This window comes from Phodopus roborovskii, unplaced genomic scaffold, assembly GCF_943737965.1.
Source record: "Phodopus roborovskii unplaced genomic scaffold, PHOROB, whole genome shotgun sequence".
Taxonomy (NCBI): domain Eukaryota; kingdom Metazoa; phylum Chordata; class Mammalia; order Rodentia; family Cricetidae; genus Phodopus; species Phodopus roborovskii.
In genome coordinates this window covers 1,267,685-1,339,773 of record NW_026126539.1, presented here as the reverse complement: position 1 = coordinate 1,339,773, position 72,089 = coordinate 1,267,685, and the positions used below count along the sequence as shown (strand labels likewise).

The 72,089-nt window shown below is 41.0% G+C and overlaps 1 pseudogene; it reads right to left on the bottom strand.

Annotated features, from left to right (window-relative positions):
• Positions 1–37,015: 37,015 nt before the first annotated feature.
• LOC127232567 (40S ribosomal protein S2-like) lies at positions 37,016–37,711 on the bottom strand (annotated as a pseudogene).
• Positions 37,712–72,089: the final 34,378 nt, after the last annotated feature.

Here is a 72,089-nt window from a genome sequence, read left to right as displayed (position 1 = left end):
TTAGTGACCGAATCATCTGTGGTTAAAAATTTCCAGTGCCACCTCTGCTCTGCAGAATGAGAGGAAGGCTATGCTTTGCGGATTTTCACAGGGTGTGATGGCAGCCAAATGAAAGTGCTACATGTGAGCACTTCAGAGCAAGCACATGTCTCACTTTCCTTCTTACAGTTAGAATCATGGTAATCATCAAGACACGATTCAAGCTCTGACTGTTTCTCAGGGTCCTGAGATGTTAGGTTGGGGGTGAAGAGTACAAAGGACGTATTTGAGATGGTTTCCTACTGCTCCTTTTCTGTGTACCATAAAATTGAGACAGATAGTCCCAAAACTAGACTCTTATAAAATAATCTCATTCTGATAAATTGAAAAAACAGACATGAATAAGGTGGAAAAGCACAAACTAGGGCATAAAAAGGGTGAACAGTGTGGCTTTTCATTGTCTGGGAGCTGATTTTTCAGCTTCCAGAAATACATTTTATTTTGAAATGTCACATGATTGCTCGCCTGAAATGATTAAAATAGTGTGGGTCACCTTGGCAGAACAAGACAAATAATTTGGCTCTGCGTAGCACATAGTATTTATTTTCTTCAAGGGATGTATTTTATAAACATTCAAAATAAATGTTTTGCCAAAAGCAAAAGATCAATTGAGTATTCATTTTCCCCTGGTAACACCTGTCGTTCATTAGTAGTCTTTGAACTTTCCTGTGATTTTATTTTGAATTGGTAGAGTTCTTTTTCTTCTTCAAGAGCAGGGAGGGAGGAGAAGGGAGAGGGAGAGAGAGAATAGATTATACAAAATAACATCATAGTAGACTCTCGGGAAGAAAAAAATCACTCTTTGCTCATCCATCTCTTAACATATTGGGGAAGTTTCTGAGGGTCTTTGAGGAGTTTTGAAAAGGGTGAGGGTGAGATGGAGAGTTGTGATATCTCCACTGAAGATAGCTGAGATACATACTTCTACTGATCTGGAAGCCCTTGACAGACATTAAGTAAATATAAAGACTTTTTTTCACTGACGGAGAATAAAACCATTATTTCTAGTGTGTACATCTCTTAACACCAACCATATCTAATGATGAGCTTGTGGTTGAGCTTACTTTCTAAACCAGTGTTCCCAGCTTAGCTTATCAATTCTGGCTAGTGTTGCTTCCTGCACTGAGCCTTCCTTGGATGTGTCTAAGAAATAGCTAGCTGAGTTAGTTTGTTAGTTGGGCAGATCCGGGAGACATCATGGAAAACAGGTGATGGCATGTAGTGTGAAATCCATGAGACTGGGTGTTTTAAGATCTGACATCGTGGTGTAGTTCTTCACGCAGTAGCTAAATATTTCTAGTCCGTTCTGTATCTGCAGAATGAGAGTAAAAGATGTGCACTGCTCATTTTTATAGGGTCTGATGACAGCCAAATGAAAATGCTATATGTGAGCTGAATATGCTGGCACATGCCTGAAATTCCAAGACTGAAGAGGCTGAAGCAGAAGAGTCATGAATAAAAGGCCAGTCTAGACCTCATAATGGGTTCGTCTCAAAAACAAATGAACAAGTAGTAAATTCTGCATGTGATATAACTTTGACAAATGCAGAGATACAGTGGATGCTCAATGATGGAAAGTTTTGTTGAAAAACTCATTAGCTTTGTGACTGGGTGGAGCAGTGAACAGGACACTGAGTTCATTGCCAACTGCCATTGCTATTGAACCTGAAGCCATGCCACAAAAGGACCCAATTGTAAAGTACAACTTGGGAGTCATCTGTCTTGGTAAAGAATGGGAAAATGAAGTTTAATGCCTCTTAGTCCCACCATAAAGAGACAAAGCTGTAAACCATCAAACAAGTGAGCTATGCATCGAGCTTGTTATGGTTTGGATGTGGTGTGTGTATGTGTGTGTCTGTCTCACAAAAGTTCATGTGCTAGAAGCTTGCACACAGTGTGGCAGTGCTAATATCTTGGACCCTTTGAAAGTAGAGCCTAGCAGGAGGCAACAAGCTCATGGGCACTAGGAGAAAGGTAATACTGCCTTTGAGGAGTGAGTTAGTTTTCTTGAAGATAAGTTGTATAAATCGAGGCCATCCTGCCAGGGCATGGTGCTTCCATGGTGTGCAGAAATTTCAGCCAAAATGGTCCACAACTCACATAAATCTTACTTTAGAACGTATCTAATGGCAGGCATTTGTATTAGCAACAGAAAACAAATGCACTATTCCCACAGAAAAGGCTTGTAGGTTATCTTTTTTTATTCTTTCCAAGTGAGAAGACAGATATGTAAAAACCTAGCAATACATGGACATGATGACATAGAACACAGACAAGGAGGTTTTAATCATGTGCATGACAGATGTAGAGAGTTTTCCACAGATTTCATTTAATTGGATCATAAAGAATCAGTATGGACTCTCAAAGATGACAATGATATAAAAAGAGTTTCAATTGATGTTTGAGAAAATGGATAGTTAAATAAGTATGGAGATAAGAATAAATGTGATTGTGGGGTGCTTACAACTCCCTGAACAGGGAATGGTGCCACCCACAGTGAGCTCAACATTCCCTGGTCAACCATCTCAGTGAACATAATCCACATGGACACATCCATAGGCCAATCCAATGGAAAAAAAAATTGAGGGACTCCTCCCATGCTATTTTGGGTTGTGTTATTTTAATACCTAAAACCAACCACCACAAAATGGGCTCTACATTAAGCAGAATCACATTTCCTATTAATGAGGGCTTTGGGTGTGAAGCTGCAGTCTAATACTCTTTGTTGATGCAATATTCCTTCAAGCAGATTTGTGGGAGAGGGGCCTCTTTTCAAGTATTCACAGGATAGCTGGTATAAATTAGCAATTTTGACATAAAAATAATTACTCTGTGTTAATAAGTATCTCATTCTGTTTATCCTTGTTAAACATAATCACAGTAAAGTCAGTTCTATTCTGACCTGGATCTGACCCATTAGGATTTATTTGCCCATATTATTCTTAGAAAGTCTTCCTAGAGGCAACCCTTACTATTTGTACTACTTATCTTGAGCATTCTATCTACATGATCAGCTTTCAAATGGGGCTTATTATAGCACAGCAATTCTACGCCACTGGGTTGCAACCCCTTTTGGGGGTCAAATGACCCCTTCACAGGAGTCGCATAATTAGATATCTTGCATATCAGATACTTACATTTCAATTCATAGCAGTAACAAAATTACAGTTATGAAGCAGTAATGAAATAATTTTATGGTTTGGCGTCATCACCACAGCATGAGGAACTGTATTAAAGGGTCACAGGTTGAGAAGCACTGCTATAGCATTGATTCTTGTTCTATGATGAGCTGCCTTGTAAACAATGAATAGATTAAGGCTACTACAGGAAGTCTTGCTTCTATTTTAAAACTTTTATTGCTGTCCTGACAACTACCCACACTTTGTATCTACTGTAATGTGTTCTGAAGCTCTGAAACTGGAGAAGGCATCCTAGATAGCAATTGCCTCCTGCAGAAGCATCAGCTGCTAGTATTATCCCTACAGTGTTTCTCTGGGGTCAGATTTATTTCTGAGCCAATATCTTTTGGTGACTTGTTTTCTTCCAGTCAATGAAATTCAACAGTTGGAGGCTCAAGTCATCATCTGAACAGGGGGCTTGCCTGCCTATAATTAACTTTTTCTCTAGGGCTCCTGCCAATACACACACTTTGCATCCAGCCTGTTAATGTTTCTCCTCTTAGGGTCTCCTAACCTGAAGTTACATCAACACTAGGTTTTTTTTTTCCTTACTTATTCTGCAGGCTTCTCAGAGAAATGAAAACCTAATTATAATAGTCTCAACTGTCTTACTGTGCTCAGTGCATTCTGCTGGATGGCACTTAGGAATCAAAGCCTTTTTAGAACTCCAGGTCAGGTGAGTCAGTGCAAATCTTTCCAGTTCATTTTAACATTTAAACAAAAGCATACTTGGTTTTCAAATATCTCTTCCCCTGTTTCTCATTCTATTATTTCTGGGTAAGAAAACTTCAGACAGAACAATAAAAACTCCCAGCCCATGAGGTAATCAAGAGGACTATTAGGTTGGGGCATTGAGGGTCTGGACACAAGTAGCCACACCCTGACCTCTGTGCTCCATTTTCATTTTAAGTAGTGATGCTAGAGACTGGCTTTTCCTTGCAGAGAGAGGCTGCCTTTGAACTTTTATCGAGATGGTGTGGATGCTTCTGTGCTCACAGATGTCTGCCTCCACCATTAGTCTTACTATTTCGGTGGACTCCCTCATACCTTACACAAGCCGTTTGCTGTCTTCTTGGTTTGTTTATTTTTCCTGTTAGTATATATTCATTGTATATAAGACTGGATTACTTCTTCATATGAATATATAACATACCTTGAGCACACTCCTCCACCCTCCCCTCTTAGAACCACAAACGAGAGAAAATGTTTATACTTGGTTTTCTTGAGACTGAGTTAATCCACTTTGAATGATTAACTACAATGGGACCGGTTTTCCTACAAAGAACAGAACATGACATACATGTAAATTTTCTTATTCATGTCTCTGTTGAGAGATACCTGGGTTGGGTCTGTGATTTAGCTACTGGGACTAGAACTAAAATAAACACTGATATACAAATATGTCAGCTTCAAGTTCTTAGGGTAAAGATCCAGAAGTTGCGTAGGTGGGCCATATGGTAGATCTATGTTTAATTTCTGAGTAACCTCCATATTGATTCCCTTACTGGCAGCACAACTTTATGCCCTTAGCAGCAGTGTGTGTGTGTGGGTGTTCCTTTTTGTCCACAACTGCACAAACATGGGTTATTCATCCTTTTGGTGTCCATCATTCTGATGGAGTAAGAATGATCTTAAGGTAGTTTTAACTTGCATCTCTCTGCAGGCTAATGACATTGATAATTTTCATATATTTTTTGAGACATTTGTTTTTCATCTTTTGAGAACTGTCTGTTTATTTCATTAGCACATTTATTGATTGGGTTGCTTGATTTCTTGTTATTGAGTAAATCTTTATATGTGATAGATAATTACCTGCTATATGTACATTTAACAAAAATTTTGTAGGCTGTCTTTTTATTTTATAGGCTGTCTTTTTATTTGATGAACTATTTTTTTAACACCAGAATTTGGTTTGGTTATGTTTTTGTATGGGGGGGTTGTTTATTTTTTTATTTCTAGAGATGAGATTTCTCTGTGTAGCCCTCGCTGTCCTAGAACTAGCTGTGTAGACCAGGCTGGCCTTCATTCAAGTCACAAAGATTAGCCTGCCTCTGCCTCCCCAGTGCTGAGATTAAAGTCATGTGCCACTACCACACAGTGAACAAGTTTTTATAATTCCTTGAAAGCCGTTTTGTAAATTGTTGGCATTAGTTCCATGACAAATACAGTCCTATTAAGAAACTCATTTTCTTTGCTTCTATTTTGAAAATTTCCCCTACCCTTCTTTTTCAACTTACATTTGCAGTGTTTCAGGTCTTAAAATACTTAACCCATTTGAAGTCAATTTCTGCACTGAGTGAGAGATAGGGGCATAGTTTTATTATTTTACGTGTAGATACACTGTTTCCTTGATACCACTGTTAAAAAGACTGTGGTTTCCCACAATTCATTGTTCATCCCCTTAATTAAACATTAGGCAGTTGTACTGTATGGGTGTATATCTGGAGCCCCTATTCTATTTCATTGACTTGTGGATCTATTTCTATGCCTGTACCGTGCTGTTTTGTTACTATGACTCTGTAATATAACTGGAAACCTGGTATATCCTACAACAAAGAGCACAGAAGACAGGTTTTATAGAAAGGAAACTGAGCCCAATTATTATTCAGAATAAGCTTTATTAGGAGAGAGAGTCTCAGGACCATGGGGACATGACTGGGCCTTGAGGTGGAAGAGTAGTAGGAGAGGCAATACATCATATCAGTGGCAGGGGCTTAAAAGGAAAGGAAGGCTGCCCTTAAAAACCCAGAGAACTTTATTGCAAGAGATAGCTTGAAGTGAAAGACTAGGAGAGGCTGTCAACACAAACAACATGATTAGGGAATATGAAAGAAAAGTCCCCTGAACACAAGCATGTCTGACTTAAAAGTTTGGGGGAGTTTGTGGGAAATTCCACATGATGTGGTTTAGTCAAACATGACCTGTATAAAGAGCAAGCTACCGGGTGGGATCATAAACTGATCTTGTAGCTTCAAGGAGGTGGAAATGTAGGGCCACAATATAGCACAGCTTCTTAACTATATGTGAAAGAGAAACACTTCCTTTAACAAAAGGGAGCATCAGGGGGCAGAGTGCTGTTTCTGGGATAGGCACTCAGAGGATCTGTGATCCAGTGGTGTGTTGACACCACCAGTACTGGTTCCTGTTTTTGAGAAAATATTTACAAGTCATATCTGATAAGGTTCTGGTATCCAGACTAAAGCCCAACAATACAAAACAACAACAACAATCAGCTTAATTTTAAAGTGAGCTGATGTACCAGATAGACATTCCCTAAAGAACATGTTCACATATCCAGTAAGGACAAGAAAACACACTCAGCATGCTTAGTCATTGAGGAAACATAGTTATTCATTTTGCTCAATCTTGCTTTGGGTCTTGATGGGAGATGCCATTATGTATATATGTTTCTCATACTGGTTAATGAGCAAAGCACTGTTGGCCAATAGGAAAGGAAGATAGGAGGGACTAGGAGACAAGGAGGAAAGAGGAAGTAGTAAGGAGGAGTCAAGATGGAGAGACTGGGGAGACGAGACACCTGCCATATTCCCTGGTAAGATAAGACCATGTGGAAATACATAGAAATGGGTTAATACTTAAGACAGAGCTAGCCAATAAGAAACAAGTAACTGGCCAACAGCATAATATCAAATACAGAGTCTCTGTGTGTTATTTGGGGCTGGCAGGGCAGCAGGACAAGACTGGCGGCAGGAGGAAAATCCTTATTCCTTACAGGGTCTCTAAGGTCTTTTGTGTTTTTATATGAATTTTAATATTTTCTCCTACTTCTGTGAGCAGCAAAATTAGAGTTTTTATGGGGATTACAGTGAATCTGTAGATTCCTTTTGTTGGGTACCCATTTTAATTCCTCTAATTCATAAACATGCAAAGTCTTCCCATCTTCTAGGATTTTCTCTGATTCTTTGTGTGCCTGTATGTATGTGTGCATTTTAAAGTTTTCAGCATAGAAGTCATCAGTTACTTTGTTAAATGCATACCAAAGTAATTTTTATAATTAGTTGATTGAGGACACCATCAGTGTGAATGGAGTTGTTGTCTTGATTTCCCCACCCCCACCCCCAAGAAATTTTTGTTATTGGTGTATAGTAAAATTGCTGAGGTTCTGATGCTAATTTTGTAGTCTGACACTTTGCTAAGAGTGATAGTACCTTCTAGCTTTCTGTTTTTCCTTTTCTTTTCCTTTTTTGAAAGAGACATTTAGTCCCCATTTTAAGTCTCCCACTATGGTAGTGTTTGCTAGTGAGGACCTACTCGACAGAGCTTGGGTTTTTCCATTCCTTGAAATTGGTTGTTTGGCTGCCTGGTCTCTGGATCAGCATGTTGATAGGATCAGGAGCTTGTTAGAGAAGCAGAAGCCTCACACCTTCCCAACAAGATCAGATATGCAGGTTCAGGCAGTGGCGTATGCTTCATAGGGGCAGTGTGTGTGTGTGTGTGTGTGTGTGTGTGTGTGTGTGTGTGTGTGTGTGTGTGTGTGATTGAGAGAGAGAGAGAGTATGCGAATGTATGTGTGAGGGAATGTGTGTGTGAGAGAGTGTGTGTGTGAGAGAGAGAGGAGTGTGTGTGTGTGCGTATGTGTTTGTGTGTGTGTACTTCAGAGCCCTCCTGGAGTTCTAAGGAATGTTCTTGTCTTGGCCCCATGGTGCTGGCAACATCTCTGGAGGTCACACATACACCTATGCTGTGACAACACAGGTCTGTAGTCATTGTCTGTGGAAAATTAGTTGTAACCAGATAACCAGAATACCACATTGGTTCCCAGAGATATGAGAGCCTGAGAGCGGGGGTGGGGGGTGGGGGGGTAGGGGGTAGTGGGGGTGTAATTTTGGGGATGGATATTACCTTGTAATGGGATTTAAGACAATAAAATTTGCCGGAAAAATTAAGAGAATAAGGTAAATGCTCACGTCTTGTGAGTCTGAATTCACATCCTAGCAATGAGTTGGCTGATTATCATTCTGATCCATAAAACACAACATTTTTCCATTCCCCTCTCAACCAGCACTATAGAGGCATCTCTGGAAGAAAGGAATCTACACATTTAAAATAATGTCTTCAGTCCCATCACACTGGCATTGGCCCTCCACCAGGTAAAACATGCAGAATTTTTATAATATTGAAATTCTTTAGAACTAGACTAATAAAACAAAACTTTTTTTTTTTTTTTTTTTTTTTTTTTTTTTGGTGGAACACTGGGTTTCTCTTACTCTGAAGCCACCTTGTCTTTTCACATGCAACTGTTTATCTGCCACAAGGGTGTGATGGGAGATGCCATTCTGTAAGAATGTTTCTAGTATTGTTTAATGAATAAAGCACTGTTGGCCGATAGGAAAGCAAGATAGGTGGGACTAAGAGATAGGGAGGATTCTAGAAGGAGTAGGGAGGAGAGTCATGATGGAGGACGGAGAGAGCAAAAGCCTAGGCCTTCTCTCAGGTAAGATAAGACCACGTGGAAATACTTAGATTAACAGAAATGGGTTAATACTTAAGACAGAGCTAGCCATTGAGAAACTAGTAACTGGACAATAGCTTAATATCTAATACAGCATCTCTGTGTGTTATTTGGGACTGGTGCAGCTCTGGGACCAGACCGGCAGGAAAAGTTATTCATAGTAAGGGTGACCTTCATGACTAAGCCAACCATCATATTTCTCCCTTTTAATTCTCTTGAGTCCCCACCTGTGGATCCATAATAACTCTCTCTCTAAAAAACTTACTCTGTAGACTGCGAATTTCATTCTTTGAATGTGAGAGATAGGAACTCAAAAGCCATTGGCTCAGTGAAACTTTGATGAACATCAAGTTTATGGGGTCCTAGCTCCCCAAGAAAACTCTGTCATTTTAAAAGATACCCCAATAGTCTCCTATTATGTGAACTAGAGGCCATTTGGGTAATGCTATTTGTAAAGGATGTGTCTATGTTTTGCCAGTGTTTTGAAATTTTGAATGAAGTTTGATTAAAAAGTGCTAGACTAATTTGCAGAAGAAATTTTAAGGCAGTATAGCATTTGAGCATGGTCAGTCCTGTCTGCTTCCTGCCAGGATTATACAGATTATACAGAAAATGAATGTATTTAGTTGTGATCATTAGGACTTAGCACCTGCACTGGTGGCTACTTTAGTCAGGACACTATTGGTACAGAAGGCATACCTTGACCCTAATAGCCAACAAACTGGGTTTGGTCGCATGTCCTCAATAATCCATTACATGGGTAACAATGAAGAACAGAAATAGAAATGTAGTCAATGCCACGGTATCAGAAAGAAAAATAGAGTTTCAGTGATGTACCCTGTTTTCAGTCCATCTGTTAATATGAGGCTGAGGTTAAGGGAACCAGAAGTGTGTATAGTAAGTCAACAGTCCTGGTTAAGATATACTCTTAACAGTCCTGATCAGCGCAGATCCAGAATTTCTTGTAAGATTGAATAAAAAAATTTAAATTCTTCTTAGACACAAATCCCTCTTCTTGATGGCCCCAGGACTTCAGCCCTTTCCTTCTTGTGTTATGAAATTCCTGGAGAAATTCCAGTTTCTTGGGTTCCATTGTTTCAATAGTCTGATGGCCAAAGGGGGCATTGTATATTTACAATGTCTTCATTCTCGTTAGGATGGATACACAAATGACATAACTTTGATCCCTAAAAAGCCAAACATGGTGTTAGAGATAGGTAGATCCCCTCATCAGACATCATATCTAGTCAACAGTTCCAGGACAAAGGATACCTGGTCTCAAAAAATTATTTGAGGGCATTTGAGAAATTATTGAGAATTTACTCATTGCAGGATCCAGAGTATAACACTGAAAATTTAATTTGAAAGATTGGAAAATGTCTACTTAGGAAGTGTTTGACCAGGTTCAGCCTATGTACTCAGATGCTACTATAGCCATAATACAAGAGGAGGGCCACTAGAAATCAAGTAGTAGAGCTTGGAACTATCCATGTGACACTTATTTGCAGGCATACATAATGCAGGTGTTAGGGACTCAGGAAGACTTCTATCAAGATTACATAAAAAATATAAATAAATAAATATATAAAAAGCATGTGCATATGTGCATATCGGCAGAATTTGAAAGGTCAGACTTCTTGAAGAGGACCCTGAGAGGGCTTTGTGTAAAGTCCTGAGAGTGTAGCCCAGGTTGCAATGAAGATCTTCTGGAAATAGGTAGAGTGTCTGCCAAGGGAAGCTGTATGCTCTGACTGGAACCAGTTCAGGAAAGTGGCCATGTGGATGCCAATCACAATGCTATCCTGGCTAGTATTTATGTCAATTTGACACAAGTTAGAGTCATCGAGAAGAGAGAACCTCAAATGAGAAAATGCCTCCAAAAGATCAGACTGTAGGCAAGCCTTCAGGGCATTTTTAAAATCAGTGACTTTTGTGGGAAGGCCTCATCCTTTTTGGATGAGGTCATCCCTGGGCTGGTGGTCCTACATTCTTTAAGAAAGCAGATTGGATAGGAGGTGGTGGCACACACCTTAAATCCCAGTGCTTGGGAGGCAAAGGCAGGCAGAACTCTGAGTTTGAGGCCAGCCTGGTCTACAGTGTGAGTTTCAGGACAGCCAGGGCTGTGCAAAGAAACCCTGTTTCAAACAAACAGAGCTATAAGAAAGACAAGAAAAAGAAAGCAGGCTGATCAAACCATGAGGGGCAACCCAACCCAGAAAGCAGTATCCTTCTATGGCCTCTGCATCAGTTACTTTCTCTAGGTTCATGCCAACCTCCCCAAGTAGATTTTGATCTGATGTTTCATCAGAGCAATAGCAGCCCTAAGACATATGTAGCCAAAGGAGGGCACCTGAACCTTTTGGAGCTTACATCGTGACAAGTACATGAAGCTTTAAGATATATTGTTTGCTCCACTAGGCTTAGTCAAGCTTTGGTTCCACCTCTCCTTCCTATGTCCCCATTCCTGCCCCTTGAAGGCCTGTTGAAATTATGGGAATGTTCAGTTGTGCCACTGTATACTAGAAGTAGGTAGTGTTTTTCTTTATGTTGCAGGGATTTGCTGCTAAGAGGCAGCCTCTTAAATCTTAGTAAAGTTTTGACATTAGAAATGTAAATGCCACTGTAGTTAGGAGCATTTAGAGTCTCAAAATTAAGCTGAACATGCTCTGTATTATGAGATGGTCTTTGGGGATAAGGGGCAGAGTGCTACGGTTTGGATCTTAAATGTCCCCTACAGGTATTGCTTTGGGTATTTGGTCCCCAGCTGGTAGTGCTGTTTGGAGAGGTGAATCTTGGGGAGCTGTGACCAGAAGGTAGAAGTGGGTCACTAGGGGGGGCCTTTGAGAGTTATACTTGGGCCATGGCTCCCTCCCTGCTGTCTGCTTCCTTCTCTAGCTTTATTATGTTGTGAACAGTCTACTGCATTCTCCAACTACCATGGACCAAACTATGCCACCACACTTTCACCACCATGGTGGACTGAAACCTTGTAAAACCATGAGCCAAAATTAATTTGTCTCCTTAATCATTTATGTCAAATACTGTCACTGCTGATTTAGCCAGAGAAGCATATCTGGAGGTGCCGTATTGCAGTCGATTGTCATTATGTTCTAAAATGGTGTGGATTTACCATTGCAATTTGGTTTTCTCAGTTCATTGAGCACTTCCTTTTTTACAGTTACCAAGAGGAGGTTTCGTTAGCAACAGGACTTCTATTTCCTAGAGTAGGAACCTGAAGAACAGAAAAGATCAGGGCATGGATTAAGTGTCCAAGGAAGTGTTGGGATCCTACTTTGTAAGTAAATAAAGGATAACAAAATGAGAACAAGCCAGGCTATTTCCTGAGCTACTTATAGCAAAGAACTCAACCACCATTGTGTGTGTGTGTGTGTGTGTGTGTGTGTGTGTGTGTGGTCAGAAGAATGGGAACATTATAGCACAGGAAAAAAGAAAAGAACGTGTTTCAGGGATTCCATCATTTGTCTAGCCGAGGGCACTGAGGATTTTGAAGACCTGTTTTTATTTATGTGTCTCTGGGTGTGTATGTGTGTGTATGTGCTACATGAGTACCTGCAGAGGTTACAGGAGTATGCATGGTTAGGGGTCTGAGACCTGAACTCAGTTCCTCTGAAAGAACAGCAAGTGCTCTCAACTTCAGGAGGGCCTAGATGATGGAAGTAGGTCCCTAAAAGCAGGTCTTTGAGGTTGATGCCTAGTCCCGAATATCTAACTTGCTCTGGTTCCTGGTCTGCCATGTTGTGGGGATTAGAGGGAACAGTAGCAGGCATCCCAGGACCTAAACTGGAAGCAGGAACAAAATCTCAAGAAAACCAGTTATTGTTTGGCTTCCTGGATTTTGGTAGAGAAACCTGTCCTGCTTTTAAAAGTCTGCCTTGTATGTTAACAGGCTGGCTTCTGAGTCTGGGTATGAGGATTACAGGTTGATGTCTGCTTCTAGTTGCTACTAGATGGGGTCAGACTTCTATTTTCTATATGACCTGGCTGCTGTCCCCGTGTAGATTTATTCTTTCACCACTGAGTGCTTTTTCGTTTTGGTTTTAGTTTTCTTTTTAAGAAATATGACAAGAACTGAGCTGACCACATTCCTCTGATTTGCCAAAAGTTCCAGAACTCTGTGAAGTAGCCTCTCGCACAGTACACACATTTGAAGAGCTCCAATCTGTTCCACGTTCACTTTGTATTAGGAAAACTTTGGGTGGAAGAACTTCTATTGAATTGCCCCGACCCACGGGGCAGTCAACAATGAACGGGGAAACTCCTAGGGGAATCGAAGGACAAGAGATACAAAAAGGATGGCAGCAAGACAATATTCTGTTCAAGCTGCCAAATTTTATTTTCCCAGGGGAGGCTTACATAGGACCATAGGCAGGATGTGAGCAGGGTTTGCAAGTTGGCAGGATGAAAGGGTCAGTAGAAGGAATGCTCTGAACTAATCTTTAACTGGCTGTAAAACTGCAACAGGAAGACTATCCTGAGCTGTTCTTTAACTGGTTATAAAACCGAAAGCCTGTGTCTAGGACTGCTCTGCTGAACATTCTGCTTACTTCTTAAGAGGCAGTAATTTTCTATCTCAGAGGCCTGAGGTAGTGAGGATAGTGATGGTCCCCAACATTGAATGCTAAGCCTGTGTCTAGATTTTTAGAAAGTGAGAAGTGAGCAACTCTTCACCCCCATTGGTCTAGTGAAGACCAGCCTCAACCAAGCGCACAGGCCTGAGTTTCTTCACTGACTGCTCATTCCTCAAAGTCTGAAATTGCAATGCAAATCCGAGCTCACAGGAGACCTCCTTGTTATTTGGGGGTAACCAACTGCCTCTGGAAACAACACCTGAGACTGCAGCTTTCTTTCACAGCCATTTTTTTTTAATCTTTTGTCTGCTAAAGAGGGATTAATGCAACAAGTAACTTGAAAACTCAGGTTAAAAAAATGTGTTTCTTTTTGCAAATAGTAGGAAAGGAAACCGAAGAGATGTAAAAATGCATGCTGTGCTGCTTCTGGTTACGTACCTCTGCTGCAAGAAGATAAAATGAGGAAAGCGAGTTCCCGGTGGAGGAATTGCTTGGGTGCAGTGCTAGCCTGGGAGTGTTCCTCTCCAGATCCTCCACCTGAAGGTACTGGCAATTCCCAGCATGTGGTTTAAGGAAGGCCCCAGTGACCAGACATAATACTTCAAATACAAGCAATTAGAGCAGCTGTCTGTCTGCTTTGAGCCGTACCTCTCAATAACTGGATTACTTCAGGGTATAAAAATTTACACTCTTTTAAAGTTTTCAGGAAGTGAATTGTCCAGTGGGAAACTATTGCAAAACTGGACTTTAGAATAAAAAAAGAGGATTTTTTTTTTCTCTAAAAGCTTTTATGCATTGCTTCCAATTCAAACTGAAGGAAGGTCACATTCCTGCTGGAAGGCTTGGTTGTCTGTTGAAAGCAACGGATAATAGATATCTTAGAAAGAAAATGCATTTTAATTTATTACTCTGTTCATGAACATGGAAACCACACAGAATATGAAATTCAAAGATGAGCCAGATCTATGAAGCTTTGTCACTGGGTATGCAGATTCTTTGTTTTATATTAGATGTAAATCAGATATCAACCATTTCTGAGGCAGAAACAAAGTTAAAGGTTATTACAAAAAGGACAGTAGGCCACTGCATAGAGAGAACAGCTAGGAACAGACTTTTTTTTTTTTTTTTTAATGAGGAAGACTTTGAATATTCATATATTTTCTGGGGAAAGTTTGGAAGTTTTGAATATTCATGATTGTTGTGCCCAGACTCTGAACCCCCCAAACCACCAAGAGACCAGATCTTTTTAATTAAGAGCTAACTCAGGTCCTCCATCTGTCCAACATAGCAGGTAGAGTAAGAACAACCCCAAGTTGCAGTGGGGCAGGGTATATATTAGGGGTAGACGGAGGAGGGGGTATCTGGGAATCTGCTAGTTATATAGCAACAGTCTCAGGATTGGTGCACCTCAGGGCTGGGGGAACCTGTCCTGAGTTGATTGGTCAGCTGCAGCTGCAGAAAGGTTGCTATGCTTGGAGGCCATCCAAGGGCTATTTGCTACCTACTGTATTTCACTATGCAAGGATGGAAAACTTTTAGCCTAATTTTCCCTAGACTTTGCCCCCTAGCAGTGAGCAGGCAAAAGGTCATTCTTGACTGTTTACAACAGGGCGGTTTATGGACAGCACCTGTGAGTGAATGAGAACAGGAAATGAGCAGTGCCACACTACCCAGAAGCCCTAGCAAAAGCAGACTTCCTGGGCAAAGCGCGGGCTTGGATAGTTCAAATTGATTGGTCCGCACTGGATGCTTTGAGATGATTGGTTTGTGGTGCACGGGCTTTGTTGTAACCCTATAAAAGCTGTCTAAACCCTGTACCCGGGGTTCCCAGTCCTCTACCCCACGTGGAGTATGGCTGCGGACCCCAGTGCACTGGAATATAAAAGACCTCATGCTTTTGCATCAAGACCGCTTCTCTTGAGTGATTTGGGGGGGGGGCACCTTTCCTGAGTTGAGGCGTGAGGGTCCAAGCCCTCTGCGGGTCTTTCAACTATTATCAATAAAACACATGGAAAGCCTGCCAGCTAACTTCTGATTGGCTCCTTACCACATGGATGATATCGGACAGTTTCTTCCCAGTAATTAGGGCAAGATCTGGCAAGGTCAGGGGGCTCAGCACACACTGCTGAGTCAGGGACCTACATTTTGCTGGGTCTTTCCTGCAGCCTGTCATGGCTGCCAAAGTAGGGGACAAGGGGTAAGGGTCTGGATACTTCAATGATTTTTTTCAGGAAAGGAATAAAATTTTTAGCACTTATTCCACATTCCACACAACTCAAAATGTGCCCATTCTGGGATATAGCATGCTTCCCATCTTAGAGATTTCACTGTACTCATGTGTCAGGAGATGGCATGGGCATCATCAAGATTATCCTATGAAGTAAGCCAGTAAACGGAAAGAGTGGAGCTCCCCACCAAGCAAGGACTCCAAATAAAACACACACACACACACACACACACACACACACACACACACACACACACACAGAGAGAGAGAGAGAGAGAGACAGAGACAGAGACAGAGACACAGAGAAAGACCGAGACAGAGAGATTGTGTGTGTGTGTGTGTGTGTGTGTGTGTGTGTGTGTGTGTGTGTGTGTACCTGTGAGATCTCCCAGAGAGGGTGCATGCTATATAGATGACCAATAAAAGATCAGAATGTGTGATATGGAGCTTTTAGGAATTTTTATTTTTCTGCCAAGTGCTGAATCATGTGCACTCCTACCCCAGATATATAAAATGTAATGACTATTTTAAAACAGATTAATTCACAAAAAGAGAAAATTAACAGTAAAAGATTGGACTCCTTTTCCAGCCTGAGTTAGATAGGACAGAACAGTTGAGAAAAAAGAAAGGACGGAAGGAAGGAGCCATGATATGCAAATACAGGAGATGAGTGCTATTTTGTGGTACTCCTGGATAAGAACTTTTGAATGCCACTTCCTAGCCTGCAAGTCTACTCTTACTCATTTTTTTTTAAAACAACAAAACTTTTAAGGATTCTTTGTGGATTTTATGTCATGTATCCCTATCCCACTCATCTCCACACCCCCTTGCTTCTACCCTTGTAATCTCTTCCACCAAACAAAATTTATAGGAAAATAAAACAAATAATTAAAAAAAAATTCTCAGCATGGAAGCTGTAGCATGTCCCATTGAGTCACACAGTATACTCTTTAGTTCATACATCTTGACCTTTAAGCGTTCATTGCAATAAGTTCTGGTAGAGGTCTGGTTCAAGGCCTCTGACTTCTGCTACACCTTGATACTGAGGGGGGCTTTGAAATTTCAAAACCAAGCCATTCCCAGTGAACTAACTCTCTCTCTCTCTCTCTCTCTCTCTTCCTTGTGGCTGTTTTACAATGCAAGTTCTAGTGCTATGCCTGCTTGCCTGATGCCATGCTCCACTCTTATGGTCATGGACTAATGCTCTGCAACCATGAGTCCTAATTTAATGTTTTCTTTCATTAGTTGCCTTGGTCATGATGTTTTGTCACAGCAATAGAAAATTATTAAGGCAAGGTCTTTCTGTAACATCCTCAGCCGAATAAACCATACCATTATTTATTTGTGTGTGTTTTTATTTTGAGTTAATCCTGTTAATGAGATTTTTAAAGGAAAGAGTCTAACACTTGCATTTATTTTGGAATATCTGTCTTCTATCAAATAAATGAACTGTAGATAAACCCTCCAATGACCATCATGGAAAACTGAGAAGGTTAAAGAAACTTTGATTCTGAGGCTTCCAGTTTCAGCATGTTAAAGTGTCATAGTGTGTCATCGTGTTTTGAATCTCAGCAGACTTTGGTATTATTCTTGATCATACTGTCCCTGGGGAAACTGGTTGTGCTAGCTAGTTTTATGTCAACTTGACACAGCTAGAGTCATTAAAGAATAGGGAGCCTTGGTTGAGAAAACGCCTCCAAAAGATCCAGCTGTAAGCCTTTTCATAATTAGTGATTGATGGGGGAGGGTCCAGCCCATTGTGGGTGGGGCCACTCCTGGACTGGTGGTCCTGGGTTCTATAAGAAAGCATCTGAGCAAGCCAGTAAGCAGCACCTCTCCATGATCTCGAATCAACTCTTGCCTCCAGGGTTTTGCCCTATTTGAGTTTCTGCCCTCATGCTTTTGCTGATGAACTATTTGTGAGCAAAATAAACCCTTTCCTCCCCAAGTTGCTTTTGGTCCTCGTGTTTCATCACAGCAATAGTAATCTGGTTAAACTAAGATACTGGAGTTCTCATTTGTTTCTTAATCCTGTTAATAAGATAATTTATACATGGACTCAGGAAGGAAGCTCAAAGATAGTTTTGTAAGAGTTTGAAAGGAAGACATGCGAACAAGCAAACTGAACCCCCTAGCAGCTGCTGAAGGAGGGAGGTGAAAAAGGAAGAGAGTAAGTCATCCATGTCTTTTGGTTTAGGGTCCAAGAAAATGCTCAGTAATGGAGGTAGGTAGAAGGGACAGTGAGTGAGAAAGTCTGATGTTTGCTGGATAGGTTTTTTGTTGTTGTTGTTTTTTATTTTGTCAGCTTGACACCAGTAGAATCATCTGGAAAGGGGAATCACAGCTGAGGAGTTGCCTCCATCAGGCTAGTCTTCTTTTTGTCCTTAAGTGAACTGAGTTCTCCATGTGTGTGTTCCTCTGCTTGGAATGCCTGTCTACTTTTCAAATGATATGACTACTCATTCATCATTTCACTGGAGACAGAGTCAGAATTTTCAGTCTAGGATACCCCACCCCACCCCACCCCTGCCCACTCTTCTGCTTCTCTGTATTTTTCCTTTGTAATACTAATCACAGTTCAAACTATACAATGATTTGTGTATTATTTGTCTAACATATACTTTACCCTTACTATTGTAAGATTCCTGCGAGCAATGTCTGTCCCTCTCTCAATTCTATAGTCATAGAACTTGGGGCAGTAAATACACATTGTATGTTTGATAAATGAATTGAATGAATGAAAATCAGAATCCAAATTCAGTCTGACTTCATCCCAAACCTGATTCTCCACTGGCTGACTTCCTGCAAAGTGGCATTGAGTTTTTTTTTTCCCCCTTAGTCCTAAAAAAATAGACTGCATTTTTCCTCTGCACCCTCCTGTGCACCTTCTTTAGTCCCTGAGTTCTATACAGCCTTTGACTGGCACTTTGTCCCTCTCGAAAAACTCTATTCATCTATTTGATACCAGGGGTGGGGGTGGGGAGTGGAGGGCTGGAGAGTGGGGGGGGGGTGGGAGAGGGAGTTGGGGCACCAGGGTTGACTTCCTTTTGGACATTTAAAAATAAAAGTTAAGGCCCACTTCATAAAAGCTGAAGGAATTGCTCTTCTCAGTGTGCAGCTGTGGGGGCTGTGGATGCGCATAGCAACAATTTCTAGGCATCACACTGTGTGCAGGAGAAGCTGAACAGACTGTCTTACCACTGTGCACACCGGACTCAGGCAGCTAGCATTCAGGCTAACTGGTGTGCCATCTGCTGTTTCTCAGAGCAGCTACCATGAGGACCACTCCAGGAGCTCCATTATATAGAACAGTGTGAGCTCTTTCCTACATTTGCATTGCAGAGGGGGTGATGTGTATGTTTTTTATTGGCATGTAATTCCAATTTGTTTTATGACTAAAACAATAAATTGTCTAGTTCCAAGGCTTTTAAAATGGAGTTGTCTGAGTGTGGGCTTTTGTGAAGTGGTACGTATAAAATATCCCAATACATCTAAAAACCAGTAGAAACCTCAAAATATTATATTTTAAAAAAATCTCTAAATCCCTATATAGTCAGTTCATAAATATGCAGGTCATTTAATATTTTCGCTTTGATTTTAGGCGTGTGTGTGTGTGTGTGTGTGTGTGTGTGTGTGTGTGTGTGTGTGTGTGAATGTTTATTTATTCTTCTAGAGAGAATTTCAAGTATGTTTGGGATTTAGATCATGATTTGTTTGGATATGAAGTGCCCCCCCAAAAAGACTCACATGTTAAAGATTTTGTCTCCAGATGACAGATCTGACCACTGAGACATGGTTGGAACATGACAGCTCTGATGGCTTCGGAATTTGATGGTCATGGAAACTTTTAGATGCAAGGCTGAGTTAGAGGAAGCAGAAACCTCTCTTTCCTTTTCATTTGGCCTTATGATTCTAAGTTGCTGTGAAGTAAGCAATTTTGCTGTAGTATGGTGCCACCCTTCAAATCACAAGCTGAAATAGAGCCCTTTTCTTGTTTTCTTGGGTATTTTGTCACAGTAAGGCCAACAAAGATGCTGTGAAAAGTTCACATGAAGTGGACTGTGTTTAATTGGAACAAGAATGGTGGGAGTAAAGGCAGGAGGAAAAGAAAGATAAGGGAGTGGGTATTGGTCATGTTTTGGAGGTTTCAGTTCATAGCCAATAGAACCATTGTTTTGGGCCTGTGGCAAAGCAGCATATCATGATTGACCCCATGCATCAGAGCTAAGCCATCACCCCAAGATTGATTTTCTTATTTTATGTGTGTGAATTTTTGCCTGCATGTATATATGTGCACCACTTGCATACCCACAGAGGCTGGAAGAGAATTACATGGAACTGGAATTGCAGATGGTTGCAAGCTCCCATGTGGATGCTGGGAATTGAACCCAGGTCCCCTAGAAAAGTAGCCAGTGCTTTTCTCCAAGGAGCTGTCCCCCCATCCCCTAGGTCCCACCTCTTAAAGATTTTACCGTCTTCTAACAGCTGCAGCTCAGGACCAAGCCTTAACGCACAGGACTTTGAGTGACACTCAAACCATAGCAGATTCTTCTGCTGTGTTTTTGTTGGAAGTATTTTCCAATTACACACAGGACAGAAGATTTAAACAGCAGTTTGTAAAAATGCTTGTGTATTAACTGCATGGATGGTTAGTTCAGTCTTTCGATGCAAAAAGCTTCAGGTTATGAATAAGACTATTTGTGATTCAGTCAAACTGTTCCACTTTTGGGATAGATCATGGGCAAAGCATTAGGTAGGAGGCTTTTTAAAGCAATGCTGGAAAAGATGTGTACGGAACCAGGAAGCTGATGCAAAGTGATGGTTCTCCAGGAAGTTGTGAGGACAAGAGGGGGGAGGGTAGCTTTGTGCTGGCTGTTTGTTCCTGTTTCTCCTCTCCTGTTAGAATACATTGCTGGCTGAATTAGAGGTCACAGTCTGCCATAGCCTAGCAGTTTTCTGTCTAAGATAGGCAATATGGAAACTCCATCCCTACACAGCAAGGCTTCCTGTCCTCTCCCTGCTCTTATCTAGAGAATGTCTCTGGTCCTGAATGACTGACCTTATCTGTAAATGGATGGTTTCGGTCCTGTCCAATTCTGCAGCCACTTAGTCCCAAATAAACACACAGAGGCTTGTATTAGTTAAAAACTGTTTGACCTATTGCTCAGGCTTCTTATTGGATAGCTCTCTGTTAATTAGTAACTCATTTCTACTAATCTGTGTATCTCCACCTGGTATTAACTTACTGGTGATTACTAGGTCTCCTGCTTCCTTGGCAGCTACTTGGTGTCTCCCTGACTCTGCCTACTGCCTTTCTCCATCCCTGTTTGGATTTCCTGCCTGCCTCAATCTTGCCTACCCATTGGCTGAAAAATCTTTATTAATCAATAAGAGAAACATACATTCACAGCATACAGAAGGACATCTCCCATCATTATCTAAAAGCTGTCTCTAAACCAGATGCCTGATTCATCTTTGCATGACCCTTGACACAGATCCCTTGTGCTAGGAGCTCTGCCATAGGACCCTACTGCTACAAACTAAGTCTTGTGATAGGAGTGTGACAGTTAATGCAAATTGGGGCTTGTCCTCTGGATCCCCAATCCTATATATTCCTTAACATCTGGAATAAAGTTGAGCTGATTCACTGAAGTCTGTCTCTTGGAGACCTCCCTCCATCCATGCTCATGGGCTTTATACAAAATTTTCTGTTACCCCTTCTGCCTCTTCTACTTTCCAACCACTATAGAGGCTCAAAAATACCAGGCATTCCCCTTTCAGCCTTTCTTCCAGACATGCTAGACTGTGAATCTGGTTCTGCCAGTGAGACTGCAGTGAATCAAGTGAGCTCACATAGTGGTTCACATCTATAATCTCAGACTTTGTAGGGTGAGGCATGGCCATCGCAAGACTGAGCCAGCTTGTATTGTATAGAGATGCCCTACCACAAAGAATGCAAATTTAGAAATTAATTGACCTTTAAAAGAAAATAAAGCTACCAGTGGTGAATTGGGGGGGGGGTGTGGACAGAGAGTAAGGGAAGAATGAGAAGAGATAGCAGACCATCAGTGACTATCCTTTACCTTCTTCCTTGAATGTGCAGGTGACCATGGAGATAACTTTGACATGCTCAGACAGATCTGATATTTACCTTTTCATAGATATCTGTGATCTCATGAAAATTGCAGAGATATTAAAGAACATGACTATAGGCTTGTTTTTAATCAATTTGTTACTGTCTAGGTTGAGGTTTAATTTCCTTATAGTCTACGATACTCTTAGTCTTTACTGTTGTTGTTACTTACAACCAAAAATCTTTTTAAATTGACATAGGACTTAATTTTCATTCAGGCAGGGGAAGCAATGCTGAGGAAAGACCTGGATATTTTTCAGAACAGGTAATACTGGGTTCTGATTCTGGCTTTCTCATTTGATAGCCATGTAGGAATAGAAAAGATAAAATACATTATATGAATTCCCTTTATCTGTTAAATGATGAAGTTAAAAAAGTAAATGCAAAGATTGTAAGCTGAAAACACAAGATCATGTCCTAATGTGATGGAAGTTAAGGAACACTGAGGCATTGGTGGAATTACAGTGTACACTGTGGGGGCAACCAAAGGAGAAAGATATTCAGTGTCCCATAAGCTAGGCTTGTTGCCCCAGACATGACCTGTATTTTGCTTCTTTGGAGAGCAAACATGGAATTTAGCCATTGCAGATCTGTTCTTACTAAAAGCTTACCCCAGAGCACAACATCCTCTGCGGCATGTCAGAGGGGATTTCATGTTGCTTTAATACATAATTAGTGCCTGCATCTTTTGACTGCCCTCATCTCTGAAGCCATGGTCTCTGTGGAACCTCTGCGGCATCTGAGCTTTGGCTGGCCGGATACCATGGCAACAGCTGCACTTCCAACACTAGAGATGTGCTTGTTTTTCTAAAAGGTAGGCACTAGTTTTCCTTCCACTTCTTTCCCTTATTAGATCAGGCAACTAGACAACCAGACTATCTCTAATTACCCAGCCAGATGAGCTCTGTGGTTTTCTAACACTCAGTAGTTCAGGATTTTGCTTCATCAAGATAGAATGTTCTTGATCTAGTAAAACACCACATTGTAAAGAAAGAAGGATATTTAGACATCCTTCTTAAGAATGCAGATGATTTTGGAGACTTTTGGCAAAGGCTTATCTTTCTATTTTAAGAGGTAGAGTCTCTCCAAAGGAAGAAGTACCCTGAATGAAGTCAGTTCCAGGAGGACTTTAAGTTGTTTGAAGGCTCCTGGAAAGGACAGAGTCTGTATATGACTTCTTTTCCCTAGATAGGTTTAACCACTGGCCATCTTAGTACTTCCCTATATTCAGCTTCTAGTTTTATCAGCTCTATTTGCTGTTCCTCCCCATTGAAGTCTAGGCTACAAAACAAAACAAAAACATGATTGAAAAACAGCAAAAACCAAGACTAGAACCCTTGCCTACACAAAACCTGGGACAACCTGAGCTCATTTAATTTCTCTTACAGAGACAGAGACAGAGAGAGAGACAGAGAGAGATGTTTTTTTTTCTGTTTTATAAAGAATTTCCACTATGGTAGCATCACTAAATAGAGTCAAAATGATACTATCCTATTCGATTGCTTCAGCCTCATACCTAACATTGTGGGTGAGAGAATAGTGAGTAAATTGGAACTGGTTGTTTCCAAGAAAATCCAATGTTGGGAAGACAGGACAATATGGAGTTGAGCTGCTCAACACATGGAAATGAGAAACCCGCTGAAGAACATCTCCTAAGGGATAAAGGGTCAAGACAAGCTAGACCTAGATTTATGACCTCTACCAGGTGGGGAAGTTTTAAATCTTTTCTTGTTCCCTCTGGAGTTCCAATGAAGTAAGGCTTAGTTTATGAAACTAACTCATGAGAGACAGATTAAGATAATTTATTACATCTGTGAGCATGAGAGACAGACACAAAGCATGGGCCTTAAAGAAGGGCCAGATGGCTGGCTGAGATTCGTAGATTACTCTGAGTTCAAGAAAAAAAAACCAAAAAACAAAAAACAGGAGTAGTAGGCTTTCCTTGAGGGGTAGGAGGCAGTGAGCTGTGTGAGGTTGAAGAGGGGAATATGAGGTGAACAAATCTTACTTGGCCATATAGAAACATTTCTCATTAGCTCTTCCTGTGTGTGTGTGTGTGTGTGTGTGTGTGTGTATCACGTTTGTATAGAGTGGAATAGCATGCTCATGCCCAAGTACACATGTGGGCATGTGGAGGGAATCAATTCTCTTCTCCCACTGTGAGGTTTTCAGGATTGGAACTCAGGTTGTCATATTTGGCAACAATCACCCTTACCACTGAGTCATTTCACTGGACTGAGATTATTTTACAGAGATAAAAAGGAGTCCCAGACAGAAAACACTCTTTTTAATTCAGTGCTTACTCTTCTAATGTAGATAGATGAAAATTCCTTTATAAAAAACAAAACAAACAAAAAAAAAGGCAGGTCATTTGAAAAAAAAATCTATCGTTTCTCTGAGTATTCTGAGTAACCCTTTTTAAGATTTGCTACAGAGATGTACTTTGGGACAATATAAAGGATGCCACAGTGGTTAGTGGAAGGGTGACTTTGAGAAAAGTGCTCAGTCCTTAATTGTCTACTGATTGGTGCTTGGGCAGAGAGCAGGAGCTGTAAGTGAAAAACGAAGCAGCATAGAAAGTGCTGTGGTCACACAAGATCCAGATGGGTGACTGGAGCGGGACACCACTCCTTTTGCACAGTAAGGGTCAAGTAATGCTTGAGGAACAGTGAGGTGGTAAAATGGGTATGCAGGCTCTGCTGCTGCTGCAGTAGCAGCAGCAGGCAGCAGGGAGGAAGGAGTCCCGTAGGTCTAAGTGAAACAGTCTAAGCAGATGGAGCAGTGGGCATCTGAGAGAATTCAGGATGGCAATTTCAAGATGCAGGATTGGGCCAACCCAGGAAACCATGTCGAGTTATTGTGGGCTGGTGTGACTCCAGACACAGCATCTGTTTACGTTACAAACTGTGCACAGCCTAGCTATTTCAGGAGGAATCAGGACACATGGCAGGGATGCCCTCAAACCAGACTGTGACTGTCAACAGATGCTTCTAAGAGCAGGTGATGGTGAAGGCTACACTTGGCAGTGTAGAGGAAGGCTGAGGGGCAACTGTTTAGTCGAGGGACTGCCCTTGATCTTACTTTCCAGAGAACTAAGTCTAGTGGTGAAACCCAGTCAAACTCAGGCCTGAGAACTGCCCTGCCTTAGAATTTCTTAGGTAAATATAGAAGCTTTTTGACAGGGTGGTTTAAATATTCACAATACTGCTAGTGTCATCCCACAGAAGACCACACTGTGAAGACTGGACGCAGTTTCCTCAAGTGTTGAGAGGTATTGTAATATTCTAGGAAAATAATAGGTTCCTTTGCTGTAGGTGACCATTGGTTCAAGTCCTGAACTGTGTTTAACTGGGTTTCACCATTAGACTTAGTTGTCCGGCTGAGTGCCCTATGTAAAGAGCATCAACAAAGAGGGATAATGCTGCCAACTTTAAACTTCTGTGATGGCCAAGTGTAAATGAGGTGTGTGAAGAGTTACCCACACACAGACTAAGACATCTAACTCGTATAAAGTGTGTAAGGTATTACATCATGCTGTAGATATTGAAATGAGAGCTATGACTATTATTTTTATAGGAAATCTTCCCCCATTTCAGAAATTGTAAAAATTCTGTCTTTGTCTCAAGCCAAAATTTACTTAGCTTTTTAAATAAAGTGTTTGCAGTTAAAAAAAAAAAGAAAGAAAGAAAGAAAAGAAAAAAGAAAATCTCCTTATTTTTTTCCATTTAAATATTACTATGGAGACAACATGACTGTCCCATGAAGCCAAGGGAAAAATGGTTAAATCAATGAGCTCTTGTTAAATCATCTTGTGAATTTTTTGCCTATATGAATATAAATTTGATAAATCAGAGATGAGCCAGTCTTAAATGTGATTTTTGGCAACTCTTTTCTAAGATCTTTACATTATAATTTAAAAGGAGATGGAAATATGATAAAATAAACATTTTATGAAACAAAAGGATGTATCTGAAAATCTTGCAGATAAAGCCTATTGATGGGCTTGGTGGTATTTTTAACCAGGTGCAACAATTTAACATTCATTATAGCAGTGGTCTTATTTCGTATTCATGAGCTAGATGCAGAATGCAGTGATCCAGTGATCCTGCTGCTCAGGGATGCAGGAACGTTTTCTGTTCTAAGGAGGCCAAAGTTAAATCCTTATTTAAAAAAAAATCCTGGTAAAGAACATGGAAGAATGAAAACTGTATTTTGAGCTTTGGAAGCATACTTAAGAGACCCCTGGAATACTTGTTAAAACCCAGACTGCTGGGTCTCCAGTCACATAGTTTCTGATTCACTGAGCATGAGGTGAGGCATGGGGTGTACATTTCTTTTTTATTATTATATTGTATTATATAGTATCACATTACAAGTGTGTGTGTGATATACATGTGTGGTGTATATGTGTATGGCATAGATTTACTTGTGTGTGTGCACAAGTGTGCACACCCACATGCGGCAGCCAGAGGAGGATACTGGGAGTCCTGTTCTCACATTCTCCACCTAATTTCCTCAAGACCATGTCTCTCAATGAACCTGGAGCTAGGCTTACATCTATCAAGCCTCAGTGATCCTGGTGTCTCCCCACAACATCTGGCACTGCATACAGGTGCTCTATGGCCATGCTTGGCTTTTTACATAGATGCTGGGCATATGAACCTGGGCCATCATACTTCTACAACAGGGACTCTTACCCTCACAACTGTCTCCTAAGTCCTGCTTAGATGTTTGTGTCACTTTGCTGTGGCTGCTATAACAAAGTACCATCAATTGGAACTGAAACAACAGAAATTACTTTTCTTACAATTGTCAGGAATGAGAGGTCCAGGATCAAGATGGCAGATTTTTTCCCCCATTACCAACCTGCCAACTGTTCCCTCATATGGTGGTAGCGGTGGAGATGAGCCAGAATGAGACTGGGAACAAAAGTGGAAGCAGGGTGAGAGGAGATGCATGCTATCTGTTCCTCTTCTTGTAAAGACATTGATCTGCCCTCATGACCTCATATAACTTAAATTATTTCCCAAAGGCTTCATTTGCATATACTATCACATATATCATATAATTTAAGGCAGATAGGTATTATGAGCATGCTTTCCCGCCGGCCTGGTCCCACAGTTGTGCCAGCCCCAAATAACACACAGAAAAGCTGTATTAGATATAAAGCTGTTGGCCTGTTGCTAGTGTTTCTTATTGACTAGCTCTGTCTTAAATATTAGCCCATTTATATTAATCTAAGTATTTCCCCATGGTCTTATCTTATCGGAGAGAGAGTCCGGAGTTGTTCTCTCTAGGTTCTATGTGTTGAATCTCCCTACCTCTCCCCGAAACCTCCTTGTCTCCTCCCACCTATCTTGCTTTCTGATTGGCCAACAGTGCTTTATTTATTTACAGAATGACATATCCCATCAGATAGGCCTTAAAAATACAAATTTTGGGGAATCATAAACATTGTGTTCATTACATTCTTCTTTGAACCCTGAAATTCATGTTTTTCTTATAAGCAGAATATATTCATTCTACTTATATGTTTCACTTCCCATCTACCCATTGTAGCATCAGCTCTTAAGTTTAACATCTAAACTCTTAATGAAGTGTCATAGAAATCAGCTGAGACTTGGGGTCTGAGACATCTCAAGGCAAAATTCCTTTCCCGGTACGAAGTTGTGAAACCAGATGAGTCATATGCTTTCTAAGTGCAGTGGAGAATGGGCAGGGAGCAGATATTATGTAGAAGGAAAAAAGGAGTAATGGGTCTGACCAAGTCCCAAATCAAAAATTCCATTAGCACTTAAAGCTTTTAATAACCTTCCATACATATTCTGATCTTCTTGTGTATTGATGGGCTGGCTCTGATTTGACTATATAGGCAAACACTCATATCTCCTGAGAAAATCCTACCTCCAAACTAAGAAGGAATCAGCTTTGTCATTTGGGCTGTTTCTAAATGTGATCCCAGTAGTCTCAAAACTGCTTGCATGTTCAAACATTCTTTATTCTTTACTAACTTTTCCTTTGGAGGATAAAGCATGCTCACATCTAGATAGCTCTCTCCCTGCTGCCTAATGTCCCAGAGGCACAGTAGGGCACCTGTCATTCCATTTCACTTTATTTTCACTGTTTCAGTTGATGAGATCTATTCCATGTTTCTGGCTTCTTTATCCTGGAGAGGTGGCTCAGAGGTTAAGAGCACTGCCTCTTCCAGAGGACCTGAGTACAATTCCCAACCACCACATAGTGACTCATAACCATCTATGATGAGGTCTAGTGCCCTCTTCTGGTATGTAGGCATCCATTCAAGCAGAATGCTGTATACATAATAAATAAATCTTTAAAAAATAAAGGAATGACAATATCATATACACATGGTCTCTTCATCAAGCAGATGTGCATCCATCTTTATGAAGTCTTGAATACATGTTTACTTTTTGCAAAAACTTATAAAAATTTTATAAGGACCTAAACTCTTTTTTCCTTAAAAGTTGTCATTATTTCTATCATCTCATGTTTTATATAAAGTAGCCATTAAGAATCAAATCACTCCTTTGATACTGTTTAGAAATCTCAGTTAAATATCTAATTTTATTACTTATAAATTCTACCTTCCACAGAACACATGAACACTATTCACAGTGTTCTTTACCACCTTCCAACAAAGATCGATTTTCCTATAGTTTCCAATAGCCCAGTTTTCTTCCTACTGAGATATTAAAAGAATGACCTTTAGCCACCACATCTCCCACAGTAGTCTATTCCTAGGAACCTAGGCTGTTTCTAGGATGGTCTTCAAAACTCTTCTAGCCCACCTCTCAGTTACAAAGCTTCATCGACGTTATTAGGTATTTGTTAAAGTAGCATATCAAGTCTTGGTAGGAAAACCTGTAATAATCCATTTTAGCTCGCATGACAAAGTATCTCAGATAGGTACCTCAAACAACAGACATCTTTCTTTTAGTTTTGAGACTGCTGTCTGATCCTACTGCTGGTGAGGGTTCTCTTGGTCTCCAGAGGACCAGTGTCTTCACAGCCAGCATTGCCCAGATCTCATTCCAGACATACTGAGTCTGTCTGTGCAGAGTCTAGGCAATTGTACTTAAATAAAGCTTCCAGATGGTTCTGTTGCCTTATCTAGGTGGAAAATCATTGCCTTACACTGCCATGTCTCTAGTTTTAGTGTACATTTGAAAACTTCCATAGAAATATGATTGAACTTCAGTTTTTGATTCTAGGTTAAGAAATGAGATCTTGTAATTTTATTAAGATATTTTTGACATACAAAATTTTATTTAATATGTGTAACTTGATGTTTTGAACTATGTACATTGTGAAATGACTGCCTCATTCAAGCTAATTAGTACACCCAGTAAATTCACATTGTTAGTCACTTTTGAAGTGTGTGTGTGTGTGTATGTGTATGTGTGTGTAGGTTGAGTTAGAGTCTCCATTCCAACCAGCAAGCCTCTATCTTCCCCTCTAGCCTGCAGTTCCTGTAGCTATTATTATGGTACTAAAGGATAATAATACAACTGCTGAGATTCCCACTGTATTAAGGGGGTATTTCCCATGCCCACATATGGGTAAGCCATATGGTCTACATTTCACTTCTCACTGGTATCTAAGGGAGGCTATGAGATCTGAAGCATGGCTTCTCTGCTTAACCATAGCAAAATCTTCACTTTTCTTCTCTTTTCCTTACCCTCAGCTTGGCTACCGTGAATTCATTCACTCCTTTCTGTAATCTGCTTCTCCTGTGCTGCCAGGCAGCTCAGTGCTTCCTGAGAAGCATGTCTTCTGCAGATTTGGCTGGTAGCTTGGATTTTACTTCAGAACTTTGCTATCCTGTAGATAAACACAACTAATATTAATCATCAATTTTGTGGCAATGGTTATTCAGTTTTTGGTAGGCAAATTACTGAGTAATTCTGATGATGATGCAAGTCAATTAGATGAGGTGAAGGGAATCTTTAAATTGAGTTTTTCATCTCCACACCTTCTCTAATGCTCCCATTTAAAGAAGGTGGGTTAACAACTTACTTGTTTCGCTGCCATTACAAGTGAGCCTTTTAAGAAGTCTTTGCTTTAAAAATAAATTTTAAAAAATCCCTGGATAACACAGTCTTTAAAGTGATGTGCACACAACATATGAGGTTTGAGAAGAAAACCAAATTCTATGACCTATGAGATATGAAGACTTTTCTCTCACCAGTAGGTTAGCAACAGATATGGAGCAGACACTAGTATCCTCTAATTCAACTTCATTTTGCAAGCTATACTGCAAGATAGCATAAGATCTCATAGATTGAGTTGGTCCCCAAGACTGCCCCCAACTTTAGATGCTAATCGCTGCTCCTCATAGCGAGTGCATCTGACCAATGTCTTTGAGTAAGGGTTTCCACAGTCTCTTCCTCAAGGTTAATTTTTTTGAGTAGCTCACAAAACCCAAGGAAACACATCTACAGGTTTGCTATTAAGCATGTTATAAAGGAAACAGGAAATGGGAATGCAAAACATGGAGGAAGAGGAGCAGAGGTGCTATTCCCTGTGTATGCACAGAACTCTCTAGAACCTGCATATGCTCTATTGTCTGCATGCTCTCAGAACTCCAACAACTGTATAGAAATATTACTGTGGTCTGATGCATATAGACAAAGAAAGATGCATATAGACAAAGCCAGGTATTGCTTGGCTTGACTCTCTGTTCAGCATTCCTTACTGAGGCATGGAGCATGGCCCCTTTTGGAGGTAGGGCTGGGGTAAGGGATGGGTATGTGGGGCGGATCTTATGATAATTTCTTTATAGCCAGCTCCAAGACAGGAAATCAAGGGAATATAGAGAATCAGTTTGTTTGTTTTGTTTTGTTTTGTTTTTTATAGTATTCCTTAGACAACGGAGAGGACTGTTTCTGTGGTCTGTCTTTGAGAAGGATAAAAGGAGGACAAAGGGTCAGAGGGGGAGATTTTGCTTTCTGTGGCCTAAAGCTCCAACATGATAACAAAAGATTTTTCCACCTTTATTATTCTGAAGCTGCTTCTGGGACTAAGGGAAAAGGGTCAAATACTTTAACCTGTAGCCATTTAGGAAAGAACAAGGCTATACAAGTCATGAGCCAGGATTCGAGAGCAAGTGCCCTGGAGTATGTGTCATGCTATCATTTTGGAGAAGTGCTGTGTGTTTGAGACTCTCTTTGTCCCTGAACATCATATTCAGTATTTTAGAGCAATAGCTCACTGCAGGTCAGGAAGGAGCCTTCACTAGGAAATGGATTGGTGGTCAGAGCCAGGACCTTGAATTGAGCCTGTAGAACCAAAGAAATAAGTGCCTGTTGTTAGATAGTACCTAGGAATTTTGTTTCAGGACCTCAAGCCAACTAACACATCTGTTCTTAAACCCAAGAAATTCCCTGTGAAGGAGATTCCCTAGGGCACTATTTCAGGCTCAGGAGCATAATGAAGGGTAGTGGGCCTCTATGAGCCCAAATACTTAGAGTGCTTTTATAGTCATAGAATAAGTTTGTGCAGTGATGACTTTTGTTCTCTGGTGGCATGTACAGAGGAGAGTAAAGTATTGGCATCTACAGTTGATTTACAAAACTAAGCAATCAATCTTCTTCGAATCCCCCATGACAGCGCCCCTTACCAGCAGGAAGTAGTTTGGAAAGAATGACGCCAAAATTCCCAAATATTGTGTATAAATGTTTGTTTTTATTTAATTGGACTTTGTTATATAAAATAAAAAAAAATCCAAAAAAAAAAAAAAAAAAAAAAACCAAAACTAAGCAATCGAACAAACAAAAAACAACTAGTTTCAGATTTCTGGGAGATTCTCTTGTGCCAGGTTTTTATCTGACTCCTGAAATGCCACCCCCTGTCATTTCCAGCAGTCTAAGTACTCAAAAACTTCCCATCAGTCCCACTCCAAACTGATTGCCCAGGTTCCCATCCTTATCCACCCTCAGTCCACTCACAAAATCTCTTCTATTTCCCCTTCCTGGGGAGATCTGGGTGTCCTCCCACAAACCCTCTTTGTTTCTTAGCTTCTCTGGGTCTGTGGATTGTAGCATAGTTACCCTTCACTCTACGGCTACCCATGAGTGAGTATATACTGTGTTTGTCTTATCAGCCAGGATTATTTTACTCAGAATGACTTTTTCTAGTTCTATCAATTTGCCTTCAAGTTTTCTGGTGTCCTTGTTTTCAACAGCTGAGTAATACTCCATTGTGTAAATGTACCACATTTTCTTTACCACTTTCTCGGTTGAGGGACATCTATAAGGATGACCCCCATTAAGACTCCATGCAACAGGTATTTTGTACATATTCAATGGATGAATAAATGAATGGATGATGATTTTCCAACACTTCAATGTGTATATTTGACTGCAAAAATAGAACATTTATCCCTTGGTTTTGCAACCTTTTTTCTCTTGGCATCAGGTGAGTCTTAACATCCTGTAAGTATTTATCTACACACTATTTTTGTTGTTGTTGTTGTTCTGCTTCTAGTTGTGAAGGCTAGGATTTATTTTTTTAGACACTTTGTAGCCTAGACAAAAAAATCCTCAAGGCATGCTCTCATTTTAGTTTGATTTCTTTCAAGGATTTTTATGTTGAAAGTAAATAAACAAATTTTTCTCAATGGTACTTCGTGCTACTCTACTGAATTACAGTGACATAGAAATTGTATTTTCCTACAGTGCTGACCAATCCAGTTGTCACTAGCAGATGAGATGAGCCTAAGATCATGACTCAATACTATTGCGATTAAATAAGGATCAGGATAAACAAATAGCCCGAATAGATGTTTATTCAGGGAGAAATAACTTACAACCTAGACAGATGAACACCAGCAAGTTCCACCGGATGCTCTCCTGTCCGAGTCCCGCCAGCAAGAGCTTTCCAGCTCTTCCTCAGACCTCCTTCCACAGGTCACTTCCGCCCATGGCTCCACCCCCCAATGGGCATGGTCAGTGCCACAGAATGACTATCTCACTACAATTCCCCTTTTAGCCTAAAGAAAAGATTTAGGCTTGATACAAAACTATATACAAAACAGTGAATAACAAGTGTGCTCTAAGAAAAGGAAAATCGAGAACAAAATGACCTACATATCTAGTCCTAGGGTGAAGGCATAATGGAGTTTACAATAGAGTTGTCTTAAGCTGGAAAACCTAAGTCTAGTACCTAATATATCTAACTAGGAAGAGAGAATAATAGTTATGATAGTTTAATCTTCAACCTCATCAAGACCTGAGAAGGAAAATAAAGATACTAGGGTAGACAGGAAGTGCAGATGGGAAACTTCCAAAAGGTGCAGCAAGGACAGAAACAGCAAGCCACCTGGATAGTCACCCTAGGTCTCACAGCAACATTGGTACACCCAGTTTTGGCTAAGGCCAAGAGAACTTGACAGACCACAACAACAGCAGGGAGGTAGAATGGCTGTCTTACCCTGACTTGGCAAGGTCCAGCAGTCTTCTATATTTGTCTCCTGCAAGCACATAGGACTGCATGTCCAAATCAGTGGTCAAGGTGGGGGCAGTTCTTTGCCCAACAGGCCATTAGCTGAGGTGAGAATGAACTACAGCAGGAGCAACAATAGTGTCCAACATATTTTCGGGAAAGTGCATGGTGCTGTCAGGAGCAACAGTGTCTCATGTCAGCAGAGTACTAATATTAAAACATTTAAATGCCATGTTCTGCATGTCTATGAAGTGATTGAAGATTAAGCATCTATATCTGACTAATCTCATAGGTACAGGAAAACATGAGTGAAGATAATCTGCAATACTCAGGAACTTAGCTAAAAAAACTGATTGAAACTTCCCTGAGTAAAGCAGGAAGAAATACTTAAACAATATAACTATATACATACATATAAATTCCTAAAATAGAGGTAGAGTAGAAATGTCAAGACAAGAGGTAGAACTATAAAGGGCAGCATGATAAATATCCCAAATTGTATCAATATACAAAAATGTCTTGAATACAAGAAAAGTATACATACATAGAATATGGCAAGAATAAATGTGCATGAATTGTATCAACATACAAAATGTATATTGTATAAGTAAAAGTATACATACATAGAATATGGTAAAAATAATGTGCATAAAACATCATAAGTGGAAAGATTTCACACAATATAACAAAATACAAACTTAATTTTACGTAGCTTACCACACAATACTACTTCTCTTTGTGATGTACATGAAGTTTCCAAACTCTAACTTGGGTCAAAATATAGTGTTGTTTTAGAAACTAATAGAAGCTTTAAAGTTTGGTGAGCTAATCCTTAGTAAGTAGGTATTTTATTTTTTATTTTATATATATTTTTGAGACAAGGTCTTATGATATAGCCCGGGCTGACTTTACAATAGTGACCCTTCTTTCTGTGTCTCCCTAGTGCTATGATTATGGATCTGTGCTACCATGCTCAATCATGGTAGATAAATTCTGAAAAGACACATGGAGTTAATGGGTCTTAGACTCCTTCCTATTCGGAAGAGGGTGGTTTTACTTTTGTGATACTGGAGTCTAGGAAAGACAAACGTTAAAATGAGGCCTCTGTCCTTCCCTTTGAGGTAGGGGGTCTAGCTGCTTGGTGCCTTTGGTTTTAGGACATGAAACTTCTTCTAGGCTCAGCTTTTATTTTGACTCATTACCAAAAGTTTAGAAAATGATTTTGGAAAGGGAACCCATTTTAGTTTACAAAGAAAATGAGTCCTCAAACATCCTGTACATGGAATGAAGTGTAGTAGGTGTTTCAGGGGTATAGAAAGTCTTTATTAGCCAGCAGGAGACTACACTAGGTGTTTAGGACTCCAATGTGGGTTTTTAAGCACAAAAGCCATATTCTGGGTTGATCTACCTCAGTTAACAGGAACAGTTATCCAGAAGCCAAAAAAGCAAGGTTATTGTATTTAGAGACTTTCCCACAACTATGGGCTTTGATGGATTAGGTCTTTGTTTTAGCTTTGGCAGGCAGTGCTGTCTACTTGCTGAGTTTTACAGCCTGAATGGTACTTCCACAATGGAGTCAGTTATGCTAAGGTCTCAGGGCCTACTGAGGTCTGGGACCCTGTTACAGTAACTACTCAAGCTGTGAGGGTCAGTGGAGTTTTGACAGGCATATGGCTGCTGCCGCTGATGCAGTTAGCAAAGGCTGTTTAGCACACTGATAGCTAGGGGCAAACAGAAGGCCTTTTCAAGGGCATTGGCGCTATGTCAGAAATAGCCACAGCCCTACTGCCTCCCTAATTAGGATGCCCTTGAGCATTTAATATTGAATTTTGAATTTATGTTATGAACAGAGTGCTCCAAGTATGTCTGCATTAGCAGAAAAGGTCAACTGGGGTCAAGAATAAGGTCTTTTGAGTTTAGAAGTGCTCCTGAGATAGGAGTGCTCCTGGGATGAGCTCCTGAGGAAACAGGTGTTGAGATATTTGACTGTTCTCCTTAAAGTCACACCAGGAGGAGCTAAGGCTCTCACACAGCCTTCTGAATTCCAGTTCAGCTCTATTTACACACTAGCTCCTGTCTCCCCAGATGTCTGCTTTTGCTTGCTTTGCATAGTAAACAGATGGTACCTCCCCATTTTTTATTTGTCTTAATGGCCACACTTTCTTGGATCTCAGCCACGTTAGTGTCTGCAGCAATGATCCTGCCTCTAGTCAGTCTTCCCACAGGATGGGGAAGTGTTTTGATTATCACCAACTGAAATGTGTTTACAAGGGCATGTAGGCTCTACTTCACATTTTGTGAAGTGTTTCCACCTCTTCCTGGGCAAGTACACAGTGTTAAACATGGCTGATCTCCCCCTCTCCTACACACACACACACCAGGCATTAAGATGAAGCACAGGAATGAAGTGGGCCCAGTTGAGGCCAAGAGGGTAGCCAGAAGTATACTAAGAGAGAAAGTGGATCATGAGATGAAAACCTTTCTGGAGAACTTGATAGATCCCTTGTGAGCTAAGAGGGTCAAGTATTGGGGGGTGTCTTCTTCCTTCTTCTATACCTCCACTCCTGGGCTAGGACCACAGAGCTAGCAGGTACTACTACAGGCCATAATGAAGAGAGGTTTCCTTCAGCTAGTCTGTGCTGTGAATAATGGGCTGCTACTGAGTGGACCTGACCTTTGCTAGAAGAATTCTATTACATTGGAGCCCTTATCTTTAAAAAAATCTTTCTGATTTTTCCTGAAAACATAGTAACACACATCCTATATAAATGACATTGAACATTTATTTTTTAGTGCTTTTTGGTGCCAAGAATGCCTACCTAGCATACCAGCCCTGGATGCGGAGGAAGGAGGACCAGGAAGTCAAGGTCATTTAAAGATATATGGTGAACTACAGGCCAGCCTCAATCCTGTCTCAAACTAAACAACAGAAAACAAAAACAAATGCTCAAACAAACAAAAGGAGGAAAAAAGGAAGCAAAATATACTCATGAAAAGTTATCAACTCCTTCGGTTTTGATGATGAACTAGATATTCATCTGATAGCCACATCTTTGGACCAACTTGGACCTAAAGCCTAAAAGGAATAAGTGTTGTATTTTGGCTTAAGTGAAATGTAATTACTATTTTGAGGTTTTTGTTTTTGAAACTAGGTCTCAAATACATAGCCACATTGTTCAGCTTGAAAGAATATCTTTTAATTCACTCCTTATTTTTTTTAAGGAGCAAGAAAATTAAAACCCAACAGAATACAACCAGAAATTGCATTGGAAGGACTTCACAGATTGCACTTAAAAATTCATCTTACGTCCCAGCTCTGTGTGGGGAGAGAGTATGTCATGGTGATGGTCTGTCACTGCCCTTAAAGTGGATGAAAGTATCCAGAAGGTTAGAGTTCAGAGGAGAAATCTGCATAGCAGGCTAATATTAATAAATGTCCTAAAGGAAGGGTAGAAGTCTTAGACTCTGAAGACACAAACATTTTTGTATAATTTTACATTTAAGAACACTCTGAAAAAACACATGATATTGTAGTTCATTTCCCTCGTTTCAGTCCCCCAGTTCTATATCAGTACCAGATATGCGATTTCAGTTGTAAAAAAAAGAATCCAAAAACAGTCATAGCAGACATGATGACCCAGAGAAACCATGTGTGAAATGAAAACTCAAACTGAAACTAAAACCTTGAACAAGAGGGCTGTGATTTGAGTGAGTATAGTGAGTGTAAAGGTTCAATAGTGAAATTAATTATACTTTATACTTGATACAGGTTGAGCATAAGAGAACTGAGCCTGCTTTTGACCTTTGATACCTTGATATCATAAGATATACACTTTTAGTCTGTGTCTCCACTCCTGAGTTCTTTTTTTTTTTCCAGACTTAATCCACTTTATTTATCTTGTATAAAACCCTTTATGTGGTGGCAACAGCTGGAGCCGGGGCCCTCTGAACAGAGACTCTAGTATGGGCTTTTATAAGATCATCAGTGAATTCCTGATAAGGAGACTTGGTGAACACAGTCTCTTTCCAGAGGTCAGGGGTCAGGTAGCTGAAGGTCTTAGAGATGGCATCAAAGGTGGCCTTGGCAAAGTTGCCCAGGGTGGCAGTGCAGCCCCTGGCTGATGTGTAGCAGTCATCAATACCGGCCATCATTGGTAGCTTCTTGGGCACAGGAGCAGATACGATGCCAGTGCCTCTGGGGGCAGGGATGAGTTGCACCAACACAGAGCCACAGCGGCCTGTCACTTTGCACAGAACAGTGTGGGGCTTGCCAATCTTGTTCCCCAAGTAGCTTTCCTCACAAGGACAATGGAAAGCTTGGCCAAGGTGATGGCCCCTCGGATAGCTGTGGAGCATTTAGCACCAAGACGAACATGACTGTTGTAGTCCCCATTGGCGACAAAAGCCTTGAACCTGGTCTGCTGGCCAGCCCTTGCCTGTTTCTGTACTGGCATGATCTTTAGAACCTCATCCTTAAGAGATGCCCCCCCAAAAGTGAATAATCTTGGATTCCTTAATGGGCAGAGAGAAAAGATAGTTCTCCTCCAGGGACTTGATCTTCATGTCCTTAACCAGGCAGCCCAGCTTGGTGACAGGGACACACTCCTTGTCTTCAGCTTTACCTCCACGAGCCCCTCGGCCTTGACCAGGACCAAGGCCCCTGAAACCGCTGCAGAAGCCTCTGCGGCCTCCTAATCTTGCCCTTCTCCCCCCTCCCTCCCCTGTCCTCAGGGCCCTCCTGCAGCACCATCATCCACCATGTGTTTTCCCAAAGTAGAAGAAGCCACTCCTGAGTTCTTGAGAGAGACTGAATCCAGCTATGTATATAGATATAATGTAGTTTTGAGTGAAAAGAGGAAACTTAACAGCATTCATAGCTCAACACTATTAATATAATTAGAAATCACATTCATATACTTTCCAGTTTGTGGCAGATTTGGGTAAATAGCGTAAATACAATAGAATCAATGCTATGGAACAGGGAGGAGAAAAATGGCAGTTATGGTGGGGAAACACAGAAACCGAAAGGGAAGGCTAGTTCATGGTGACAGAGAGCTTGAATCTGGAGGGTGTTGTCCTCAGTGTGCTCCATCTAATGTCAAAAAAGGGAAAGGAAATCCTAATTAGTGAACAGAAGACCAGTCAAACCAGGATCTTCATGCTCTGTCTGTAGCACCCTAGGAAGAGTCTAAATTCCAGCACCCCAGGCTACTCTGGATGAGAGAAGCTTGAACCCCCAAGCTGGTACCAGCAGACAACAATCTGTCATCAACTCAATCTTGGTTTTCAAGCTTTCCTGGGGAATTCTTTATTAAATGAGAATTACTTGGTATGAAACGTTAGAAGTGCCACATTAGTGTTTGCCTGCCTAAAGTGACTTGTGGGCTCAGCAGCAACACAGCAGAGCTCAGCTGAAAGACGTGGAAGCATCTTCAGGACTTGTGTGGTTTTACTTCCCACGTTCCTTTTAGTACCCCAAAGACATCCGATCAGCTTTGGCCCTCTGCTTTACACAGGATGTGGCACACTGTCATAAATTAGTCCTGAAAGGGACATGGGGATACTCCAGTGATTTGTTCCGACAAAAGCTAACTTAGACATTTCCAGGTCATTTGGTGTTCTGTGTGGTTCACTGGACACACCAGCTCCCACAGGCACCTGGTTCATACTTTTGAAGACCAGGCCAGTGTGCAAGAGAGACATTGTCAAGGTAGCTCCATTGGGCTGGGTGTCAGGATGCCATAACATGGGAACAGGTATGTTTCTTGTGCTACTTAAACTATCTAGAGTTTCTTAGTGGGAAAATGCATTCCAAAATTAAACAGTTGAGTTATTTTTAGTAGAGACTTTGAAGTGCTATTAGTAAAAGCACATCTATCAAAGGTGCCACTTCCCTTTTAATTTCAGGGTCCAAATTTATGTCATCTTTGCTATTTTACTGGAGACATTTTGTGGAATCCATTATACAGTATGTGGTATTGCGTGCCCTTAGAATTTCTTAGATGCCAGGCAACCTCTGGTGGTTGTATAAACACCACACTGGTTCATATTAAATGACATAGCTTAGTCGCTTTAAATGCAGAGTAGTTCCCACTGAATTTCTTTTAAAGTTTGATTTGCTTTTTAAGCCAGTGCTTTTGTTATTTTTTCCTTTCAAAAGCTAACTTACTTAGTTGACATAGTTGGAAGCTGACTTTTTTCTTTTATGGTTCTTTTGAAGAAGTTTTATCCATAATGAATATGGCTGAGCAAAGCTAATACTTTAGACACTTCCCTCCCCCTTTCTTTTGTTTGTACAGTTTTATACCTGCAGGGTTCTCTATGCTGTATAAACAACTGAGATACTTTCCAAGTTGTTTTCCGGTTTGATTAGCCAACCATATTGTCCACGTATGGCTGTAAGGGGAATAAACACCAAGAAATGCTGGAAACTGTTAAATCCTTATTAGGATCCCTGCTGGAAAGTTAGCAAGGGGAGATATTCATTTGGTATCTGAGATGTCCCCTTTGTGTGGATGCTGAAGTTATTCCCTCTGAATTTTTTTCCATACTCTTCAAACATTTGTTTTCGTTATTGTTTTAATGGCTATGTGTATATAGCCAGCACACAACCACATTTAGGAATTGCAAGGAACATTAGCAGTTATTAGTCTAATTTACTGGCAAATAAAATGTTTTGGGACTTTCCCAAAGCTAAAGAATATCTCTGAAACCAGGGTTAGATGTTCTTGATGTTCTTTTCTTTATGATGAGAGGGAGACTTTGAGGATTCTTAATTCAGAGCATTTTGTTCTCCCTTCTCTAATACAAATGCTAAGAAATATCCCTTATTTCCTATTCCCCTTCTGGCCTTCAGCCAAAGGTGTTTACAAAGGTGGGAACAGTCTTGGGGCCTGAGACAGCAGAACTGGCTTGAAGATATTCCATAGCAGAGTTCTGCTCACAATTCTTTGGCAGAGGAAGTTGTTCCTATAGGGAGTAGTAGCTATGAATGGGTAGTGTGATGTGTTTTCACACCTTCACAGTAGAAACTAGGGGGTCTGTTGTACCTATTGCTAACAGTTCCCTTGTGTCCTAAACACCACTCTAGAGCAAGCCAGCACATTCCAAGGTGTTTGACTTTACACTTTAACCTTACAAGGGAAGAAAGGGGCACACAGATCTGCTGGTGAGATGGCTCAATGTGTAAGGGCACTTGTCAATCCTGAAGACTGGAGTTCTAGCCCTGGGTTCTACGTGATAGAAGAGAGAACCAACTTCCACTGGCCTCTACTCTCACACTCTGACATGTTCATCCCTACCATATACATACACACAAAATATAATAAACATGTGGAAAAAAAATCAAAGTGACTGCACCATTAGTAAAAACAAACTAACTACATGGTCACGTGGAACCCCCTCGTGCTCCCGCTAAGATTTTCAGGAGCGTCTTTCTAGCATTTTATCCCAATCTTATCAGTTAGTAACCAGTGTCTTAGAAATTCTTCCATGCACAAAATTTGCTAATTTTGATCTGTTAAGGGTAAACACAGATGATTAATGATTACTTGCTTTGTTGACAATGGGATGATAACAGTCTACCCAAAGTGAATGCCAAAGACACAGGCCCTCCAAAACAAAGATTTGTTTGGGGACAGCAGGAGACTGTGGTCTGGGGTTTGCCTGCCAGTGCAGACTCTGGAATACCCAGGGAAGCAAAGGAAGACATGGTTTTTACAGCAACAGTAAGGAAACTTACATTAGTCCTGTGAAACAATTATTTCTGGGTACAACGATTAAGGAGGATGATATCAGTTCCATGGTGACGTAGGCAGGGTTGAGGTTTTCTACAATTGTTTTTCAGCTACTTTGTGTGAAGTTTTTTATTGGGTTATAGTATATGTGAGCCCTTTCTTCATGACCTTCTGGCTTCATTTTGCTGAGGGTTTATATATGTGACTCTGTCTTAGTTAGAATCACTACTGCTGAGGTGAAACACCATGACCAAAATCATCTTGGGGGAAGCGGGGGGATTGATTTCACTCACAGTTCCATTTAGCAGTTCATTATCAAAGGCATCTAGAGCAGGAACTATTGCACGGAAGGAACCTGGAGGCAGGAGCTAATGTAGAGGCCACAGAGGGCCTCTTCACTAAGAATTTTATTGCTATGAAGATGCCATGGCATCTCTTATAAAGAAAACATTTAATAGGGATGGCTTGCTAATAGTTTCAGAGTTTCAGTCCATTGTCAACATGACAGGAAGCACGGTGACATGCAGGCAGATGTGGTGCTGGAGAAGTAGCTCAGAGTTCTATATCTTGTAGGCAACAGGACATCAACTGAGATACTAGGCAGTATCCTGAGCATAGGAAACCTCAAAGCCCAACTCCACAGTGACCATGCCTACTCTAATAAAGCCACACTTCCTGTGAGACTATGGGGGCCAATTACATTCATATTACTACATGTTGCTTTCTGACTTATTCCTATGGCTTGTTCAACCTGATTTCTTATAGCACCCAGGATCATGGGGTGACAATACCCACAAATGGGCTGGGCCCTCCCTCATCAAGCAGAATTTAAGAAAATGTTCTACAGGCTTGTCACAAGCCCAATATCATAGAGGTATTTTCTCAATTGACACTCCCTCCTCCCTGATAACTACTCTAGCCTGTGTCAAGTTGACATAAAGTTGTCTAGCACAGATCATCAACCTTTACATCCTCAAGACAAATAAATGGAGATTGCCTAAGCAAGAGTATAATACCAACTCAGTTTAGTCACCAGTTTGTCCAGTGTACTTGGTTTCAAGAGTTCATTTAAATTTCAATTTTAGGTTGATTTATCTGTTCTTATTGCATCTAATAAAATTCTTTTCAATGAATGTGCTGTAAATTGAGTCTCCCAGGATTTATGGAACTTCTAATTTATCTCTGAAGATTAGATCGAGGCTGATGTTATTGTCCTGAAAATTATTAATTTAAAAAAGCCTCAATGGTACATGGATGGCAACTTCCAGTTTTTCTTTCATTTCAGTTATATTTGAGACAAGGTTTTTGAGTACTGGGATTATAGGCATATGTGGATTTTTACCAACAACACTTTCCTCTATAAATCAGCTACTCTACAAATTTGGTTGCTCACTGTGTCTTTTGTATATCACTATGCTTGAAGTGCTAGCAGTTAATGGCTCACTTCCTTAAATTTTTTAGTTTTAACAATTTATTTTTATTTTAAATTATATATATATATGTGTGTGTGTGTGTGTGTGTGTGTGTGTGTGTGTATGTAGGTGGTTGTCATGATTGTGCAGGTACATGTGGAGTTCAGAAGAGGATATCAGATCCCCTGGAGCTGGAGTTACAGGTGGTTATGAGCTTCCCAAGATGGGTTCTGGGAAATGAACTTGGGTCCTTTGCAGTATGCACTCTCAAATCACTGAGCCATCTCTCCTTAACCAATATACAACTACAGTTAACTTGTAATTATTTAGAGACCAATTTAGAACTTTGGTCCTACAAGCAAGGAACACTTATTGGTTCTCCTCAGCTACTAGAATCCAGTATTTAAGTCATAATTCCAATATGCTTCGGAATGCAAAACCCTTCCATTTGGGGGACAAAATTACTATCTTAAAAGAACAGAGCAGTCTGGCAGATGGTCACCGTGACAGATAATCATCTTGCCTCTTCTTAAACAGCCATTCACACACAAAGTTCACAAACACCACAGCAGATACCTATTGCGGTAAATAAGGATCAGGATAAACAAATAGGCCGAATAGATGTTTATTCAGGGAGAAATAACTTACAACCTAGACAGATGAACACCAGGAAATTCAACCCGATCCTCTCCTGTCTGAGTCACGCCAGAAAGGGAGAGCGCCTTCCTGGCCCCCTCCGACCTCCTTCCTCAGGTCACCTCCGCCCATCGCTCCACCCCCCAATGGGCGTGGTCAGTGCTACAGATACCAATGTCCACAAATGGGTTCCAAGGGTGGATAGAGAATATTCTGAGAATAGCAAATTGAACTGGAAAACTAGGGTTTTTGTTTTGTTTTGTTTTTTTGCTTAAAACATTATCCATAGAATTGGAAGAGGCATAAGAGGAAAGGAGCAGGTAGAGATGGAGGAGAAAGAAGGAAAGGGAAGAGGGGGAAGTGGAAAGTTGGGGAAGATGGGGAGGAGGCATTGACACAGTTGCCTTCTGCAGGTGCTGTTGAGATGATATACACATTTTCTGCAGTTCTCTTCTACATGCCCTTCTCTAGCATGTAAACCAGGGCTGAAGACTTCCCCAAGATCAAGGATATGTAACACTACTAGGAAGCAGGTCTCCATGTTCTTTTTGCATGGAGATTGACTCGGGGATCGATCCTTTCTGAAGTTCCATTTATTTAGTCAAGGAAAAGAAAGTAAACACTTCACAGATAGACTGTGTTCTAGTTTAATAAGGTCATGGAAGACATTTAACATTGTGGTTTGGAGGGGGAAACTGGTATATTAAAAACTCTTTCCATTCTGTTGTGCATATAATTTGGGGGTGGGGGAAATTAAATACCTTGTGTCCTGTCCATGGTACATGATATTCTCTACATTTGGGACTATGTTTGTCAACAGTGTTGGTATTGTTGCCATATTTAAGTGTGTGTCTTCAGCATAAACTAGGTCTTGATTTGTTTGGAGCATTCAGCTCAACACAGTGTGTGTTATTTTTTTTATAAAGAAGGCCTACATGTCACTTAAGAATACCCATCCAAAAATTCTTGAATGTTGGTATGTGGAAGCTAGGGGACCTACATCTCCCTGAAGCTGGGCTCAAAAGCACCTGAGAAAAGTTTGAGTTGGGTAAAAATCGCATACTCTATCTGCAAAAAAGGAAAACAACACTTCTTAAATAGTTCAGATATTACCCCAGTTTCCCTGCAGCCACATGCCTGGGTTAGGCATCCACACTCTTAAGAGCTGACATGTGACTTATTTGCTAAGAGGTGGTTTAAGAGTAGCTGGAAGTCTTTGCACTCTGTCTGTCTCTGTCTCCTACATTCTACAGTGCACAATGGAGGGAGCCTTATAGCCTAAGTTATCAGAACCTGGAAACACCTTCTGAGGAACAGCTAGTCTCTCATTGGACTTAGTGTTAGTAGAAAAGTAAGTGTATAGTATGTTCAGCCATGGGGACGTTGAGGTTCTTAAATCTTCGCTAGAGTAATTCAGCTTAACCTGATAGCGAAATTTCCACAGAAGACTGACTCTATTATGTGGGAGCCAAAAGCCCAGACAAATAAGATTTGACTCTCTTTTTGTCCCTTTTAGTCTCTAGTTTCCTTTAGCGTAGTCCACCAGAAGATCTAGCTGCTAAAGATTTACTGAAGAAATTGGATCTCTTTAGCTAAAATGAAACTTTTGATTTAAGTATTTTGTTCATCAATGTGATCTTATTACTCTGAAACAAAATTGACTATCAGGAAAGTGATGAATTTAATTTTTGAAGAGATTGAAGAGAAATGCAATAGATAATTAAATTTAGACTGTATGACTAGATCATTGTAGAGTCCTCTCTTGTCTATTAAAGTGACCAATCTGATTTTGATTTTTTTTAAAGAGGAAAAAACCCTGAGACATTAAACAAGCTTCTTACCCAATGCCATCTCTACCCCATTTAACAGCTGTGAGTATATATTCTTTTAATTAGATGCACCTTTCTTGCAAAAAGGACTGTTGGAACAAAAGAATGAGCCATGGTGAATGATGCCTTGGGAACTGTGAGAGATGCTCCAGGGAAAAAGGCAGAGGGCCTTTTACCTCAGGTGCATTTTGTGATATCATGTCTCCTATGATAAACATTGACATTCAATTTATAAGACATGTGTTTTCTTGTTGGATTCAGAACACAGCTATCAAACTCAATCTAGTCAGTGTGCCCTAAATCAGGACATGACCTTCTGCCTTTCTTCAGTGTTTTCCAAGACATACTCTATAGTGTCAGGCAATTGTGTTTCAAGTGGTCTGTCCTGCAAAGTTCTGGGAAAGGGCTGCTCTGTCAATATTTAGTATGTGCTTACTGACATTTACTTATGTGTTTTTCTGATCATGTTTCCTGAACTCAAATAACTTTTCTTAGATCATTGCTTTATTTGTTTAATGCATGTGTAAAAGCGCACTGAAACCAAACTAAGGTTGTCTACATTAGATTGTAGTCCATTCTTTCAGCTCCTCAGATCCTAGGTCCAGGAGGCAAGATCTGCCCAGGTCAGTGAACATCCACAAAGGACCTTGCCTACTTCCAAGTATTTAGACCAGAAAATGTGTAGGCTAGTCTTCTCTTCTATCTTGAGTCCCAAAATAAATGCCATGTGAGGTTTAAAGATAAAGTTCCCAGGAAGTAAGATGGACATCTTCTTAAGATCTACAGTATAATAAAAAGTGCTATTCACCTCAAATTTAATTAAGATTCATGTTAAATGTTATCTCACTAATACAAACTTTAAAAATATATTCAGCAGAGATAAATCTAGTGCAATAATATGAAAGAGACATAGAAGTCAAGCAAGAAAGTTTTACCCCATGATTACTTTAATGATTTGTAAAATTAAATAATTACATGTGGTTTTTGCAAAGATTTTTGATGGTGTCTTGACAAATAGGCATGAGCTTTGTCTGCCTGTTTGGTATGCAGAATATTTGTATTTCCTTTGGCACTTGCTGATTCTTTCTTTCCCTTTGATACTGGGATTTCACATCACCTAAGCAATGAGATTGGATCAACTCAGGTAGGTTGTGATTGTACCTGATTGGTAGGGTCCCCAGGCCAGACCACTCCCTAGTCTGCTCTTATGGCCAGCTGGCTACTTTAGCCAAATCAGCTGATAAGAGGGTTGCGGAGTGAATGTGGCTGGAATCCCACAGGGAGCAGTAAACCTGGTAGTAACTGACTGTGTGACCAGTTAGTGCCCGTATCTCCCCAAGCACTTGCTCAGGATCACAACATATGCCAATGAGGAATTGTTTCACTTTGCAATCTGATATACTTGGTGGAGAACAAATGAACTCATGTGATTAATCTTTCCAGTGGACACTGGTCTTTAGAGGCTGGGGTTCCAGTGATTTATATGGTCTGCAATCACACAAAGGAGTCACCTGACTCTTCTTCCACCCACTTCTCAACTCCACTAGATACCAGCTAGGCACATGGAGGGTGCTGGGATTTTATGTTGATGAAGAGTTTCCATGACACTGACTTAGAGGTATCTACCTTGTTTTCTCCCATCCTCCTTATCATTGCATTTCCAAGATCATGTGTGCATTTAGAAATAGCCCATGACTTTAATCCTTGAAAACAGTCCTGTGGGGAAAACTACCCACAGGACACTCTACCCTGATATGTTCTCTCATGCTTATCCTGAGTCCCTCTAGTGGCCACTTCAAGCTATGCTGAATGCTCCTGCTTTGCCCTAGAGCCTTCCCTTCACCTTGTACTGTTGTTGCCACACTGGAGCAGGACAGCCTGTCAAGGTGTCCAGGTTCACAGAGCTTATTTTCAGAGATGTAAAAAGGCTGGCAGATTGGGGGGTGGGAGGGAGAGCTGATTTTATTTCCATGCCCAGGAGTAATTGCATGGAAAGGCGATGTTCTGGGCATTTTCCCACCAGTAGCAGATTCCACTGTCTGTGAGAAGGATTCATAGTCTCTCCTCCCTCCCCACTCTCCTTCTCCAGCGGTAAAGCCCAAGGCTATAATATTAAATCAAACATTTCTCTTTTTTAAATAAAGAAATGTTCTCAAGTTTGAATTATGGATTCATATGGTTCTTAAAGAGAGGATGGGGGCTCTGAAAGCTGCTAAGTGGTGGGAGAACAGGAGATGCCAGGGTGCCTCTGACAGAGATAATGCCTCGCAGGAGCTGGGGACTTTGCTATGTCTGTGCCCAGGACTCTGGCCACCTTCATTTCCAACTCTAAAGATTTCCTCTTCTGAAACTGGCTATTGTGTTTGACTGGATTCCCTGCCCAGTGTTAGATCCACAACCTCATTAGGCTTCTTGGCATGTGGACCTCTGTAGATGGGATAGGCTTTAGAGCTGTATCGCTCAGCCCTGCTGTTCTGTTCCGGTGCTCCAATATGCCTGGCTTTGGGGATGGCTGAGCTGGAGCTTTGAAAATCCTGTACATGTATGCTGAGGTGATTTGAAAGAAAACATATCCCATAGGGAGTGGCACTATGAGGAAGTGTGGTTTTGTTGGAGTAGGTGTGGCCCTGTTGGAGGATGCCTGTACTCAGTGTGGTAGACAGTTCACTTCCTGTTGCCTGCACATCAAGATACAGAACTCTCAGATACTTCTCCAGCACCATGTCTGCCTGCAAGCTGTCATGTTAAATGTTTTCTTTATAAGAGTTTCCATGGTCATGGTGTCTCCTCACAGAAATAGAAACCTTAAGTATGACATATACCTTTGAAGAGACAGAGAGAACAAAAGGAGGATCTGCAAAGGGAAGAGAGAATTTTTGCAGAAATTAGTATATAGGCACTTTGGACTGTCCAAGGAGTTTGGGAATAGAGAATGGGGTTCAGTTCTGCTGCCCATTCCCAAGTGATCAAACTAAATTTGGAAACCTGCTTTGAGTCTCCTCTCAATACAATAGGATTCTGGGATATCTAAGTTTCTTCCAACATTCTGAAAAGTAACAGAAAACAACAAATTAATTACGAGTATTGCCTTGAACAGGGCTCTTTGGAGCTCCACCTGATCTGGGTGAGTTTGTTTCCTTGTCAGGAGAGATGACATTTAAGTGGGTTCTTGGAGGTTGAGTAGTTTTTGCATCTAAGACACTTTAAAAGATGCTAGCCACAGGACAGCACTCACAAAAGCATCAAGCTGTTCAGTAAATAGGGGAGGTTCAGCACTGAGGGAGAATGGGATACTCCTGGAAACACAAGCAATTAATCTGGTATTGGGACCGACAAGAGGTAAAGCATGCTTCTGGGGAAGGTCAATGGCTTGAATTGGGGGGAGGTTGTATAAAATACTCCATATCAAACCTCTGTTATAACCTTGACCACTCCAGGCTTCTAAAACTTTAGAGGGTACTTGGGATCTGTGTTTGAACATAGCTTTTAGAAGACTCTTATGTCTAGCCCAATTCCTCTCGAGGATGACTCTCCAGGCGGTGTTAAATTATCATGAGCTGTTTTATACATTTGGTAGTCTCTGCTCTCTGCAGCTGGAGCCAGGAGAGTGGCCAGGATGTTCAATGAGTGTTTCTAACTGTTCAGAGGAGAAGCTGATGCTGCATGTAGCATCACTCATGCATCATTTACTTGGAAAAAAATTTGCTGAGCATCTCCTGTGTGGTAGCTATGGTGCACAATGGCAGTGAGTCTCCCCTTAAACATACTCTGACATGGCTCCTCCGAACTCTCTTCTTACCTTGGCTCCGATTTTGCTTCCATTTTCACCTCTGCATAGTCCCACTGCAAAAAGCATCCTGCTACACCATTTTAATCAGAATTCCCTAACCTTGATGTCTGTTTATCTTCAATACCTTGTTAGTTCCCATCTTCTACCATCTCTTGGCTCACTGCTGATCATGCTGGCTTGCCTTTTATCCAGAGTCCTATTAGCTTACTCCCTTCCCCACTGTTTCTTCTCAGCACTTTTTTATTCATCGATGACCCTTAGCCCCTGCCTTTGACTATTAGCTCCCATCTTTTTTCTTTGCTATATTGAATTGAATGAATCTCCCCAGCTGCAAAACCACATTGCAGGACTCTACACTTTATCACAATGGTTCCCAGTAAACTTTGCCTTACTGTCTTCAATAAATGTCATGCATACTGTTTCCTTTCATTGCATATAAGGCTGCATTGCGCTTATGCTTGCTTCTGTTATTGAAGCTGTTTTAAATCTCCATGTCCAGCCTTGCATTTTCTGTTCATTCTGAGCAAAGCACACCTCCTACTCATCCCCACACCCCACATGCTCTGGGTTGAGAAGACTGAAATGAGCAAATAAATAAGAAGATCTAGCCTCACTCTATTCATCAAGAAGGCATTTTTACATCAAATTTAAGGTGTGAGTCTTCCCCAGGAGAGCATCATTTAAGAACAATTGGTAGACAAATTCTTCAGCTCTAAATTATCCTCTTGGATAGCAAATGCTTTTGGTGAATAAAGAAAGTGATAATGATGATAATAAAGATGCACTGGAAGATGTCTTGTATTAAAAGAGGGGGAAAATGCCAGACTTTTTTTTTAAATGTGTCTGGTCACTATACAAAAACCTGGCTGCCAACTTCATGCTGTTTTCAGTCAATTTCTCAGTAGGGAAGAGAGACAGACTGCTGGCTTAGGAGAAATAAGTTCAAAGTAGGCAGAACAATTGCTGAAATATTCCCTCAAAAGGGAATCTCTTTGGTTGTAGCTAAACCCATGGGAATTAAGAACTGAGGCATCGCTTCAAGTGCTGGGGGCCGGGGGTGGAGCAGTATAGATTTGGGGGAGGGCTGCATTTTTAAAGAACATCCTCAAAGTTGACTGTAAGTTTGCAGAATGCAGCTTTTTCTATTTTTTTCTAGCTTAGAAGACAGCTCCATGCAGCCTGAGTTTCACTGGGTAAAAGGGCAGAATCTATTGAGCAAGGAAGCCCAATCTTAGTCCCAGCTCTGTCACTGCTCAGTACCTATGACAGGTCTCAATGAATATGTATTGGGTGGGTAATTTACATATACATAATGAATTTTAATATTAACAAATGCTCTAACTCAATGATAGTCCTGCTAGATGACTCTTCTCCCAGAGTTCACAGCATTGCCACAAAACCCAAGGGAACTAAATTGAATTATTCATTTTCATGTCAAGGTATTTTTAAAGAGGGAAAGAAGACTAAGTTGAAAGAATCAACACTGGACCTCCCAGAACCGTTGGGTATGCTTTGAACTTTGCCTAGGAACCTTTTGCTATGTACTTTGACCTAAATGTGGTCAGAAGCAACTATTTAGATTTGACAAAGGAGCATATTGCAAATGAAGTCTGTAGCATACCAGGTGGATAGCAAAATGAGATTCCAGGAAATGGGTGAGAGAATGAGAGACTTCCCCTGCTCTGTGGAAGGGAAGGATGACAGGGATGTTGAAATCATTGATTACAGAAAAGATTTTCTTTCTTGCCCATGGAACATTTGACATGCCCTTGCTGCTGGGAGCCCTTTTGTGATCCACATGATGAATAAATGCTGCTTGCTCACCATTCAGGGGCACTGTTTAAAGGCCTGGTGGCATACTTTTGAAATATTCATTATGCAATAATATCAATATGGGAAGGCATTATAAGGACAAAATCCAATCTCATTATACCAGCAACCAGTTATTCTTTTTTTTTTCCTGCTCCTCTCTGGCTCTTTTCATCTTCATATGTCAGTTTCCTGATCTATCATTCTGGTCAAACTGATCACATGGGCTGTGCTGAGCGCTACAGTCAACACATCTTTCAGACATTTTTGTTAGGTGCCCTGTGTTTCCAGTGCCCTGCCTAGATGGCAAATATTTGTGTCTGCTGTTTGGCCTCTGATATCCTTGCTTTATAGAATTCTGGCAGCCTACCATTATCTCTGATCTTCCCCCTGTCCAGCATTTAAGTGAAAACATTTTCATCATCTGCACACTGTGGCTTATCTTGGGTTAGCTTGGTGAAAGAGCCTGCACCTAATATGTTCCAGACCCTGGGTTCAGTTCTCAGCACTACTAAAAATATACACAAAAAGTATAAACACTTACAAATATATGTATAAAAAGTAGTGCTTTCCAGGTCAGTAGTGTTAGATGAAGCCACCTGTTCTTCCTGCTAGGTGTGGGAAATATTCTCATACTTGGAGTTCTCTTCATTCTATTTGTCTCCTGTGACTCCAGGAATTAGTCTGTGACATCCTTAGATTTGTATATATCTGCTGCCTTATTTACTTTTCTATTGCTGTGGCAAAACACTATGGCCATAAAAGAAAGCATTTAATTTGGGGGCTCATGGTTCTAGAAGGTTAGAATATGTGGCCATTATGTTGTGGTCCATAGCAGCAGGCAGGCAGACATGGCACTGGAGCAGTAGCTGAGAGCTCTCATCTTGAAATAAGAACCACAAAGCCTATGCCACATAGCACACTTCCTCCAACAAGGGCCATTCCTCCTAATCCTTCCCAAATAGTTCCACCAGCTGGAAAACAAATATTCAAATTAACTTAGAGGGGCCATTTTCATTCATGCCACCATGCTGGCCTTATTTAGACATTTTTCTACTTCCAGATAATGCAGAATACCATTTCAAATAGTGATGAAATAAACACCATGTCATTAACAGTCTGTTTAATTAGCCTTGACTAAGTGGCTTTTATTTTTATGGGCAAATCCCATGGGTAGGATTGTGAAAGAAGGAATGTAAGTTTATTCTGACTTAAAAGCTGATAGTCTGAATGTCTGTTGCCTAGTTAACTAGAATAGAGATGACCGTTGTTTCTAATTTTTATGGGCATGCTTGTTGGGGCAGAGAGGTGACTGTCCTAGTGGGTCCTCTTTGTGGGTTTTTCACTAGATTCTGTGAAAACAAAAGTGGTCATAGATAATATTTTGTGGCTGAAAAAAAGGAAGCACCTTGTGGTTTATTTTTAGTTCACTTGAGTCTTAATGTGTGATATTTGTTGTAGTCTCTATGGATTGACAGAACCACACTCTGTCTGTGGTGTTGTTTTAAAGAATTATGGGGAATTTTTACTTTCTCCTTCCAGGTACTATAACAAGGGGTGTGGGTGTGGGTTGTCTCTTCTGTGGTACTTGCTTGAAGATCATGTTAATTAACCAGGCAAATCCTGAGGAGAAAGTTCTTTGTCTATTCCCTGAGTGGTCACAAGGTGAGCTTATCTCAAAAGGCGACAAGTGGGTCCTTTGGGGGGCCTGGAGAGTCATGGTGACAGCAGGAGCTTTTTAACTGAGAACAGCCATATTTTCCAGGAAAGCCCAGGAGAAGAGGAGGTGTCAATAAAGCTGGGAAGTCATTGCTCAGGAATTGTGACACCTCAGTAACAGAGCCCATCTAACCATGGTGAGAAAATGATGCTGATTTGGGACTTTCTTTCACTTCTTTTGTGGTAGAGGGTGGTTGGTTATGTAGGGCATCAGAAAGGCAAAAGACAGTTAGCTAGGTGTGGTGGTTCAAGCCTGTAATCCCAGCAGATAGGGGATGGAGGAATGGCGGAGAGTTCAAGGTCTGCCTGAGGTACTTGGAGAGACCCTACCTCAAAAAAGATATAAGGAAGGAAATGTTAAATATTTAGCTCCCAGGGATGAGAGATGGCTCAATAGTTTAAAAGCACTTGATGCTCTTGGCAGAGGACTGGGTTCAGTTCCCAGCACCTACCTGGCAGCTCACAGCCATCTGTAACTCCAGTTCTAGGGAATTTGACACCTGCTGCTGGTCTCTGTGGACACCAGGTATGCATGTGGTATACATACATGCATGCACTCATTCATACACTGGAATTATTTATAATAATTTATTATTATTATTATAATTTAAATTATTTCTTTGGTATACAATCTGGGATAAAATAATTTTTTTTTTGATTCATGCCTCCACTGGAAAAATCCTGGAATGCAATAGTGGTCTTCAACATTAGTCTTGCTAATATTGCTACTAGACTAGATGAAAGAAAGATAGAATGGACTTAATGTTTTAATGCTAGGTTTGAAGTTTTGGAAAAGGTACTACTGGACCTCAAAAATCCTGCTGTATATCTGAAGTTGTGTTCAAATATTTGCTGACCACCTACTATGTGACAAGATGAAAAGCCTGTGAGCTCTCACTCGGGATCTCATATAGTGGTGAAATATCTTAATGCAGGAGACTAAAGGTATTATAAAAAGACACATGGGCTGTGATGGGAAAACCCCCATGCAACAGTAAGTCACCCTGGGCAGTTACTTAGAGAACAGGTTAGTATGCAGAACAAGTGGCATTCAAACAAGAACTTGACAGGTAAGTGGGGATCACTGGTCAAAGAAAGAAGAGAAATGAGTGACAGGTATGGCACCATGACAACAGAGAAGCATATGCTCAGTGCAAGCTTCTGTGGTGGAAAACAGTCAGTTTAAATGCTGAATATCTGGATTCATTTCCAGATCATTATGAAATGGACTGTCATGCATATTTCTTGGAGGATGCTTCCAAAGAAACCTTTGTGCTATGCTGGGGAAGTGTTTATGATACAGTGTTAATACAAAAACAGGAAAGATACAAGTGTTTGTCTGAATGATTTCATCCTTTATATATGTAAAAGTCTGGAAGATAGATAAATTTGTGAAACATTGCTCATTGTCTCTTTGCATTTTTTGAACTCAGATTTTATGAGTGCATACTGTTTTCATAAAGAATGTGAAATCTTAATTTTTAAAAGAGTAATTTGGCAGGGTATTGGGGGAGAAGAGGCAGGGGCTGGCGTGTTATTATCACTTATTTATCCTATAGGGCATTGGGATTGTACCACCAAAGAACCTGTTAAGATAGAAAATGACCTGTAAGGTGCAATATTAACCTTTTATCACTTGCTGATGGCTGACTTTGTGTTACAAAGGAGGTACACTGTTCTGGTGTCCTGGATGCAGTACATCTTGGTATCTGTGGATGCTTTGGCCTTTTGATAAGCTTCATACACTTTGTCCTTCCTAGAGTGGCAATAGATTACTGCTAGGTACTTGTACCAGTTACTTTTCTCATTGCTTGCATAACACACCTGACAAAAGCAACTGAAGAGAAAAAGGGTTTATTTTGTCCTTCAGTCCAAGGGTAGAGTTTATCATGTCTGGGAAGTCACAACAGTAGGAGCTTGAAGCAGCTGCTCAGTGGATCTGTAGTTGGGAATCTCAGCTATAAGCACAGGTACTCAACTCATTTTCATTTTACTCATTTTGACACCTTAGCCTATGGAATAGCACTGCCAACCTCAGTCAAACATAATCCTAGATCCTGTCAAATTGACAATATGAACAATCATTAATACTTGACCTGTGTTTACTGGAACAAATTATTCTATTTTGTTTTCCTGGATCTAATTCTATTTGTATATGTCAAATATACAAATATCCATGCAATAGTGGCTCCCTCATTCCCCACCCCAAAGAGATGCCTATTGGTGTTCATGGACAGTGGACTACTGTGTTTTAAAGGGGGCAAATATGAAAGACTTAATAAATTTTACTGATGGGAGATGTCATTCTGTATATGTTTCTCATACTGGTTAATAAATAAAGCACTGTTGGCCAATAGGAAAGGAAGATAGGAGGGACTAGGAGACAAGGAGGAAAGAGGAAGTAGGAAGGAGGAGTCAGGATGGAGAGCCTGGAGAGAACAGAACAGCCATTCCTCCACTTTCGGTAAGACCACGTGGAAATACATAGAAATGGGTTAATAATTAAGACAGAGCTAGCCCATTAAAAACTAACACCTGGCCAATAGCATTATATCAAATACAGAGCCTCTGTACATTATTTGGGGCTGGTGGCATGGCAGCAGGATAAGACCAGGCGGCGGGAGAAAAAACCATACTCCTTACATTTTACACTATAAGATACTATTGTGGAAAGGCCTAGAAACTTTAGTGTTATAGTTAAACATCCAAAAAGTTAAGGTGAAAGGATCTCTTTGACTGACATTGAAATCTAAGTCACATTGGTATGTATGCCGCTATTTCTAACCTGCTAAATATTAATCAAGTCAGTAGAGGAAAGAGTCAAGGGTGCAAATTCTGGCAATAATGATAATATCTTAGTGTTCTTGTTAGTTAACTAATTAATTAATTAATTTTACATCCTGACCACAGTTTCCTCTCTTACTTTCCTCCCATTTCCTCTTTTAACCCCCTGCCATCCATTTCTCCTCTGTTTCTGTTTACAAAGGGGCAGGTCTCCCATGGGTATCAACAAAGCAGGGCATATAAAGTTGCATTAAGACTAAGCACTTTCCCTTGTATTAGGGCTGGGCAAGGCAATCAGGTATGAGGAATTGGTTCTCAAGAGCCAGCCAAAGCTTTAGGGATAGTTCCCTCCTCCCATTGTTAGGAGTCTCATAAGTAGATCAAGATATACAACTGTCACTTATGTGTAGATGGCCTAGGTCTGTCCCAGGCAGGCTCCCTGGTTGTTAGTTTAGACTCTGTGAGTTCCTATGAGCCAGGTTAGTTGTTTCTGTGGGTTTTCTGATGTTCTTGACCCCCTTTATTTTATAACTAATATTCACTTTTGAGTGAGTACATACCATGTTTATTTTTCAGGGTCTGGGTTACCTCACTCAGGATTTTTTCTAGTTCAATCCATTTGCCTTCAACGTTCCTAATGTCATTGTTTTTAATAACAGCTGAGTAGTACTCCACTGTGTAAATGTACATTTTCTTAATCCATTCTTCAGTTGAAGGTCATCTAGGTTATTTCCAGGTTCTGGTGATGAGCAGGCATCTTTGTAGCATGATTGAGCATCCTTTGGGTATATGCCCAAAAGTGGGATCACTGGATCTAGAGGTAGATTGATTTTTAGTTTTCTGAGAAATTGCCATATTAACTTCTAAAGTGCATGTCCAAGTTTGCACTCCTACCAGCAATGAAGGGGGGTTCCCACCAGGCATTTTCTTAATTAGTGATCAATGGGGGAGAACCTAACCAATTCTTGGTGGTGCCATCCCTAGACAGGTGGTCCTGGCTTCTATAAGAAAGCAGGCTGACTGGAGAGATGGCTCAGCAGTTAAGAGCACTGGCTGCTCTTTCAGATGACCTGAGTTAATTTCCAGCAACTACATGGTGGCTCATGACCACCTATAATGGTATTTGATGCCTTCTTCTGGTAGACAGAACACTCATTCCTAAAAAACCAAAACAAACCAAATCAAACCAAACCAAACTAAACCAAACCACAAAAATACATATAAGAAAGCTGGCTAAGTAGCCAGGATGAGAAAGCCAGTAAACAGGATCCCTCTATGGCCTCTGCACCAGATCCTGCATACAGGTTCCTGCCCTGTTGGAGTTCACACCTTGACTTTCTTAAGTTGTAAACAGTGCTGTGGACATATAAGCTAAGTAAGCCTTTTTTTCTCCACAACTTGCTTTTAGTCATGGTGTTTCATCACAGCAATAGTAACCTTAACTAAGGCACTTATATTACCCCAAGCATCTTATTACCTGATGCTTTGTAGGATGCTGCCAGTCTCTAAGGACAGATGCTGCTTCACTGTCTGTCATTTCTCCTTAGGAAAAAGATGACCCATCACACTTTCTACAGTCCATTCTCGGTCCTAAGCATGTGGACAGAGCTTTACTTAGAGAAAGTCATATGCATGGTAGAAAGGAAAGTTTGGGTATTGCTTCCAGGGGACAGTGTGTGCCTCCCTAGAACCCAAGATATACACAAATAGTGACTGTCAGACTGCAAAGATACATGGCCTCTTCTATTGTTATGGGCTTCTTTTTTTGAGACACAGTTTTGTTATCCTGTTATGATGTTAGTTTTAACTATCACAATCTAGAACCATGTGGGAAGGGCATCTCAATGAGGGCTTGTTGGATTGTGGACATGTCTGTGGGAGACTGTCATGACTGTTTGCTGAGGTGGGAAGGCACACCCTGAATGTAGGTGGCACCATTCCACTGAGTACTAGCAGGTATAAGGGGATCTAATACTCTCTTCTTTTGACATATCTAAAAAGAGATAACGTCAATTGAGGAAGTGCCTCCAGCAGGTTGACTTGTCTATCGATCATGTCTGTGGGAGCATTTTCTTGATTTCTAATAGATGTAGGAAGGCCAACATCTATTATAATACCAGTCAGGCAGAACACCAAGGCCTGGGCTACATAAAAATGTAGTTAACATAAGCCTAGAAACAAGCCAATGACAGCATTTCTCTGTGGTTTCTGCTTTAGTTCCTGTCTCTAGTTCCTGCTTTGGCATCCCTAGATATAAGCCAAATATCCCTCCATCCAATTGCTTTTGGTAATGGCATTTATTACAGCACAGACAGCAGAATAGACTAATCATGAATTTTGACTTAAAATAAACATTTTCTCACCTATATTGCCTTTGTCAGGATGTGTTTTTCATAGCAACCAGAAAGGCAACTAATATACCCAGCTTTCTACTCGGTAATTCAAGCTGGTAAGGGCAGTCAATCCTCCTGCAGGCATGTGCCAACATGCTTGTCAGCTTTTGTTAAATGACTCTATGATGGCCTTCTCTTATACCTGATTCAAAGTGTTCAAGGGACTTGACTAGGCTCATATAGCCAGTTAAGCCACTGAGTTTGGACAAAGGCAACTTGCTCCAGATAGACTGAGATGCCGTTTCTCTCTTTGTAGTCCCACTGTTCCTATTACAAATGTACCATTGTTCTTCCTATTTTTTCCTCTTTTAATATAATGATGTAAGTATAGATTCAGGGGTTTTTCTTGTTTTGATCCTCAGAAAGCTAGGAATGTCCTTTTTCTTTAAGAACATCAGGCTTTATAGACCAACTAAGCAGGCTAAATGCAGAAAGTAGAAAGTGTCTTTCTCCAGACAATACATAACAAGGGCAGAAATTTCCCAGACCCAAGTCCCAGAACACAGACTGAGCTCTCTCCTCTCTCCTTGAACAGAAAAATAAACTGGAAAATACGTAAAATTCATATTCATCATGTCTGGGTCTGGCATAGTGAAGGTCTCTGATGTGTGATATGAAAGACTGTGTGGATACATTGTTGTATGAACATGTGAGTGTAAATGCATATTCCTTTAGGATCTTAATAATTTGTCTTTTGAAAACAAGTTTAATTCCTGTAAGCCTACTTACAACCCAAATTTATTCTCTGTGGTTTTTAGATGGAAAAAACCATATTCATATTATAGTACAGCTTTCAGAACAGTGGTTTTAGTAGTTAAAGAACATATCAACTATATTTATAGATATATGACAATATTAAAGTGTTTGCCTTCATTTCCCGATTCCCTCACTTTTTCTTTTAAAAAAAGTTAGTAAAAGTGAAGATTTTGCTTTGAAATCTAGCAAAGGCTTCCTCCACAAAGAAGACACCCATTTCATCTTATTTTCCTCCTTTTTAAACTTTAAATTACAGCAAAGATGACTTTTGAAAATGCAGATCCATTCATGTCACTCCCCCCTGAAACATCCCTGACAGCGTCTGCACAAAGGAACAATGGCAACCTATCCAATTTACTTCCTCCTTGTGGCTTATTTGTGTCCCATGGCACATCTCCACCCTCAATGTTCAAAAGCTTCTGCTTAGAGAGTCCCGGTAAGACACATCTTTTCATGGTGTAGTTCTTCATGAGACTGATGCAGAGATCGCATGCTACTTTAATTCTGGTCCTACACCCCCTCTTGTGATGTTCTCATTCCCTTGTTTCTTCCCTTAGCAGCACATCGAAGTCCCTTTCTGTTAGTGCTCTTTTATGAGCTTTCCTTCTAGATTGGTTCCATAGCTTCTACAGTGTCCTCTAGGCCTTTTGACCACTCACACATCTGGAAGCTGCCCTTTCTGCTCCACCTGTCTTTGTTATGTCTCAAGTCTCCCACCAAGGGACCCAAGCTCTGAGCAGTCTCCCAACTACATGGCAAAGTCATAGAACTCCCTGTTCTCTTTAGAGGGCTAAGTTGTGGGATTCTGCTTTCTGCTATTTGCTGCGAGCAGCCGCAGAACTCAGCTCTTGGCTTGCCTTTCTTCCTGGTAAGTGTTATCTGGAGGGTGGTGGTGGCACCAAAAGCTGCTTTGACTTGAGGATTCCCCTCTCAACATCTATTCTCTCCCCCACTATATTAAGGGGGTAAGTTGAGGTTGAGAGATAATGTTTGTGTCATTTTGTGGAATATTTCCAATGGTTAATCTGGAAGTAAGGGCATCATGACCTATTGTCCTCAATATTGGAACCTAAAATTTAAAATTCTGTGGTAGAAAATCAGCATTTCCTAGCCTATCATATGCCTCAGGACTGAAGGTACAGTTAAAGGCATTGGTTGTGGCAATATTTGATGTATTTATGAATCAATAACAAATACACATGAGTTCTGATAGCACCACCTTCAGAAGTGCTTTGGTAAGTGGCACACACATGGCGCATATCCGAAAAGCACAAGCAGATAAGGTGATGATCAGCTGTTTGCGGCCCAGCAGGGAGGGGTGGAGACTGCTGGACTGCAGCTCCCATGTCCTTCCTGAAAGGGGTAGCTGGCACTTAGGTTCAGAGATTTTATTTAATTGAAAAACATAAGGCTGCTATTAATATTTTTACTGTCTTGCATGAAGGTTTGAAAATCCATATTTTATGGAAATGATGACAACAAGTTCAACTAAAAAACAAACACAAACAAAACATGCTAAAAACAATGAGTAGAATCAACTAAAGCCCAGCCATTTGGCTAAATAGCTTGCCACCTTGGAGAAAGGAGCTGTTCAGGGTTAGGTGTTCTGTTGACAAGGTGAAGCGGGCTAGTTCAACATGGTCTAAACAGTGTTTCAGCACAATAATTGCACTGTTCAATCATCTAAAGATGGCAGTCCCATTGTTGTTCTGAAGCTTGGCTAGACTCTCTACAGGGAGTGATCTGGGCTGGAAATCACTCCTTGAAGTGAATGAATGAGTGAGTGATACCAATTAACCCAGAGTCAGTTGGGCCCCAGAGAGAGCCCCAGCATGTCCCTCATCATTGGGGTGCAGGTGTTGGGAAACTCTCTTAACATGCATATCTAATATCCTTCGACTCAGGAAGTAGGTGGCAAGAGTGTGGGACACCAGTGAAAACCTAATCAGCATGCCCCTACGCTCCATTAGGTTGAACTGAATCCATTAAAATCATTCCAGTGTATTGAAAACAACATCCCCAAGGGGCAATACTCTTAGCTGTATGTTTTGCACTAGAAAGTCTGTACTGATTTTTCATGCTGGTTAGTTTGTTCTCTCCTTCATTCGGTATTTCTTGAACCTCCAAGTGCTTGGTTCCCATTTAGATCACAATTCCAGCCATGACTAGAATTGTCAAGTAGATCTCTCACACTCACACCATTGCAGCAGCTGGTCAATGAACAAGCACGAGAGTACTGAGTATGCAGTTATTAGGTGGCTGCTAAGGTCAAGGGCTAAAGGCCAATACAGTACACATCCCAAGTGCAGAAGTAATCACTGTTTTATGTAAGAAAGCACAGCTTCTCAGAGTCCTTCCTTGTAAAGTGGTGTAAGTAAAGCTGTGCCCAACTGCAAGACAGAAATATGGTAGGGTGTAAGTAAAAAATCATTATTTCCCATCAAATGCAGTGGTAGAATGTAAGTAAAAAATTATTATCCCGTCAAATGCAGGGGGTTTGGGAGGAGCAGGGGAGAGCTGGGGAAGGATGGGAGAATAGCAAAGTGGCTGAGGATGGATAGCTAGGCTAGAATACAGCTGTGACAGTCAGGAAGCACTGGGTTAGGCCATGGCGTGACTCTAACTAAGGTTTGGCTCAGGGCATGCATTTAGGAGAACTAGTCTGTTCAAATTTATTAACTAATCAGGTGACACTAACAAACCACTTTGTTTTTCTAGGGCAGCTACCCAGAAAATAATCATCGGGACTCAGGCCGTTGGGAAGATGGAGGTGTAAGGTAGGAGGCCTCCCCTGCCTTTAGCAATAGTGTTTAACTCTCTAGGACATCACCACACAGCAGTCTGCTTTGCCTTTTTTCAGGAGTTAGGATTTTCAACATAGTACAACTTGTTATACCATTTTGAGGGTAGGGGTGGGGGAAGTGTATCAGGTTTGAACCCTGGATCTTGTGGGTACTAAGCATGCTTCTTTCTACCTCTGAGCTAAAACTCTGACCCCTTGATGTGTGCTTTTGAGAACAAATAGAAGATCTGAGTCAGTGTAGAGTAAATATGATTACAAAATGGCCATGAAGGACCGACCCTAGAGAACACCCAGCTGAACTTCCTGCCTTTATAGGAAAGAACATAAGCTGGTAAAGACTATATCTGCTTGGTCCATCCCTGTAAGAACGGTGTGTTCTACTGTGAGTTGCTATGTAGTCATGACTAGGATGTACCTTTTGTCGGAGTTAATTGTGTACGAAGTGCTGTTTGTCTAGTTCTGCGGACTACTGATGTTTTGCATCCTTCCCAGGCTCTTCCCCATGCTCCCAGGTGCTGCACTCTCCTAAACTCCATCCCTTCTTTCTGTGTTGTTGCCTTTAAAGGAGGTGGCATATGTTTGAGAGTCAGGGGGTTGATGTGAGGGCTTGCAGCAAACCTTTAGGCTCTGTTGTCAGCATCAGCTGCAGGCAAACTAAGAAGAGCCCTTTGTCCTCTGCTCTGGGCTTGTGCCACAGAAACAGGAAAAGTTCCACTTAACCTTTGTTAGCATCAGCTTGTCTGTTCTTTGTCAAGCAGCTCAAACAGTGACCCCTGGTGGTTCACTGTGAGCGTGCAATCCACTGGCAATGCATAAACATCAGGAATATATTCATGGCCCAATGAGCCAAAACAACCGATTTTCTCTAACCATTCTGTTATTTATATACATAGCTATATTTCCCTAGATTTTGTGCCTTTTAATCCTGAGGTAAAACTCTCAGAAAATAATATGTTATTATTTCAATATAACTTTTAACTCATTTGTTATGACTGTTAAACTGGAGAGTTTATGTTTATTTGTGTTATAAAATTACCTAAGCCCCCATAGTTAAGGAAACCAAGTCCCCTCACAGGGTTACTCCCCAGGGGCAGCCAGGCTAAAGCTAGACTTTAAAGTGCTGTCCACATACACAGGGCACCATAGACTGGGAGTTACAGGTCCTTGGTTCTAGCCTTTAAAGTATTAAAAAAAAATCCTGGCCTTCAGTTCTTGAATTTACAGGTATAATTTCCAGAAAACATACACCCAACTGTGCTCAAGAGCAACAAATGACTCTGCTGAGTACTCAGCATCAAGAGGCTGGAAATGATAGCTAGAGGTTTTTTTTTTTTTTTTTGCAAGTGTCTGCAGGAACATAAAAGTCATTTACAATATGGCTCAGTGGGTAAAGACACTTGCTACCAACCCCATGTATCTGAGATTAATCCTTGGGCCCATGTGCAAGTGATGGAAGGAGATGAGTGACTTCAGCGATGTGCCCTCTTATCGCCACATGTGTACTATGGCACTAGTGTGCCCACATACATATATGAACATGCAAATGCACAGACATACAGACACACACATCCCAGAGCTCAGAAGGTAAACCTGTGAGCAGTGCAGATGATGGGGGCCTGGCTTGTGAAGCCTCAGAGAAATTTGAGAGCCCCTTAAAGACTCTATTGGGCTGTTCAGTATTTTGAATTAAGAATCTATGTTAGAGCCAAGTGGTGGCACACACCTTTAATCCTAGCACCCAGGAGGCAGAGGCAGGAGGAGCTCTGTGAGTACAAAGACAGACAAAGTTCCAGGATAGCCAGGGCTACATAGAGAAACACCATCTCAAAACCAACCAACCAACCAACCAACCAACCAACCAACCAACCAACCAACCAACCAGTCAACCAAACAGCAATCCATAATTCTGATCAGCTGCAGCTGAAGAATCACCTGTTATGGACAGGACATCAGAATTGCTAAAGTGAAACCTTGCTTCTCTGGGACAATTGATGCTGGTCAACTGGGGTGAGAAATTAGCATCAGTGAAGAATCGGCCAGTGTCACCAATGGGAAATCTCATGGAAAATGTCTCTGAAGGTTGACACACAGAAGTTGTGGTCCAGAGGCTGTCAGGGCTGCATCTTCTGATGGAAGCTGCACTTGGTAATGTGTAAGAATTTCCAATGTGGTTGTGGGTTTGAACGCATGAAGAGGTCATGAAGAACAGTCAAGGCTTGGTGCTGTGAGATTAAGAAAAGCTTCATTAACTTATAGTAGAAATAGAAATGAATACCTTTTGTCATATGGGAAGAAAATAGTCAAAAGGTGTATCTTCCTGGTGTATGATCACTAGCTTGTTAAAGACTGTTTGACATACAATGTACACGGAAGGTTCTGTGCCCTCACTGACTACAAATATTTTCAGGGTGTGCGGCTTCATTGTTTCCCCAATCTTCCAAATCACTAAAGTGAAGCACTGATTTGATTAAGATGCGTTGTGTTTATGGATGTCTGATTGCTAATCTTAAAATAGAAATGTCCCAGTACACATTAGCCAGAAAAACGGGGAAGAACCATTTAGGCTGTAATTTGTCCTTCCTAGGGACAGTATGGCCATCTTGGTGTTTCCAAATTTCAAACACGCTAGTCAACTTCTTACACACTTTGCTATGTAGGATAATGTGGTAGTTTGAAAGAAAATGGCCCCCAAAGGGAATGGCACTATTAGAAAGTGTGGCCTTGTTGAAGAATGTGTGTCATTGTGGAGGTGAGCTTTGAGGTCTCATGTATGTTCAAGCCACACCCAGTGTCTCAGTTCACTTCCTGTTGCCTGCTTATCAAGATGTAAAACTTTCAGCTCCTTCTCTAGTACCATGTCAGCCTGCATGGCACCATGTCAAATCATGATGATAATGGACTGAAACTCTGAACTGTAAGCCATCCCAATGAAATGTTTTCCTTTGTAAGAGTTGCCATGGTCATGATGTCTCTTCACAAGAATAGAAACCCTAACTAAGACAGATAGCTAGATTCTCCTCATTTGCTTGGTTAGTGCTCAAGATCACACAGTTATGGTTTCATTCTCTTATCAAGGCCTAGTGAGCCTGCTAGGGGCTGTCATCTGCAGCCACCACAGGGTGCCTACCCACAGGAAGATACCAGTGGTGCTTGCTACAGTGTTTTTTAGTGGATCTGAACCTGTGCTTGGGCTGCCATTGTAAGATATCTGACACTGCATGGCTGAAGAACAGAGAACCATTTGCTCACAGTTCAAGTCAAAAGTCAAGGTTCTGGAAAATGTGTTATCTGGTGTTCTTCTGAGCTGTAGATGGCTACTAAAATGGCAAGTTTATTTCTCTTCAAACATAGCACTTCTGGCACCAAACATGTGGGTGCAGTTTCAATTCTACAACTTAACTAAAGTCTAGCACTATCACCAAAACTTAACACAAATAACACAGGTCACAGTGGTGTATCACTACTGTACAAATTCAGATGCCAGTTGCAACGAGAACACCACAGCTTAGCCACATTTCTGTCAGGCATGACTCCAAGTCAGGAATTCAGTAGATTCTCCATAAGTATTCCATGATGTCCTGGGATGTCTCAAAGAACTCAACAAAGCAGTTTTGCCAGGATATTACACATATTACAAAATACAGAGAGGAACTGCCAAATATAGAAGCTCATGAGGAATGAAAAGGCCCCACCACAGGGCTCTGTCCATGTGGATCTGGAGTTCTCTGTCCTTCCAGCACAAGGGTAAATGTGACCAACTCCACCTCCAGTCCTCTGCAACTCAGAGTTTTGGTGTGGCACTGAACACATGAGAGAGATAGACAGAGACAAACACACACACACACACACACACACACACACACACACACACAGAGAGAGAGAGAGAGAGAGAGAGAGAGATGAACACATTCACAACAAAATGGATATCTTTTACCCTAGATGTCTGTCTTATTTGTCCACACATACCCTTGCCTGTGGGGGAAGTGCCTGGGGAGTGATGACTATTGAGTGGGGGTGTAGGATGGAGAGGTGGGAGCACATCCAGGCAGGATGGAATGGGGGCAGAACTTATAGCTCTCTTCTGAGAAGCACCAATCCTCCTGATACAGGAATACTGGGGTTACTTTGAGAGTGACTGAGTCTTTCTCTTCTTGAGGAACAAGGGTTCTGGGAACTCAATGGTTATCAAAGATGCCAGACCTCAGGGCTTTGGGTCCTTGAGTGAGAGAGTGAGCAAGTACCTGCAGGAGAGAGAAGAGCTCCTGTATAGCAGGAGGTCCCAGGAAAAGGTACCATTGAATCTGTCACAGTGGGGATGCAGGACAGCATCCACTGTCATGTGTGTCCAGAAAGGTATCACAACCTTTAAAATACACCCCAAACAGGGGATTGAGAATTCAAAACAGCCTATTGTGACATTTCAGATTAAATAATAACATTCTTTCCCTGGTCCCCAAAGGCATCTAATTATCCCACAAAGAAAAAATGCATTTAGTTCAACTTTGCATCCCCATTTTCTTGCGTTTCAATACTGCTCAAAAACCCAGACTCCAAAGTTTCTACTGAGATATGAAACAAACATGTAGCTGTGAACCCCTGTGATATAAAACAGCAAGGGATGTACTTCTAATATGTAAAGTCACAGAAAAACCTTCCAGCTTAAAAGCAGAGAACTGGAGAAATAGGAGGAAAGGGCTGATCAATGCAAGACCAAAAAATAAGAGGGAGGCCATTAAATTGTCTCATTTCATGTCATGTATCAGGTTTCAATGGGCATAGGTAGTCTTGCCTCTGTGGCCTTTCCATTTTCAGCCCATAAGGCTTTTCTTTTGGTTTGGATCTTCTCCAGCCATCAGCTGCCCTTGGCAGACAATTGACATTCCCAGCATCTCCAACATCTGTGGGCCTCTATTGCAGTTTAGGCTTCACCCTTGCAGCATCAGACTACCAGGTACTTTTCACAGAGAACCAAACTTTGCAAGCGATGCTCTATCTCAGAGACATGCCTGCAATAAAACTTGGGTGGGAGCCTCCTCTCATACCTTTTGCATTCTTCATGCCTATAAAACCACCAGGTGGACAATACTGAGGTTCACCTGCAGTGAATCTCTAGCTTGGCCTCCTTGGACCAAGGCTGTTTCAGCTTCTGCAAGCTTGGGAAGCCAAATATGGGAGTTCAGATGGAGCCAGAACTGGGGTTCTGACGGAGTCAGACCTGGAAGTTCAGATAGACTTACAGCTTTACATCCTGGAACCTGTGCTGGACAAGTCTGAGCAATTTCCTACTACCCCAATAAAAAGTGCATGCTTTCTCTTTAATGGCAGAGGCCAGAGGACAACCTTTGGAATCGGTTCTCTTGTGTTACCTTGTGCGATCAGGGATTCACCTTGAATGTTCCAGGCCTGCACTCGAGGGCCGCTACCTCTGAAGCTCAGAAATTTTGATCCTTGGTCTGGGCATTCCGATGAGCTTAGACACCTATGATTTTCTTTTGATGTTTGGAACTTCAGTGTTTGCCAAGGCCCATGGGTTGATTATGATGTGAGGTGGTGGACTTTAAGAGGTCAGGCCTAACCCAAATTTCCTTTTTGTTGTTATTTATTTAATTGAGATAGAGCCTTAATATTTCCTTCTAACTGGCTGGCCTGGAACTCACCTTGTGGACCAGGGTGGCCTTGAACTCACAGAGATCTGTTTGCTCAGCCTTTGGAGTTGTTAGGACTAAAGGCGTATGTCATCATGCCCACTTCTTAGCAGGGAGTTTTGGGGACATTGGGATTAGGCCTTCAGAGGAGACCGTGTAACCCCAGCTCCTTTGTCTCCCTCCTTTTCATATCCTAGCCATGAACTGGTCTATCAGGCACTTTGGCCATGTGGCACTTCAGGCTCCAAACCATGTGCCGCTTTATGGTTGACTCGCTCAGGTACAACCATGAACTGCTAATAAGGGGTCAGTTGCCTCAGTTTGTAGCTGATACATTGCCCAAGCCCCAGCCCACCTTATGCAAAACATTGGTCCAGTCTTGCTCAGCCTGTGTCCATGATGTGCAGATCTCTGAGCCAGAATAAACCTGCCTTTGCTCTTGTCCTAACTTCACCTGTTGTTTCCTGGTTTGTACCGGCCGTCTCCCTTTTCTTTCTCAGATGTCTCGTTTTCTTACATAGATCCTTGCAAAGGAAACAACCCTAACACCTACTTTCCTACCCCCAGCCTCTAAAGTGTAAGGCCTCAGACCTCAGTATGCCCTGAAACCTTAGCGCAAAACTAGTTCCAGTGTAGTCTCTGGCCTGCTAATAACTTTCTATTGACTTAAACCCAAGTTCAAGCCGTCTTCTCTGGAGACTGCCCCACAGCATGTGCATACTGGTTGTTTTGTGTGTTGTAGCCCGAGGAATCAAGTTCACAGCACCATGTAGAAGAGGGTATTCGCTGGGAGTCACAGGTGTTCCTCTCCAAGTGCTTCTCTTTCATTTCAGATGCTTTGTCAACCTCATAGAGATGCCTTGGCTTATCGGTGTCCATGTGCCATCTAGTGGTAAAAACTGAAAAATGCATGTGATCCCTGGCTGCCTGTCCTGCCCTGTCCCGCCTGGTCCTGCTCCTGCCCCTGGCTGCCCTGCCTTTCCACCCACCTGTATATGCGTTCTGAAGATCAATCAAATCAAGTTGGCAGGTTTGCTAGGCATGTAAGTGCTTCTACCCATAATGCCATCTTGCTGGTTCTGTTCTTTTTTGTTATTATTGCTTTTTGTTTCCTGCATTGTATGCACATCTATGAATGTGTAGAGCACCTTGCATTCAAAACACTCATACTAGTGGGAATATCTCACAACCCTTTCATGTGTTAGGACTACACTCTCTTTCTATTTCTCATAGGATAGATATTTTTATTCTACTTATAGACATAAAGAAGCTAAGTTAGAGAGGCCACTTTCAAGTCACACATCCAAAGAACCACGTTTCCAAAGCTAAGGTAACAGAGTTTGCGTAAGTATTGGCCATGGGAGCTGCTGCTCATTTGGTTGTGGTATTAGCTGATGCTAACTTAAATGACTACAGAGCAAGTTATCCTAGGAACAATGTCTTATCTTAAAACAATGTCTTTTCCTGAAACATAGGTCATGGAAGGTAGAGTCAAATGCGTTTTACATTTTTCTTTTTGTCATTAAAACACTCATGTGACAAATAATGATCAACTGATGCTATATTTTCCCAGGGAACAAATGAAGTGACTCCAAGGCTTCCCCCAAATTGCATTGCCCATTTTTTACACTAAAATAAAATTTTGGAATAATCATGTGAAGGACAATAGCAGAGCAGTAAAAAGAGACATTTATAACTTTTATTGCATACAAGCCTCTTCAGCTGTCATTGCACAGGTAAGTCACCTCCTCCAATGAATCACTGAACAACTCTTGTGGGGTGAAGAAAGAGTGGGTAGGGAGGTCTCTCATTGCTTCAAAACATACCCCGAGAACAACTAAAGGAAGGAAAGCAGTGTTTGCTTTGTGCTTTCATCCACAGTCCTCAGCTGCCTTGACTCTGCATCCATGAGACACAATAAACATGGGACCATATGTCTGCAGACACCGCCTACTGCACATTTGGAGAGAAGTTCCTATTTTATTCAACTATAGTCTCCATCCACAGGAAATGGATATAAACCTGCTTAGTGAGAAGGCAAGGGTTTAGCAATTTTCTGAAGCTGACTCCAAACAAGCACACACACAGCTCACTTCTTGAAGACACCCTTCCACTCACCAGCAAGGTCTCACAAGCAAGGAGACTCAGCATTTATTCCAGTCCCCCACCTTGCTGCTTCCATCCATCCTTTTCTCCCCATATCCCTACCTTTTCCCCCCTTTCTTAATCCCTTGTCTCCTTCCCTTTCTTCCTCCCTCCTCTTTTTCCTCCTCCCCCATCTTCTTTTGACAAGTTTTCTTTATGTAGTCCAGGCTGCTTGTCATCGTCTTGCCCCAGTCTCAAGATGCTGGGATTATAGGCATGGCCACCACACCCAGTGGCTGAAATTTAAAATGATGAATCTGCCTAGTCTGCACTAGTACTGTATGGGAAGACTGGATTTTGGACTTTGGAGAAGGTGGTTAATTTAAATTATTCTCATTAGACTTTAACCCTAGGCTCTGCATGTATTTATTGGACTTATTAAAGGTTAATGCCTTGATGGTGGGAATGTAAACTGTTGCAGCCACTATAAAACCAATACAACACTTTACAACTAAAAATAGAACTGTCTTATGACTCAGCAACATCAGTCATGGACCTTTACCTAAAGGCCTGCATATTGTACTACAGAGAGGCCTGAACACCCAAGTTCATTGCTGTTCTAGTCACAATAGTTAGAAACGGAGATTAGCCTAGATGTCTGACAATTAATGAATGGATAATAGAGATGTGGTATGTACATATAGTGGAATTCTGTTTAGCTATAGAGAAAAAATAAATTTGCAGAAAAAAAAGGATAAGACTAAAAACATACTCAACGAGGTAACCCAGACACAAAGCAAATGCCATTTTTTCTCTCTTATATGAACACTAGCTTCAAGAATTTAGATTATGTATTTGAGACCATCTGTAGAGGCCAAAAGAAGTGTGACACACATGCATGAACACAAATACACACCACTACCACCACCACCATAACAAGATTTAACAATCATTGGTCATTTGTATCTCGCCATAACAGTAGACCCAACTTCCCAATAAAAAGACAAAGGGTAACAGAATGGATGAGAAAACAGGCTCCATCCTTCTGGTGAATACAAGAAACACACTGGAACACCAAAGATAGACATTACCATCATTGGAGAAAGAGTTTTCAAGAAAATGGACATAAGAAACAAGCTGGGTTAGTCATTCTGATATCATCTAACAAAATAAACTTCTACTGCAGCTTGGAAGACCAGCTTCCAGGGCTGCACACAGGGTTTCAGAAAGAATGCCTTCAGAGAAGTTGGGACTTTCTTCTCTATCTGAGAGCTTTTTATCTGAGGGTAACTAGAGAAATGCGCTTTCTGATGATAACTTTTTATTTTACTTCATCTTGAATAATCTCTCTTTTTTGACTGTGTCTCTACACAGTTACATCTCTTTACATACAGCTACATCTCTTTTCTTCACATTTCTCTCTTCTATACACACTTCTCTTTACTCTTACATTTTTTCACATATCTGCTACATCTCTGTTCTATATCATTCAGTCATTCACTCACACATTCTCACACACTATTCTCACATTCACACATACTTTCACTCACTCACTCACTTACTCACTCACTCACACACACTATTCTCATATTCACATATATTTTCTCACTCATTCACTCACACAGTCACACACACTATTCTCACATTCACACAATTCACTCATTCATTCACTCACACATACTATTTCACATTCACACACTGATGGGAGATGTCATTCTGTAAATACGTTTCTCTTATTGGTTAATGAGTAAAGCACTGTTGGCCAATAGGGAAGCAAGATAGGCAGGAATAGGAGACAAGAGAAATTCAGGGAGAGGTAGGACTTGAGAGAACAGAGGTCCCGATCCTCTCTCTGGTAAGATAAGACCATGTGGAAATACTTAGATTGATATAGATGAGTTAATATCTAAGACAGAGGTAGCCAATAAGAAATGCTAGTAACATGCTATCAGCTTTATATCCAATACAGTCTCTGTGTTATTTGGGGCTGGCGTGGCTGTGGAACCAGGCCAAGGGGGAAAAGAACTCATAACAATGCACATTCTCATTCTCTCACTCATTCATTCACCTCTTCTGTATCTCTTACACTTCTCTCCCCATCATACTTCTCCTCCTATAGTAAAGCCTCTGGACAATTGTGAATCACACATTCAGGGTCACACAGCCCTTCTTGAGTAAACAATAAGAAACTGATCACACAGTTTCTCTCAAGCTAGGGATATCACACTGCCTGGTGAGTATCACTTGGCCCTGCATGTAGTTCTGAGTGGTTAGGGTTCCCAGACAGAAAGTGACATTGATATTGAGAACTTAAACAATAAACAGTTAGTTGGCTGAACCTTGACGTCAGGCATATGTGCAGAAAGTCCATTACTGCAGGGAGTTATGTCTACCAGAGTTGCTTCATGCCTGATTCAGTGATAAACACCTGGAAATTTGTCCTTGTGTATTCATCTCCAGGGGCAACCACTTTGCTTTGAATTTGTTCTGAAGTCTAAAATTAGCTGTCTTTATGACTGAGACTATTATATTTTGACATCAGCCTGAGTAATGAATACCTAGTATTATTTTTGTTCATCAGAATTATACACCTTAAGCAGAAATCATCTTCCTGACCATCAATAGTTGTATGTGCACCCAGTAGATGGAATATTTCCATGAGGCAAACACATAAGCAGTGGGAAAAATACCCATAGCTGTTACTAGGGAAGTAATGTATGCATATGGGAAAAATTATGGACAGAGACAAACAGTTCATAGGCAATGGTCTCATAAGCCTTGCTTCATGAGATTCTCTCCATCAGATAGTTGTTCATCTGGTGGGATGACCTTACAAATATTGTCATCTGCTGTATATTCTCTATGGCCTCTTGTAAAGCCATTTTTATCAGCAGCTCTCAGCAGACTTCAAATCAAAATTAATCAAAAGAGATAGGAAAGGACAATTTATACTCATGAGAAAAACCCACCAAAATAATATTTCAAATTCTTAATATCTGTGTTCTGAATGCAAGAGCACCATGTTTGTAAAAGAAGCATTACTAAATCTTAAACCACGCATTGACCCTGGTACATTGATCTTGATGAATGATAGGTCACCTAGACAAAACCTAATCAAAGAAATACTGGAGTAAGCAGACATTATAAACCAAATGGACCCAACAGTTATCTACAGAACATTTCAACCAACCAACCAACCAACCCACCAACCAACCAACCAACCAACCAAACAAACAAACAAACAAAAAGAATATACCTTCTTCTCATAGAACTTTCTCTAAAATTGACTACATACTTAATCACTATGCACATCTAAAGAGATGCAGGAAAAATGCAATCATCCCTCTGCATCTTATCAGACAACTACAGATTAAGGCTGGATTTGAACAACAACAGAAACAGCAGCAAGCCAACAAACTAATGGAAATGGAACAACTCTCTACTTAAAACTGGGTCAAGACAGAAACAAGGAAAAAATTAAAGACTTCCCAGAATTCATTGAAAATGAACACACAACATACTTAAACTTTTAGGACACGATGAAAGCGGTGCTACGAGGAAAGTTCACAACACTAAGTGCCTACATTAA